At 36.2% G+C, this 64678-nt stretch overlaps 4 protein-coding genes across 5 annotated transcripts; 2 read left to right on the top strand and 2 right to left on the bottom strand.

Annotated features, from left to right (window-relative positions):
- Positions 1–19206: 19206 nt before the first annotated feature.
- On the top strand, positions 19207–20079 carry LOC141406132 (uncharacterized). The gene is made up of 2 exons (XM_073991242.1): positions 19207–19365; positions 19433–20079. The coding sequence occupies exons 1-2, from the start codon at positions 19261–19263 to the stop codon at positions 20003–20005; spliced, it is 678 nt and encodes a 225-aa protein (XP_073847343.1). The 5' UTR covers positions 19207–19260; the 3' UTR covers positions 20006–20079.
- A 6664-nt stretch (positions 20080–26743) lies between these two features.
- On the bottom strand, positions 26744–33030 carry LOC141406052 (uncharacterized). The gene is made up of 5 exons (XM_073991065.1): positions 32913–33030; positions 32542–32835; positions 32347–32470; positions 27229–28922; positions 26744–27171 (listed from the first exon to the last, which is right to left on the bottom strand). Exons 1-5 carry the CDS (start codon positions 32981–32983, stop codon positions 26862–26864), a joined length of 2493 nt encoding a protein of 830 aa, XP_073847166.1. The 5' UTR covers positions 32984–33030; the 3' UTR covers positions 26744–26861.
- Positions 33031–38934: 5904 nt separating this feature from the next.
- LOC141406131 (uncharacterized) lies at positions 38935–53473 on the top strand. Of its 2 annotated transcripts, none has more exons than XM_073991240.1 (4): positions 38935–39069; positions 39192–39395; positions 39449–44665; positions 52956–53473. In XM_073991240.1, exons 2-4 carry the CDS (start codon positions 39313–39315, stop codon positions 53377–53379), a joined length of 5724 nt encoding a protein of 1907 aa, XP_073847341.1. In that variant the 5' UTR covers positions 38935–39069; positions 39192–39312; the 3' UTR covers positions 53380–53473. The 2 variants fall into 2 exon arrangements, with proteins under 2 accessions (XP_073847341.1, XP_073847342.1); XM_073991241.1 differs by having other exon boundaries at positions 39063–39073.
- Positions 53474–53643: 170 nt separating this feature from the next.
- On the bottom strand, positions 53644–64207 carry LOC141406266 (uncharacterized). Its single transcript, XM_073991504.1, has 5 exons — positions 64119–64207; positions 63892–64053; positions 54238–55760; positions 53907–54102; positions 53644–53841 (listed from the first exon to the last, which is right to left on the bottom strand). Exons 1-5 carry the CDS (start codon positions 64205–64207, stop codon positions 53682–53684), a joined length of 2130 nt encoding a protein of 709 aa, XP_073847605.1. The 3' UTR covers positions 53644–53681.
- Positions 64208–64678: the final 471 nt, after the last annotated feature.

Raw genomic sequence — 64678 nt, 5'->3', positions numbered from 1 at the left:
CATGGGTACAAGAAATATCAGACTGAATCCTTGTTTGTAGCCAAAAAAGTAGTTGAATAACGAGTGCAAGTGGCTATGTCCTTTTACGTGAAAGAAGTCATGATTTTTACAAGGACATGGTGCAGCTAGAATGCAATCAATTTTAGATGACTCTATGCAAGTAGGATTTTAAGATGTTTTTGAGTATTTTTGAGTAATAAAAGCTAACTTTCTAGAATAAAAGTATTTGATTTATTTGAGATATTCCATTGTTTTATATTCATTATATTATATTTCGGTCGAACTATTATCAAACTACTGTTTATACCCTCAGCATTTATGCTAACGAGGGTATATACACTTTCATATGGACAAAATGTGCCTCATGGAAGTAATGGTTTTAGACCCCAAGTATGTTTGGACGAAATGTGTTTCATACAATTTGGAGTCGATTGAGCAATGTCCGTCCGTCTGTCTGTCTGGCTGGAGCGCACGATAACTCTCGAACGGATCAACCGATTCGGTCCAAAATTTGGCTTTCGTAATATTTTGTCCAAACTTAGTTAAAGTTCGAAGATGGGTTATATCGGGCCACTCCTTCCGGTACGTCCCCCACAAAAGTTCGAAAATATTCGGAAAATTTGTACGTACGATAACTCTTGAAGGAAGCAACCGATTTGGTCCATAATTTGCAACTCGTGAAACGTCTGCCAGACTTAGATGAGGTTCCAATATGGACTCAATCGGTCCACTCCTTCGGGTACCTCCCACATAAAATTTCGGATAAGTTCAGTTTAGGACCTGCTCTCGAATCGCTTTGATTTTTATTTTAGCAACTTGTATTTACTGCCCCCCATTCGACGTACAAGTTTCATCAGGGGCAAGTCCATACTTCCTGAGAAAAAAAACTTGAAAGTTGTACAAAACCCCTATTACACCGTGTGAGTTGGTTGGAGCGCAAGATAAGTCTCGAACGGATCTGCCGATTGGATCTTAGTAATATTTTGTCCAAACATAGTTTAAGTTCGAAGATAAGCCATATTGGTCCACTCCTTCAGATACCTCCCCCACAAAATTTCAAAAATGTTCGGAAAAATTTTTCGTACGGTAACTTTTGAAGGGAGTGGCCGAATTGGTCCATACTTTACACATCCTAATATATCTACCAGATATAGATCAGGTTCAAATATGGACTATATTTGTCCACTTCATCCAGTACCTCCCAAACTAAATTTCGGATTAGTTCACTTTAAGACTTGCTATCGAATCGATTTGATTTTTGGCTGGAGATCCACTTCCATAATGGTCAATGTCGATCCATTCCTTTAAGTATTTCCTCTGCAAAACGTTTGCTCTTTAATCCTAATCAACATTTTTGTCGTTTCATACGCCCAAAATGTTTAAAACCCTCTAAATATATACGTTTTTTGGAAAAAAAATGTTTCAATATACACCGGCTGAGGGTATATCTCTGTCGGCCAAGCCGACTGATACTTTTTTACTTGTTTGTCAAACAAATATGTTTTACAAAAACATGAGTTTGGTAGTAATTTGAACAAATTTTAATTCGAAACGTTCTAGAGAAACAGATCATAAATATTAATTAAAAGTTACCAAAACTCATTTAAATAATTTTTCAAATGGCCCTGAGGTCTCAAATCAGTGAAAAATCCTCGCTTAATAGATGTTAACTTCTCCCATATCCTCGCTTGCGAATTGTTTGAATCGAAAAATCAATTCAAAATACTTTCCATGGAATGTATATTCACTACAAAGAACTAATGCAAAATATGTGCTTAAGAAGCAAATTAGACAGTACCCTCACTGCACCAGGCCCTTGTAAAAATCATGACTTCTTTCACGTAAAAAGATGTAGTCCGAAATCACTTGCACTCATGATTCAACTACTTCTTTGGCTACAAACATTTTGCTGGGACTGTCTTTGAAAATCAGTTGTTTATCATGCTAAATTTGATATTGAAGACAAGTTCGGTAATTCTGTATCTGTAACCGACAATGGCTCCAACGTTGTTTCGGATTTTAAACAATTTAAACGTATACCTTGAGCTTGCCACAATTTGAACTTAGTTATGGATGATGTTGTTAAAAAATATCCTCTTCCCGAATTGGGAAAACTGATTGACGGCTCCAAAAAGCGTGTAAGATATTTTAAACACTCGTAGCTAAACAACAAATTGTCGAAAACGTTAAAACAGGATATAAGAACACAATGGAATTCATATATATTATACTTGAGAGCATATACCAAGTCCAGAATGAGACTAAGAGTATTTTGCTAGAAAAGAATGAGTTGGATCGTATATCTGACTTAAAGAGTTTTCCGAAAAATTAAGCTCGGAAAAATACCCTACTATGCATATTTTTACCCTTTGGTCTGAAAAGCTATTCATGAAAGATTTGAAAGCTAAAACTAAACAATCATTGCTTAAACGCTTTGTGCCAACAATGGCACATCTTATAGGGACGTTTTTATTTCCGCCGTTTAAGGAGATGAATTTCTTATTACAAGATAAAAGAAATGACGTAATAGCTAATGCAAAAGCAATGTTACTTGATATACAAGGTGAGAACATAGAGTGTTCTAATGATGAGGAGGAAATAACAATGCCACATTTACACGAATTTTCAGAGTTTTTGGACCAAAACTTGGCAAAAAGACGAAAAGTAGATACTGAAATTGATACATATTTAGCGAGTGCCGTATCTAGCCAGACTGATATTTTAAACTTTTGGAAACAGTCGAACCTAAAATATTTAAAACAATTAGCCAGGAAAATTTTGGCTATACCCGTCAGTTCAGAAACGAGCGAGAGATTTTTTCCACATCTGGAAATATTCTCAACGAAAGACGAACTAGACTTTCGAGCTCTAACTTAGACAAAATAATGTTTTTAAATAAGAATATGTAAATGTTTGTTTATAAGTAATTTTGCAATATGTATATTTTAGAACATATGCATTTTTTGAACAAATAAATGTACAGCTATATCGATATACATATCTTTTCTTTAATTTCGTGCGTGAGTGTGCGTGTTCGTGCCTTCTCGAAAAACACCGTGTTTGTGCGTGAAAGTGCATAAAAATTTTGGTCCGTGTTCGTGCATGTTCGTGTCAATTTTTTAGGCACGCGCCCATCTCTAGTCCATTGTTTCAAAATTTGGTAAAAGGCGGGCGGTGGAAATGGTCGAACTCTGAATGAATTGTTTCTTGTGATTGGTACAAATTGTTTTCTTTTATGCGATGACAGCATTTAGGAGAAAAGTACGCGATAAAAGTCTTCATTATAATATATTAGCAGACATGTGCTAAAATATGTTTGTGCGAATTCCGCGGGATTATTCATTCGTGTGTACAGATCAAACGATTTTTTTTTTTTTGTGAATTGGATGTCATAAATTATTCGAAAATTGATGAGAAAAGAAAATGGAGCGCACGCAAATAAACAAAAAATATAAATTTACTCAATTTTTGGAGAAAATAATATCTCACACAGGAATTAAATTGACTGCGCTTTTATCGGCTACTAATGTAGATTTTTTAAATATTATTTTAAAGACTATTAAATATGGATTTTTTTACAGAATATTTGATAGAAGGCGATTAAGCATGCATTTTTAAATATTTTTTAATAAATATATTTTTTACAGTATTTCTACAAATTATCTTTCAAAACAATTATTTATTTTTTGTATAATACATTTTCAAAATTATATATAGAATTTAAAAAAGGGAACTGATGAAGTTGTTTGGTGACAACTGAAACTATCCCAGCAAAATTTGAAGGAAGTTGTTCTATGCGATGACGTGATTTCATGGCATATTTTGCATTGTTTCAAAGCAAGTCGTGAAAGATCCGATCTTTTCATCAGCATTTGAATCATTTGTACAGATCACTAGAAACAAACAAGTCGATTTGTACACCCCTACATGTAGCGACATCAAAACAAAGGAGTATACATTTCCAAAATTTTTGTTATTAAATTACAAATTAAATGTAGGTTCACGAACTAGAAATTCTTAAAGGAGTGCTGTTGGAGTGGTGATGAGAAGATAATAGAAAAGTTTTTGTAAGATGAAACAAAATCAGTGGCTGAGAGTGGACGAAGTAAACTCTGTTGCGGTGCAGCGGCGGTGATAAAATCGGTGATAGTTATTTCATAAATTAGTTTGAATTAATAAAGAATTTGGTTTGTCATGAAAATCATACTTCAATACAGAATTTTCCATTTTCCAAACAAGACATGAAAATGTCATGCCAAAGGGTAGGTGAAAAAATGACATGTCAAAGCATTGGTCAAAATTACATGCTTAGGATCCGACAATCAATGTCATCTTATGGTGGTCACGCTCATATAAAGTTCATGAGTGAAAATGCTAAAAAGATGACATGCCATATCACTTGCACCCATGATTCAATAGCATCCTTGGCATCGAAGATTTTGCTGGGTATAGTATGCCCTACCCTTCGCCCCCAACTAATCAATTTCATATTCACTTTAAAATATTTTGTTTTTATTCAAACAAATGAATTACAACAAAATATGGACTCAAGCTGAAATAAACACAAAGATGTAGAATTTAAAAAAATATATTTTTTATGGTAATTATTAATAATATTTTCTAAGATTATTAAAAGTTGCTTTTAAATGCTTTTAAATGATATGTACATTAATATTAATATTTAATTTCTTAATCTAATCACCAATTTAAAATAAAAATTAATTTTTTTTTAATTTTAAATAAACTAATAAATCTATTTTTAAGATAATTGAGTATGGGGTTTTTAAGAACAATTTTTAATGAACATGATTTTTGGATTTTTAAATATTAATTTTGGATGCTTAAACCATATTTTTAAGACGATTAAGCATGCTTTTTTAAATATTTTTTATTTAATATATTATTTACAAATTAATTTTCAAAATAATTGTTTATTTTTTATATAAAACATTTTTAAAATAATATATAGAATTTATAAAATATTTTTTTAATAATAATTATTTGTAATATTTTATAAGATTATTAAACGTTGCTATTTTAATTATTTAAATGATATATACATAATATTTAATTTCTTAATTTAATTATAATTTTTAACAACAATTTTTAAAAAAAATTTCATTTTTTAATTTTAATTTTAAATAAACTAATAAATCTATTTTTAAGACTATTGAACATGGATTTTTTAAATAATATTTTTAATGAATATACATTTTGGATTTTTAAATATTTGTATCAAATTTATTTTGTTTTTTAATTATTAATTTTTTATTTTTAATATAATACTTTTTCTGAATAATATTCCTTAAATTACATTTTTAGCACTTTGCCCACTTAAAAGTAATTTCCATACAAAATAATAATTTTTAATAATATTTTCTAAAACATTTTATTTTAGCTTAAAATAATATTTTTTTAATATTATTTAAAGTTGTTTTTTTAGTTTTTGACAAATAAATTTGTAGTAATAATTTAAAAAAAATAAATTTTAATAATTCATCTCTTAATTTTATTATAATTTTAATAACCATTTTTAAATGATAATTTTAACTATTTTTTTAATAAATTTGTTTAATGTTCTTGAATACAAATTTTTTTAATACAAGTTTTAACATCTGAATTTTTAAGACGTTATTTTATTAAGGATTTTTAAATATTTTTACAAATAATATATATTGTTTAAAATATGTTTTTAAAACAATTTTATATTTGTTTATTTTTTATATAATTTTTCAAAATATTATTTTTAATTAAATTTTTGACAATATTAAATATCCATTTAAAAATATATATTTTTTTAAATAATAATTTTTAATAATATTTTCTAACACTGAATAATACATTAACATAACTTTTTATAATTAATTTCTTAACCCTTCTTTGCATGATTTTGTCCTAGTTTGACGGATTTAATGGAGGTGAGAGATTTTGAGCTCCTAATTACTGAATAAAGAGTTAAACATTTTTTATACCCTCAGCATTTATGCTAACGAGGGTATATACACTTTCATACGGGCAAAATTAGCCGCATCGAAATAATGGTTTTAGACCCCAAGTTTTTCGTAATATTTTGCCCAAACTTAGTTTAAGTTGGAAGATGGGCTATATCGGTCCACTCCTTCTGGTACCTCCCCCACAAAAGTTCGAAAATGTTCGGAAAATTTGTGCGCATGGTAACTCTTGAAGGGAGCAACCGATTTGGTCCATATTTTGCCCACCGTGAAATGTGTACCAGACTTAGATAAGGTTTTAATATCTCGGAAAAGTTTAGTTTACGGCCCTCTCTCGAATCGCTTTGATTTTTAATGCAGCAACTTTTATTCACCGCTCCCATACGACTGAATACGTTTCATTAGGGGCAAGTCCATACTTCCTGAGAAAATGGCCTATGACACCTTGTGTAGTGGTTGGAGCGCAAGATAACTCTCGAACGGATCTGTCGATTCGGTCCAAAATTAGGCCTTCGTATTATTTGATCAAAACATAGTTAAAATTCGAAGATGGGCTATATCGGTCCACTCCTTCAGGTACCTCCCCCACAAAAGTTCAAAAATGTTCGGAAAAATTGTGCGCACGATTACTCTTGATGAGAGTGACCGATTTGATCCATACATTACACATCTTAATATATTTACCAGATATAGATCAGGTTCGAATATGGACTATATTTGTCCACTTCTTCGGGTACCTCCTACACTAAATTCTGGATAAAATCACTTTAAGACCTGCTCTCGAATCACTTTGATTTTTATTGAAGCAAATTTCATTCGCTGCCTGAATTACGACAGTAAAAGTTTTTTCATGGACAAGTCCATACTTCTTGAGAAAACAGCCCGAAAGTTGTAAAAAACCCTTATGGCATCATATGTACTGGCTGGAGAGCTTGAACCGAATACTGCGTTCATCCACACTTTGGATATTGTATTATTTCTTCGAATATTAAATGAAATTCGAAGATTGTGCTTATAGGTCCACTCCTTCCGGTGCCTCCCCCACAAAAGTTCGAAAATATTCGCTAAAATGCTACGCGCGATATCACATAGACGTAGCAACCGATTTGGAACAAACTTTGGATTGCTAAATAATGTCGAAACTGAGTTTATGTTCAAATTTGGGCCCTATCTGTCCAATCTTTATGGTACAACCCATTTGTGTGGGTTAAAAATTTTTTTGCGGTTAAGGGTCTGTTCGAGGATCTTATGGATATTTTTACCAAAGGTTTTCCTAGTGGCCCTGTGATAAAAATGCCCTCTCTACCGATATTCCCGCAATTTTTTGAGCTTTAATCCTAACCATACTTTTGTCGGTTCCTACGCCCAAAATTTTGAAAAGCCCCTAAATACGTAAGTTTTTTTTTTTTTTGGGAAAAAAGTATTTCAATCCACACAGGGTATATCTCTGTCGACAAAGCCGACTGATACTTTTTTACTTGTTAAATAATATACTTAATAAATAAAAATAAAAAATATGTAAATTTTTTAAATATTTGCTCCGAAACATTTTCTTATAGAAAGTATTTACTCCTTTTTCTTATAGAAAATGTTCATCCCGAAATATTTTCTAAAAGAAAATTATTTATTTTTTCTATATAGAAATGATTTATTTTTGCAATGGAAAAAATTAACTCTGAAACATTTTCTTATGGGAAAATTTACTTTCGAAATATTTACTTATAGAAAATGTATACACCGAAACATATCTTTATAGAAAATGATTACTCCGGATTATTTTCCAATTAAAAATGTTTACTTTTAATTAATTTCTCTTTGGAGTCGAGCTTAATGACCGATGAGTTTTTTGCAAGTGAAAAAGGAATGCTGACGATTCGAACCCACACCCCACTTTGTCACATGTTTCGCCTTTGATAGAGGCTCATCAGACATATCGGCTGTGGAGCGGTTTCGCTATCATCTACTTTTTATTCCGAAACATTTTCTTATAGAAAATATTTTTTCCAAAACATTTTCTTATAGAAAATTTTTATTTCGAAACATATCCTTAAAGAAAACATTTACTCCGAAAAAATTTCTAAAAGAAATTTATATATATTCCGAAACATTTTCTTATAGAAAAATCTATCAATTTTTTTAACCTTCAAGAACTACCAGACTTCTTTAGTTTGTTTTTTACTCAAACTTCCGTTGATTCAGTACTGTTTTTTTATTTGTTATGCATTTTTTGCCAAGAATTAAATTTATCTTTTGCTGAGTGGTCACAACAACAATGGGCATTGTTTTTTTCGCCATCGTCTCTCCACCAATTGATTTTGTCTTTCATTTTCGAATTCACTTAACGTATTTTTCAATTCTGTTTTACCGTACACAAATTTGAATTCCTTGTTAGTGTTGGCGGCAGCGGTTGCTGGGGGTGATAGTTTGTGTGCCATCGTTGGGCCAAATGACGTTTTCCGCTTTTTCTAGCTGTTGTTCATCGCATTTGTAGTCATTTGCTGAAAAATTTGCAATTTATTTTTAAGTTAAAATTTTCTATTTCTGTACGCCACGATGTGCGCTGGTGTGTGTCTTGAGTATAGTAGTTTAAAGGTGTACATGTGCTAGAGGATGTATGGAAGTGTGTGTGTGTGTTTTCACAATCGTTGCCCTTTTTATTTCGCCAATTGAAATGAATTTTCCTGAGACTTTTCATTTCGTTTATCTGTCGTTGTGTGTGTGTTTTTTGGCAGCCAACACAAGAGGCATTCAATGCACCCTCAAAGTGCAGCAGCAAAATGATCAACAAGTGGATTTTTCGTTGTTTATTTTAATTTATTATTTGTTTTGTTATTTTTGTTGTTGTTTTTTTTCGTTGATACAAACAAAAAAAAACAACTATATGTGTGTTTATCTCAAAGATCAAAGTTTATGTTATTAAAAATAGGATAAGGGAAATGTTTACTGCGAAACATTTTCCTATTGAAAATGTTTACTCTTAAACATTTCTTTTAGAAAATATTTACTCCGAAATATTTTTTATAAAAAATGTTTACTCCGAATCATTTTCTCATATAAAATGTTTACTTCGAAACAGTTGCTTATAAAAAATGTTTACTCCGAAACGTTTTCTTACAGAAAATGTTTATTCCGAAACTTTTTCTTATAAAAAATGTTTATTCCGAAACATTTTCTTATAGAAAATCTTTATTCCAAACATTATCTTGTAAACAATGTTCACTCCAAAACATTTTCTTAAAGAAAACGTTTACTCCGAAACATTTTCTTATAAGAATGTCTACTCCGAAATATTTTCTTATAGAAAGAAAAGAAAGAAAACGTTTACTCCGAAACATTTTCTCATAGAAAACGTTTACTCCGAAACATTATATCATAAAAAATGTTTACTCCGAAACACTTTCTGATAGAAAATGTTTATTCCGAAACATTTTTTAGAAAATGTTTTCTCCGAAACATTCCTTATAAAAAATCTTTTTTCCGAAACATTTTCATATAGAAAAATGGCGTTTTCCGCTTCCGCTTTTCTCATAGCAAATGTCTATTCCGAAATATTTTTTTATAGAAAATGTTTACTCCGCAACATTTTCTTATAGAAAATGTTTACTCCGTAACATTTTCTTATCGAAAATGTTTACTCCGAAACATTTTTTATAGAAAATGTTTACTCCGAAACTTTTTCTTATAGAAAATCTCCACTCCGAAATATTTTCTTATAGAAAATGTTTACTCCGCAACATTTTCTTATAGAAAATGTTTACTCCGAAACATTTTCTTATAGAAAATGTTTACTCCGAAACATTTTCCTATAGAAAATGTTTACTCCGAAACATTTTCCTATAGAAAATGTTTACTCCGAAACATTTTCTTATAGAAAATGTTAACCCCAAAAATTTTCTTGTAGAAAATGTTTACTCCGAAACATTTTCTTTTAGGAAATGTTTACTCCGAAATATTTTCCTATAGAAAATGTTTACTCCGAAACATTTTCGTAAAGAAAATGTTTACTCCGGAACATTTTCGTGTAGGAAATGTTTACTCCGAAACATTTTCGTATAGAAAATGTTTACTCCGAAACATTTTCCTATAGGAAATGTTAACTCCGAAACTTTTTCTTTTAGAAAATGTTAACTCCGAAACTTTTTCTTTTAGAAAATGTTTACTCCGAAAAATTTTCGTATAGAAAATGTTAACTCCGAAAAATTTTCCTATAGGAAAAGTTAACTCCGAAACATTTTCTTTTAGAAAATGTTTACTCCGAAATATTTTCCTATAGAAAATGTTTACTACGAAACATTTTCGTATAGAAAATGTTTACTCCGAAAAATTTTCGTATAGAAAATGTTAACTCCGAAACATTTTCCTATAGGAAATGTTAACTCCGAAACTTTTTCTTTTAGAAAATGTTAACTCCGAAACTTTTTCTTTTAGAAAATATTTACTCCGAAATATTTTCGTATAGAAAATGTTTACTCCGAAAAATTTTCGTATAGAAAATGTTTACTCCGAAACATTTTCCTATAGGAAATGTTAACTCCGAAACTTTTTCTTTTAGAAAATGTTAACACCGAAACTTTTTCTTTTAGAAAATGTTTACTCCGAAAAATTTTCGTATAGAAAATGTTAACTCCGAAAAATTTTCCTATAGGAAAAGTTAACTCCGAAACATTTTCTTTTAGAAGATGTTTACTCCGAAATATTTTCCTATAGAAAATGTTTACTCCGAAACATTTTCGTATAGAAAATGTTTACTCCGAAAAATTTTCGTATAGAAAATGTTAACTCCGAAACATTTTCCTATAGAAAACGTTTACTCCGAAACATTTTCTTATAGAAAACGTTTACTCCGAAACATTTTCTTATAGAAAACGTTTACTCCGAAACATTTTCTTATAGAAAATGTTTACTCCGATACATTTTCCTATAGAAAATGATTACTCCGAAACATTTTCTATAGAAAATGATTACTCCGAAACATTTTCTATAGAAAATGATTACTCCGAAACAGTTTCTTATAGAAAATGTTTACTCCGAAACATTTTCTTATAGAAAATGTTTACTCCGAAACAGTTTCTTATAGAAAATGTTTACTCCGAAACATTTTCTTATAGAAAATGTTTACTCCGAAACATTTTCTTATAGAAAATGTTTACTCCGAAACATTTTCTTATAGAAAATGTTTACTCCGAAACATTTTCTTATAGAAAATGTTTACTCCTAAACATTTTCTTATAGAAAACGATTACTCGGAAACATTTTCTTATAGAAAATGTTTACTCCGAAACATTTTCTTATAGAAAATGTTAACTCCGAAACATTTTCTTATAGAAAATGTTTACTCCGAAACATTTTTTTATAGAAAATGTTTACTCCGAAACATTTTCGTATAGAAAATGTTTACTCCGTAAAGAAAATGTTTACTCCGTATAGAAAATGTTTACTCCGAAATATTCTCTTATAGAAAATGTTTACTCCGAAACATTTTCGTATAGAAAATGTTTACTCCGAAACATTTTCCTATAGGAAATGTTAACTCCGAAACTTTTTCTTTTAGAAAATGTTAACTCCGAAACATTTTCTTTTAGAAAATGTTTACTCCGAAACGTTTTCGTATTGAAAATGATTACTCCGAAACGTTTTCGTATTGAAAATGATTACTCCAAAACATTTTCTTATGGAAAATTTTCATTGCTCCAAAAATTTTTTTATGGAAAATTTTCATTGCTCCGAAAATTTTTTTTATGGAAAAGGTTTACTCCGAAATATTTTCTTATATAAAATGCTTACTCCGAAACATTTTCGTATAGAAAATGTTTACTCCGAAAAATGTTCTCATAGAAAATGTTTACTCCGAAACATTTTCGTATATAAAATGTAAACATTTTCGTATAGAAAATGTTTACTCCGAAACATTTTCTTATAGAAAATATTTACTCCGAAACATTTTCTTATAGAAAAGGTCTACTCCTAAACATTTTCCTAAAGAAAAGGTTTACTCCGAAACATTTCTTATAGAAAATGTTTACTCCGAAGCATTTTTCAAAAGAAAATGTTTACTCCGAAACATTTTCCTATAGAAAATCTTTACTTCGAAACATTTTCCTATAGAAAATGTTTACTCCAAAACATCTCCGTATAGAAAATTTTTACCCCGAAACATTTTCCTATAGAAAATGTTTACTCCGAAACATTTTCCTATAGAAAATGATTACTCCGAAACATTTTCTTATAGAAAACGTTTACTCCGAAACATTTTCTTATAGAAAATGTTTACTCCGAAACAATTTCCTATAGAAAATGATTACTCCGAAACATTTTCTAATAGAAAACGTTTACTCCGAAACATTTTCTTATAGAAAACGTTTACTCCGAAACATTTTCTTATAGAAAACGTTTACTCCGAAACATTTTCTTATAGAAAACGTTTACTCCGAAACATTTTCTTATAGAAAATGTTTACTCCGAAACATTTTCCTATAGAAAATGATTACTCCGAAACATTTTCTATAGAAAATGATTACTCCGAAACATTTTCTATAGAAAATGATTACTCCGAAACAGTTTCTTATAGAAAATGTTTACTCCGAAACATTTTCTTATAGAAAATGTTTACTCCGAAACAGTTTCTTATAGAAAATGTTTACTCCGAAACATTTTCTTATAGAAAATGTTTACTCCGAAACATTTTCTTATAGAAAATGTTTACTCCGAAACATTTTCTTATAGAAAATGTTTACTCCGAAACATTTTCTTATAGAAAATGTTTACTCCGAAACATTTTCTTATAGAAAATGTTTACTCCTAAACATTTTCTTATAGAAAACGATTACTCGGAAACATTTTCTTATAGAAAATGTTTACTCCGAAACATTTTCTTATGAAAAATGTTCATTGCTCCGAAACATTTTTATGGAAAACGATTACTCCGAAATATTTTCTTAAAGAAAATGTTTACTTCGAAACATTTTTTATAGGAAATGTTTATTCCGAAACATTTTCTTACAGAAAATGTTTACTCCAAAACATTTTCTTATAGAAATGTTTACTCCGAAACATTTTCTTATAAGAATGTCTCCTCCGAAATATTATCTTATAGAAAATGTTTACTCCAAAAAATATTCTTAAAAAAAATGTTTACTCCGAAACATTTTCTTATAAAAATGTCTACTCCGAAAAACTTTCTTATAGAAAATGTTTACTCCGAAGCATTTTCGTATAGAAAATGTTTACACCGAAACATTTTCATATAGAAGATGTTTACTCCGAAAAATTTTCTCATAGAAAATGTTTACTCCGAAACATTTTCGTATAGAAAAGGTTTACCCCGAAACATTTTCTCATAGAATATGTTTACTCCGAAACATTTTCGCATAGAAAATGTTTACTCCGTAAAGAAAATGTTTACTCCGTATAGAAAATGTTTACTCCGAAACATTCTCTTATAGGAAATATTTACTCCGAAACATTTTCTTATAGAACATTTTTACTCCGAAACATTTAATTATAGAAAATGTTTACTCCGAAACATTTTATTATAGATAATGGTTACTCCGAAACATTTTCTTACAGAAAATATTTACTCCGAAACATTTTCTTATAGAAAATGTTTACTCCGAAACATTTTCTTATAGAAAATATTTACTCCGAAACATTTTCTTATAGATTTTTTTACTCCAAAACATTTTCTTATAGAAAATGTTTAATCCGAAATATTTTCTTATAGAAAATGTTAACTCCGAAACATTTTCTTATAGAAAATGTTTACTCCGAAACATTTTCTTATAGAAAACGTTTACTCCGAAACATTTTCTTATAGAAAATGTTTACTCCGAAACATTATAGAAAATGTTTACTCCGGAACACTTTCTTATAGGAAATGTTTACTCCGAAACATTTTCTTAAAGAAAATGTTTACTCTGGAACAATTTAATTTAGATAATGGTTACTCCGAAACATTTTCTTATAGAAAATGTTTACTCCGGAACACTTTCTTTTAGAAAATGTTTACTCCAAAACATTTTCATATTTTTTTTATTTTCACGGAAATTGTGTTTTCCTTAGCTATGTTGACACATATTTGTATTTGTAAATACCCCCTTTAATCTTTTTAATCCTCATAGACAGCGAAGAGGATTAAGAGATTAAATAAAGAAATCTGAAAAAATTATGTTTCCAATTTAGCATTTTTCTTTTCTATTCTCGTGTATGGGAACATGCCAAGTACATTGTATTTACTCATACGTCCGATCATACATACATAAGTACATACATACATCTCGATACTTGTCAAGTACCTCTATACGCATTTATATATTTTTAGATGTACGAGTATATCCCATCCCCGAGACCACCACCAAACACAAACATTCTAACGATACGAAAACGACTACATTATTGCGATGGTGAATGAGTTGCTCGTTTCCCACTATTTGTTGTTGGTGTTGCTGTTGTTCGTTTTATTTCATTTACTTTTCTGTCGCGTGAATGACATCGCGTGTCTTTGGCACTCGGCGACAAATAAATATTCGACGTGTAACAGGTGATTCAAGGGTTTCTTCGTTTTTGCTTCTTTTTTAATTATGCTTCGCCTCTTTGTGTATGTGCTTCTTTGCAGTTTCATATTATGTGTGTTGCCATGTTTTGTCTATTTTCGAACACAATTACAACTGAAAGTGGTAACTAAGTTAAACATTGGTCGAAAGAATGGGATATAAACTTAGATCTAGTTCGAAGAGGGGCCGGGCCACTTCTTCGGTTATTTTTGCAGCATCAAAAACCCGCCTCCACCAACTAAAATGACTGATGAGCACAATAACTTACGAATTGAGTATCTGATTTGGCAGAAACTTTGATTTTTTTAATTGTGGCAACACTAGACAACTTTGAGTGAGATTGGGCTGGTTCTCCTTATTCATGTTGTTGCAAGAATGTTGCATGTGATTTATTTGTTGGAACTAGTAGAATGTGCGGCTGTCACAGGGCAAGTTTGATGAAGAACACATGTTTTGACTCTTTCATGGAGCCGTTTTTATTTACCGCCACTTGTAAAGGAAACGGTGTGTTCAGAGCAGAGAAAACGAATTGAAAATGTCAATCAAAAGCAATTAGATGAAATTATAAGATGAAAAATTAGTTAAAGGGGGTCACTAGGTAATGTTTTGTAGTTCGAGAGTGCCGTACTCTGACCATGTAGTAACATTTTACATGAAGAGAAAAAAATCTGTGGCAGTATTGATGAAATTTTTTATATATAAAAACCGTCCTAGGGTTCCTGAGGAAATTCTTTCTATAAAAAAAGTATCCTCAACGACTAGAGGCAATTTTTTCTATAGAAAAAACCATCCTCAGGGACCTGAGGAAATTTTTTCTGTAGAAAAAAACACCCTCAGGGACCTAAGGAAATTTTTTCTGTAGAAAAAAAACACCCTCAGGGACCTGAGGAAATTTTTTCTATAGAAAAAACCATCCTCAGGGACCTGAGGAAATTTTTTCTATAGAAAAAACCATCCTCAGGGACCTGAGGAAATTTTTTCTATAGAAAAAACCATCCTCAGGGACCTGAGGAAATTTTTTCTATAGAAAAAACCATCCTCAGGGACCTGAGGAAATTTTGTCTATAGAAAAAACCATCCTCAGGGACCTGAGGAAATTTTGTCTATAGAAAAAACCATCCTCAGGGACCTGAGGAAATTTTGTCTATAGAAAAAACCATCCTCAGGGACCTGAGGAAATTTTTTCTATAGAAAAAATTATTCTCAGGGAACTGAGGAAATTTTTTCTATAGAAAAAACCATCCTCAGTGACCTGAGGAAATTTTTTCTACAGAAAAAAAACCGTCCTCAGGGACCTGAGGAAATTTTTTCTATAGAAAAAACCATCCTCAGGGGCCTGAGGAAATTTTTTCTATAGAAAAAACCATCCTCAGGGACCTGAGGAATTTTTTTTAGAAAAAAAAACCATCCTCTGGGACCTGAGGAAATTTTTTCTATAGAAAAAACCATCCTCGGGGTTTGAGGAAATTTTTTCTATAGAAAAAACCATCCTCAGGGACCTGAGGAAATTTTTTCTATAGAAAAAAACCATCCTCAGGGACCTGAGGAAATTTTTTCTATAGAAACAAGTAAAAAAGTATCAGTCGTCTTTGCCGACAGAGATATACCCTCAGCCTGTGCAAATTGAAACACTTTTTTTACATAAAAACTTATGTATTTAGGGGGTTTCAAAATGTTGGTCCTATGAACCGACAAAAATGTTGATTAGGAATAAAGTTCAAAAATTTTGCGGAAAAGGTACTTAAAGTAATGGAACGACATAGACCATGGGGGTGCCATAGGGGGTTTTTACATCCTTCGGGCTGTTTTCTCAAGAAGTATGGGATTGCCCTTGACTTGACAACTTTTACCATCGTAATTGAGGCAGCGAATGTAAGTTACTTCAACAAAAATCAAAGTGATTCAATAGCAGGTCTTAAAGTGAACTTATCCAAAATTTTGTGTGGGATGTACGGGATGGAGTGGACAAATATAGTCCATATTCGAACCTGATCTTTATCTGGTAGATATTATGAGAATATGTAAAGTATGGACAAAATCGGTCACTCCCATCAAGAGTTATCGTGCGCACAATTTTTTCGAATATTTTTGAACTTTTGTGGGGTAGGTACCGGAAGGAGTGGGCCGATATAATCAATCTTTGAACTTGAACAAAGTTTGGACAAAATATTACAAAGGCCAAATTTTGGCCGGAATCGGCATTTCCGTTCGAGAATTATCTTGCGCTTCCACCCATAAACATGGTGTCATAGGGTTTGTTTTTCAACTTTCAGGCTATTTTTCAGGAAGTACGGACGTGCCCCTGAGGAAACTTGTACCTTCGTGTAGGGGACAGTGAATACAAGATGTTACAACAAAAACCAAGGCGATTCGAGAGCAGGTCCTAAACTGAACTTTTCCGAAATTTTGTGTGGGAGGTACTGGAAGGAGTTTACCGATTGAGTCCATATTGGAACCTCATCTTAGTCTGGTAGAAATTTCATAATGTGCAAAGTATGGACCAAATCGGTTACTTCCTTCAAGAGTTATCGTTCGCACAAATTTTCGGAACATTTTCGTACTTTTGTGGGGGAGGTACCGGAAGGAGTGGACCGATATAATCCATCTTTAACCTTGAACTAAGTTTGGACAAAATATTACGAACGCCAAATTTTGGACCGAATCGGCAGATCCGTTCGAGAGTTATCTTGCGCTCCAACCACTACACACGGTGTCATAGGGTTTATTGTAACTTTCAGGCTATTTTCTCAGGAAGTATGGACTTGCCCCTAATGAAACTAACAGCGTCGTATAGAGGACAGCGAAAACAACTTGCGTAAGCAAAAATCAAAGCGATTCGAGACCAGGTCCTAAACTGAACTTTTCCGAAATTTTATGTGGGAGGTACCCGAAGGAGTGGACCAATTGAGTCCATATTGGAATCTCATCCAAGTTTGGTAGGAATTACACGATGTGCAATGTATGGACCAAATCGGTTATTCCCTACAAGAGTTATCGGGCGCACAAGTTTTGCGACAATTTTTGAATATTTGGGGGGGGGGGGGCGGTACCTGAAGGAGTGGACCTATATGGGCCATCTTCGAACTTAAATCGAATCTGGACAAAATATTTCGATACCCAAAATTTGAACCGAATTGATTGATCCGTTAGAGAGTTATCGTGCGCACCAGCCAGCCAGACAGACAGACGGACAGACAGACAGACGGACGGACATTGCTAGATCTACTCAAAATTGTCTGAAACGGATATCGTACAAACATACTTGGGGTCTAAAACCATTATTTCGATGAGGCACATTTTTGGTCGTATCAAAAAGTAAATACCCTCTTTAGCCTAAAGGCTGAGGGTATAAAAACCGTCCTCAGGGGCCTGGGGAAATTTTTTCTATAGAAAAAACCGTCCTCAGGGGCCTGAGGAAATTTTTTCTATAGAAAAAACCGTCCTCAGGGGCCTGAGGAAATTTTTTCTATAGAAAAAACCGTCCTCAAGGGCCTGAGGAAATTTTTTCTATAGAAAAACCCTTCTTTGGGACCTGAGGATTTTTTTCTATAGAAAAACCCTCCTCAGGGACATGAGGAATTTTTTTCTATAGAAACAACCGTCCTCAGGGACATGAGGACATTTTTTCTATAGAAAAAACCGTCCTCTGGGACATGAGGACATTTTTTCTATAGAAAAAACCGTCATCAGGGATATGGGGAAATTTTTTCTATAGAAAAAAACATTCTCATGGACCTGAGGGATTTTTTTTCTATAGAAACAACCACCTGAGAAAATTTTTTCTATAGAAAAAAACATCCTCAGGGACCTAAGGAAATTTTTCTATAGAAAAAACCATTCTCAGGGACCTGAGTAAATTGTTTCTATAGAAAAAGCCGTCCTCAGGGACATTAGGATATTTTTTCTATAGCAAAAACCATCCTCAGGTGCCTGAGGAAATTTTTTCTATAGAAAAAAACCATCCTCAGGGAACTGAGGAAATTTTTTCTATAGAAAAAACCGTCCTCAAGGACCTGAGGAAATTTTTTCTATAGAAAAAACCGTCCTCAGGGAGCTGAGGAAATTTTTTCTATAGAAAAAACCGTCCTCAGGGAGCTGAGGAAATTTTTTCTATAGAAAAAACCGTCCTCAGGGAGCTGAGGAAATTTTTTCTATAGAAAAAACCGTCCTCAGGGAGCTGAGGAAATTTTTTCTATAGAAAAAACCGTCCTCAGGGAGCTGAGGAAATTTTTTCTATAGAAAAAACCGTCCTCAGGGAGCTGAGGAAATTTTTTCTATAGAAAAAACCGTCCTCCGGGAGCTGAGGAAATTTTTTCTATAGAAAAAAACCGTCCTCAGGGAGCTGAGGAAATTTTTTCTATAGAAAAAACCGTCCTCAGGGAGCTGAGGAAATTTTTTCTATAGAAAAAACCGTCCTCAGGGAGCTGAGGAAATTTTTTCTATAGAAAAAACCGTCCTCAGGGAGCTGAGGAAATTTTTTCTATAGAAAAAACCGTCCTCAGGGAGCTGAGGAAATTTTTTCTATAGAAAAAAGTGTCCTTGGGGACCTGAGGAAATTTTTTCTATAGTAAAAAAACATCCTCAGGGACCTGAGGATTTGCTTTTAGAAAAAAGTGTCCTCAGGGACCTTGGGATTTTTTTAGAAAAAACGTTCCATGTCAAAGCAGTGGTCCTGCTAACTTAAATCTACTGTACAATGTAAACGTACTATTAGTAGCAAAAAAAGGCACTGTACAATACAGAAGAGGCTTTTGGATTTTATGTTAAATTTTTACACAACTCAAATAAATATTTCCCAAATCGAAACAACATCAATACTTCTTTCTACATATTTTGAGACTTTTACTTCAGAAGATATAATAATGGTAAGTTCCTTTAACGCAGAACCACCACTAAAGATACATAATCATACATTATTGTCTCTCTTCTAAGGATCCTATCAATAATACATTGGAAGATGAGCAAAGAGTTCAATCCCCCTTTCTACCCATAACACCAAAAGATTCCCTGTCCGCAATGGATTCCGAACCTCCAATACCGGCTCCCAAAAGAACCATAACCAAAAGCCTAAAATTATTACCCAACAAAAGGACAATACCCACCAAAACAATGGTGAGGGAAGCCCTGAAGACAATTACCAAATCGAAAGAGGATGAACAGCAACATCGTTTATCACGAAAACGTAAAACGCTTAGCCTACGTGGCATACAAAAGTTTATGGCACTCAAATATTTTGTTACAACTCCTGAGATGAAGACCCGCATGCCTTATGTTAGGAAATACATTAGGGAACTGTTGAATCTAGGCCATCTAAAGCCGATGAAAAATGGTGCCTCTTTGACGGGTTCATTTTGGATACCAGCAAAAAGTCAATTGAAAAAGGATTTATCAGAACTTAAAAAGAAGCCACAAGCCAAAGCTTCGGCAAAGTCGAAGACAAAGGGTGCCAAGTCAAAGGCCAAGCGCACAGGTGGAAAAATGACATTGTCGAGACGTACTATGTGAATTTGAGTTAAAAATAATTTTATTTTTTTTGTGGTTTGATTTATTTTTGAAATACATTTCGATCAAAATATTAATATTTTCCCAATGAGCTCAAACTTCTGATGTGGTATAAACTGTGAAGATCTTCCAGGAACAGGAAGATTTTTTTATATTGAAAAAACATCCTCAAGGACCTGAGGATTTTTTTCTATAAAAAAGAGCGTCTTTGGGTACCTGAGGAATTTTTTCTATCGAAAAAGTGTTCTCAGGAACCTGAACAATTTTCTTCTATAGAAAAAAGTTTCCACAGGGGCTTGCGGAAATTGTTTCTATAGAAACAAGTGTCCATAGGGACCGGTGGAAATATTTTCTATAGAAAAAAGCGTGCTCTGGGCCGGGGGGGTGGTGGATATTTTTCGATAGAAAATGGCTATGGAAAAAAATTCCTCAGATCAATGACGACACTTTTTCTATAGACAAAATACTGAGCTCCCTGAGAACACTTTTTTTATAAAAAAAAATTAAAGAAAAAACGTCCCTGAGAACACTTTTCTCTATAGAAAAAAATCCTCAGGTCCTTTTTGTACAAAAAAAATCCTCACGTTCCTGAGAACACTTTTCTGTATAGAAAAAAATCCTCAGGTCCCCGTGAACACCATTTTGTATAGAAAAAATTCCACAGGACCTTTTTATAGAAACAAATTCTTTACGTCCCTGAGAACACTTTTCACTATAGAACAAATTCCGCAGGTCCTTGAGGACACTTTTTTCTATAGAAAAATTTCCGCATGTCCTATGGACACTTGTTTCTATAGAAATATTTCCGGAAGTCCATGTGGACACTTTTTTCTATAGATCCCTGAGAACACTTTTTTCTATAGAAAAAATTCTTCAGGTCACTGAGGAATTTTTATTTTAGAAAAATTTCACCTGACCACGGAGGACACTTTTTTTCTATGGAAGAAAAATCCACTTTTTTCTCTAGAAAAAAATATCTCTTGGTCCCTGAGGACACTTTTTTCTCTGGAAGAAAATTCCTTAGGTTCCTGAGGACACTTTTTTCTCTGGAAACAAAATATCTCAGGTCCCTGAGACACTTTTTTCTATGAAAAAAAAATTCCTTACGCCCTGAGGACACTTTTTTCTCCGGAAAAAAAAATATCTCAGGTCAGTTTTTTCCTTTCGGTCCTCAGGGACCGGAAAATTTTTTTATAGAAAAAATTGTCCACAGTAACCTAAGGAATTTTCTTCCATAGAAAAACAGGGTCCTCCGTGGTCTGGTGAAAATTTTCTAAAGAAAAAAATGTCCTCTGTACAAAAAAGTGTCATCAGGGACCTGAAGATTTTTCTATAGAAAAAAGTGTCCTTAGGGACCTATAAAAAAAGTATCCACAGGGACTTGAGGGAATTTTTTATAGAAACAAGTGTCCATAGAGGCCTGTAGACAATTTTTCTATAGAAAAAAATGTCCTTAAGGACCTGAGGAATTTTTTCTATAGAGAAAAGTGTTTTCAGGGACGTGAGGATATTTTTTCTATAAAAATAGTGTTCTCAGGGAGCCGAGTATTTTGTCTATAGAAAACAACTGTCGTCATGGATATGAGTCATTTTTTCCATAGGCAAAAGTGTCCACAGAGAGCTGAATTTTTTTCTATAGAAAAAAGTGTCTTCGGGGACGTGTGGAGGAATATTTTTATAGGTCCTTGAGGACGGTTTTTCTATAAAAAATCCTCAGGTCCCCAAGGATGGCTCTTTTTATAAGAGAAATTCCCTCAGGTCCCTGATGATGGTTTTTTCTATAGAAAAAATTTCCTCAGGTCCTTGAAGACGGCTTTTTCTATAGAGAAAATGTCCTCAGGACGGTTTTTTCTATAAAAAATCCTCAGGTCCCCGAGGATGGCTCCTTTTTTATAAGAGAAATTCCCTCAGGTCCCTGATGATGGTTTTTTTCTATAGAAAAAATTTCCTCAGGTCCCTGAGGACGGTTTTTTCTATAGAAAAAATTTCCTCAGGTCCCTGAGGACGGTTTTTTCTATAGAAAAAATTTCCTCAGGTCCCTGAGGACGGTTTTTTCTATAGAAAAAATTTCCTCAGGTCCCTGAGGACGGTTTTTTCTATAGAAAAAATTTCCTCAGGTCCCTGAGGACGGTTTTTCTATAGAAAAAATTTCCTCAGGTCCCTGAGGACGGTTTTTTCTATAGAAAAAATTTCCTCAGGTCCCTGAGGACGGTTTTTTCTATAGAAAAAATTTCCTCAGATCCCTGAGGACGGTTTTTTCTATAGAAAAAATTTCCTCAGGTCCCTGAGGACGGTTTTTTCTATAGAAAAAATTTCCTCAGGTCCCTGAGGACGGTTTTTTCTATAGAAAAAATTTCCTCAGGTCCGTGAGGACGGTTTTTTCTATAGAAAAAATTTCCTCAGGTCCGTGAGGACGGTTTTTTCTATAGAAAAAATTTTCTCAGTTCCCTGAGGACGGTTTTTTCTATAGAAAAAATTTCCTCAGGTCCTTGAGGACGGTTTTTTCTATAGAAAAAATTTCCTCAGGTCCCTGAGGACGGTTTTTTCTATAGAAAAAATTTCCTCAGGTCCCTGAGGACGGTTTTTTCTATAGAAAAAATTTCCTCAGGTCCTTGAGGACGGTTTTTTCTATAGAAAAAATTTCCTCAGGTCCCTGAGGACGGTTTTTTCTATAGAAAAAATTTCCTCAGGTCCCTGAGGACGGTTTTTTCTATAGAAAAAATTTCCTCAGGTCCCTGAGGACAGTTTTTTCTATAGAAAAAATTTCCTCAGGTCCCTGAGGACGGTTTTTTCTATAGAAAAAATTTCCTCAGGTCCCTGAGGACGGTTTTTTCTATAGAAAAAATTTCCTCAGGTCCCTGAGGACGGTTTTTTCTATAGAAAAAATTTCCTCAGGTCCCTGAGGACGGTTTTTTCTATAGAAAAAATTTCCTCAGGTCCCTGAGGACGGTTTTTTCTATAGAAAAAATTTCCTCAGGTCCCTGAGGACGGTTTTTTCTATAGAAAAAATTTCCTCAGGTCCCTGAGGACGGTTTTTTCTATAGAAAAAATTTCCTCAGGTCCCTGAGGATGGTTTTTTCTATAGAAAAAATTTCCTCAGGTCCCTGAGGATGGTTTTTTCTATAGAAAAAATTTCCTCAGGTCCCTGAGGATGGTTTTTTCTACAGAAAAAATTTCCTCAGGTCCCTGAGGATGGTTTTTTCTACAGAAAAAATTTCCTCAGGCCCCTGAGGACGGTTTTTTCTATAGAAAAAAATTCGTCAGGTCCCTGAGGACGGTTTTTTCTATAGAAAAAATTTCGTCAGGTCCCTGAGGACAGGTTTTTTCTAAAAAAAAATTTTCTCAGGTCCCCGAGGAAGGGTTTTTCTATAGAAAAAAGTTCCTCAGGTCTGAGGACGGGGTTTTCTATAGCAAAAAGTATCATGATGTCCCTGAGGACAGGTTTTTTCTATAGAAAAATTTTTCTCAGGTCGCTGAGGACGGGTTTTTCTATAGAAAAAACTTCCTCAAGTCGCTGAGGACGGGTTTTTCTATAGAAAAACTTCCTCGGGTCGCTGAGGACGGGTTTTTCTATAGAAAAAACTTCCTCAGGTCGCTGAGGACGGATTTTTCTATAGAAAAAACTTCCTCAGGTCCCCGAGGAAGGGTTTTTCTATAGAAAAAAGTTCCTTAGGTCTGAGGACGGGGTTTTCTATAGAAAAAAGTATCATGATGTCCCTGAGGACAGGTTTTTTCTATAGAAAAAATTTCCTCAGGTCCATGAGGATGGTTTTTTCTATAGAAAAAATTTCCTCAGGTCCCTGAGGATGGTTTTTTTCTATAGAAAAAATTTCCTCAGGTTCCTGAGGATGGTTTTTTCTATAGAAAAAATTTCCTCAATTCCCTAAGGATGCTTTTTTCTATAGAAAAAATTTCCTCAGGTCCCTGAGAGTGGTTTTTTCTATAGAAAAAATTTCCTCAGGTCCCTGAGAGTGGTTTTTTCTATAGAAAAAATTTCCTCAGGTCCCTGAGGATGGTTTTTTCTATAGAAAAAATTTCCTCAGGTCCCTGAGGATGGTTTTTTCTATAGAAAAAATTTCCTCAGGTCCCTGAGGATGGTTTTTTTCTATAGAAAAAATTTCCTCAGGTCCCTGAGGATGGTTTTTTTCTATAGAAAAAATTTCCTCAGGTCCCTGAGGATGGTTTTTTCTATAGAAAAAATGTCCTCAGGTCCCTGAGGATGGTTTTTTCTATAGAAAAAATTTCCTCAGGTCCCTGAGGATGGTTTTTTCTAAAGAAAAAATTTGCTCAGGTCCCTGAGGATGGTTTTTTCTATAGAAAAAATTTGCTCAGGTCCCTGAGTTTGTCTGTGTGTTTTATTCCTATCCGCCGTTCCTGGATTTCTAATAGTTTTTTCTATAGAAAAAATTTCCTCAGGTCCCTGAGGATGGTTTTTTCTATAGAAAAAAATTCCTCAGGTTCCTGAGGATGGTTTTTTCTATAGAAAAAAATTCCTCAGGTTCCTGAGGATGGTTTTTTCTATAGAAAAAAATTCCTCAGGTTCCTGAGGATGGTTTTTTCTATAGAAAAAATTTCCTCAAGTCCCTGAGGATGGTTTTTTCTATAGAAAAAATTTCCTCAGGTCCCTGAGGATGGTTTTTTCTATAGAAAAAATTTCCTCAGGTCCCTGAGGATGGTTTTTTCTATAGAAAAAATTTCCTCAGGTCCCTGAGGATGGTTTTTTCTATAGAAAAAAATTCCTCAGGTCCCTGAGGATGGTTTTTTTCTATAGAAAAAATTTCCTCAGGTCCCTGAGGATGGTTTTTTCTACAGAAAAAATTTCCTCAGGTCCCTGAGGACGGGTTTTTCTATAGAAAAAAATGTTCTCAGGGACGTGACATTGTTTTGCTACAGAACGAAAGTGTTCTCAGAGACATGAGGATTTTTTTCTTCATGGATTTTTTTCTATAGAAAAAAGTGTCTGAGAATTTTTTATAAGGTGTCTCCAGGTACCTGAGAATTTTTTATAGAACAAAGTGTCCTCAGGTTCCTGAGATTTTTTCCTATAGAAAAACTGTCCTCAGGGCCTTAGGATTTTTTTCTATTGAAAAAGTGTCCTCAGGGCCTGAAAAAACTATCATCAGGGGCCAGAAAACACGCTCAGTCGCTGAGGACCAGACTACATTTCTTAGCCAGAGAAAAAGGTGTCCTCAGGGACCAGACGACAGTGTACGCTGTAGAAATTGGTATTTATACCCTCAGCATTTATGCTAACGAGGGTATATACACTTTCATACGGGCAAAATGTGCCTCATCGAAATAATGGTTTTAGATCCCAAGTATGTTTGGACGAAATGTGTTTCAGACAATTTGGAGTCGATTGAGCAATGTCCGTCCGTCTGTCTGGCTGGAGCGCACGATAACTCTCGAACGGATGAACCGATTCGGTTCAAATTTTGGCTTTCGTAATATTTTGCCCAAACTTAGTTTAAGTTCGAAGATGAGCTATATGGGTCCACTCCTTCCGGTACCTCCCCCACAAAAGTTTGAAAATGTTCGGAAAATTTGTACGCACGATAACTCTTGAAGGGAGTAACCGATTTGGTCCATACTTTGCCCATCGTGGAGCGTGTACCAGACTTAGATCAGGTTTTAATATGGACTCAATCGATGCACTCCGTCGTGTACCTCCCACACAAAAATTTGGAAAAGTTCAGTTTAGGACCATCTCTCGAATCGCTTTGATTTTTGTTGCAACAACTTGTATTCACTGCCCTCCATACGACGGTATAAGTTTCATCAGGGGCAAGTCCATACTTCCTGAGAAAATAGCCTGAAAGTTGCAAAAAACCCCTATGACACCGTGTGAGAAGGTTGGAGGGCAAAATAACTCTCGAACAGGTCTGCCGATTCGGTCCAAAGTTTGTCTTTAGTAATATTTTGTCCATACATAGTTTAAGTTTGAAGATAAGCCATATCGGTCCACTCCTTCAGGTACCTCCCCCACAAAAGTTCAAAAATGTTCGGAAGAATTGTGCGTACGATAACTCTTGAAGAGAGTGGCCGAATTGGACCATACATTACACATCCTAATATATCTACCAGATATAGATCAGGTTCAAATATGGACTATATTTGTCCACTCCATCCGGTACCTCCCACACAAAATTTCGGATACATGTTCACTTTAAGACCTGCTTTCGAATCACTTTGATTTTTGTTGAAGCAACTTGCATTCGCTGCCTCAATTGCGATGGTAAAAGTTGTTTCAGGGGCAAGTCCATACTTCTTGAGCAAATATCCCTGAAGTTGTAAAAAAACCCCTATGGTACCATATGTAGTGGCTGGAGATCCATTCTTTTTAGCATCTCCTCCACAAAACTTTTGATCTTTGATCCTAATCAACATTTTTGTCAGTTCAAACGCCCAAAATTTTTAAAACTCCCTAAATACATGCGGTTTTTTGTTAAAAATTGTTTCAATATACACAGGCTGAGGGTATATCTCTGTCGGCAAAGCCGACTGATACTTTTTTACTTGTTTTATACAGAAAAAACTATGACGTGAGGAAATTATTTTTTTTTTTTTTTTTTGTTGGAAAAATGTCCCTATTAAAAAAGTTATCCATGGACCTGAAATTTTTTCTATAGAAAAACGTGTTCTCAGGGAAATGTGTCCTTCTTTCTTATTATAAAGGTTATATTTCTGTCGATAACCCGATTGCATTTGTTACTTGTTTACAAAATGTTTTGTCATCCAGAATTTCTCTTAAAGGTCGGTTTCATTCCGCCATTATTTATTACTTTATATATGTTAGATATGTATGTGTGTATTATATGTATGTATTTTAGTGCAATAGAAGATATTCACTTCTTCCTCATTACATTTCCTTGGAGGAACGTTGCATGACAAGTGTGGAAGTTTCCGATAGATTTGAATTACGCTTTGGCAATGGTGGTGGGGATGCTGGACTCATAGCATAATGATTCGGAGCACAACGTTGTTCCAAAGTGTATTCATTTTCACAAGACCTTGGCGTCTCATAGTTCTCATCACGGCAATGGAAATCTGAAGAAAAAGGATCATCCAAACCAGGGGAGCTGGGTACAAAACTTTGGGGTAAATTTTGTACCGACATTTGAAAGGAGGGTGGTGGAGATTCTGGCTGAGGTATGGCCGGTAGAGGTAATCTGTAAGAATATCAAAATAAATCTTGGTACTTTACGAAGATATCAGCTTTGACTTACTTGATGGACGATTTCTTTCTCAAAACCTCCTTGCTCACCGAATCCTTCTTTTCATTGTTGATGTAGGTTTTGCGTTTTTTCAATGAGTTCTGTTTGAGATATTCGGTTTCGGAAATGGTTGAGACATAACATGACTTGTCGGGTTTTTTGACAATCAAAACATTTTTGGAACCCTCCAGCAAATCGGGATAAGTTTTTATACCAAAATAGGCAACCAATGCCCCCATTATGGTGGACACCAGGAAAATCAGGCAAAGCATGCCGATGGTGAATTGTTTGTTATCCTGAGATATCCAAATGTTCTCTTGTCTCTTGAGGGGCACATGTAGGGGCATACAATTAAATGGTGATATGGCATTCTGGTAGGGTGGTACCAAACAAAACGTGTAGGTGGTATTCTCTACCAAGGGGCCCACCATCAGCTGGGGTTGGGCATAGCGCATACACTCATAGTCCACTGTGCGACCATTGCAGGTTACAAAGTCGGCTTCCTCTTGTTCACTGAACCACATTATGACCAAATCTCCCGGATCCTTGACCAAAACAATTACGGTATTATTTTCCTCTATCAGCTGTAAATCGAATTCATGCGAAGGAGGAGGTAATTGGAAGTAGTCAGAATCTCCGGTTACATCCAAATTACGTTCCACTACCTCGGCAGAATCAACATCAATGGATGAGGATACAACTTCCGAATCTTTAGTCTCTCCTGATTCCGCATTGACACAACGCATTTTAAATACCGTTGATAAATCCGCCGAATCATCCACATCATCATCACTGGAATCGAAGTCCATTTTGGGGGTGTTTTCATACGTCTTGGGTGTGGTCACAGTGATCATGGTTGACGTTTCCATTTCCTCAATAGCTGCCGCTGTTGTGCCCTTTACCTCACAATCCAGATCCTCATAGTTGACCTCATCAATAGGAATGCCATAATAAATGCGGGGTGCCGTACAGTAGACCTCTTCCATAAATTTATTCCGTTGCTCGCCATACAACTTGGCCAAATTTCGCATTTCACAATCGCACAGCCACTCATTGCGACTCAGACTTACCATGGCACCCAAATGATTCTGTAAAATCGGCATAACCACCTCCGCCCCCAGAGTGACCAATCGATTCTTAGACAAGTTCAAAAATATCAACTTTTCTGATAAATTTGCAAAGGCATTCTCATGAATGTGTTCCAATTTACAGTCGACCATTATTAAATATTTCAAATTCGGAGTTGAGTGAAACATATGCCAGCTCAGTGATCCGGTGATATTGTTAAAACTCAAATCCAAATATTCCAATTTGCTCATATAGCCCACATCGAAGAGATTTCGAGAGCCACGCATCTCAAGATGGGCATTCAACTTCAAGTGGGTCAGTGTCGTCTGTACTGGCTGAAAGAAGGCCGGTTCCAATCTTTTTATTTTACTATCGATTGTTAGATACTTCAACTTATACAGTCCCAACAAAGCTCCACTCTCAACCGTATCAATCTGCAATCCGAGCCATGACATTAAAAAAGTACTCACAAACATTGGGGTATTGAAGGCGTTGCCCTTGATCCTTGTCAAGTTACTTGAACGAATAATTATCTCATAGATGGAGAGATTTGAAGGTAACCAGGAATTAGTGAGGGTGTTATCGGGGAAATCTTGGGATTCCAAAAGCAAGACATCTATGGAAGGGCAAGAGGTGGTCTAAAAGGAAGTAGAACATCATTAATATTGGATAATCTTTCTATAAAAACACTCCTCAGAGAGGAGTTTTTTATATGCCACTGAGGATGGTTTTTCTATAAAAAACAAAATCCTCAAGTCCATTAGACCACTTTTTGTCTATAGAAAAAACCCACCTCAGGGACCTGAGAAATTTTTGTCTATAGAAAAAACCCACCTCAGGGACCTGAGGAATTGTTTTCTATAGAAAAAACTCACCTCAGGGACCTGAGTGAATTTTTTCTATAGAAAATACCCACCTCAGGAACCTGAGTAAATTTTTTCGATAGAAAAACCCACCTTAGGAACCTGAGGAAATTTTTTCTATAGAAAACCCCCACCTCAGGGATCTGAGGAATTTTTTTCCATAGAAAAAACCCACCTCAGGGACCTGAGGAATTTTTTTCTATAGAAAAAACCCACCTCAGGGACCTGAGGAATTTTTTTCTATAGAAAAAACCCACCTCAGGGACCTGAGGAATTTTTTTCTATAGAAAAAACCCACCTCAGGGACCTGAGGAATTTTTTTCTATAGAAAAAACCCACCTCAGGAACCTGAGGAATTTTTTTCTATAGAAAAACCCCACCTCAGTGACCTGAGGAAATTTTTTCCATAGAGAAAACCATCCTCAGGGACCTGAGGAATTTTTTTCTATAGAAAAAAAACCCGCCTCAGGGACCTTAGGATTTTTTTCTATAGAAAAAACCCACCCCAGGGACCTGAGGAATTTTTTTCTATAGAAAAAACCCACCTCAGGGACCTGAGGAATTTTTTTCTATAGAAAAAACCCACCTCAGGGACCTGAGGAATTGTTTTCTATAGAAAAAAAACCCACCTCAGGGAACTGAGAAATTGTTTTATATAGAAAAAACCCACCTCAGTGATCTGAGTAAATTTTTTCTATAGAAAAAACCCACCTCAGGGACCTGAGGAATTTTTTTCTATAGAAAAAACTCACCTCAGGGTCCTGAGGAATTTTTTTCTATAGAAAAAACCCACCTCAGGGAACTGAGGAATTTTTTTCTATAGAAAAAACCCACCTCAGGGACCTGAGGAATTTTTTTATATAGAAAAAACCCACCTCAGGGACCTGAGGAATTTTTTTCTATAGAAAAAAAACCCACCTCAGGGACCTGAGGAATTTTTTTCTATAGAAAAAAAACCCACCTCAGGGACCTGAGGAATTTTTTTCTATAGAAAAAACCCACCTTTGGGACCTGAGGAAATTTTGTCCATAAAAAAACCCACCTCAGGGGCCTGAGGAAATTTTGTCTATAGAAAAAGCCCACCTCAGGGAACTGAGGAAATTTTTTCTATAAGAAAAAACACACCTCAGGGACCTGAGGAATTTTTTTTTTCTATAGAAAAAACCCACCTCAGGGACCTGAGGAAAATTTTTCTATAGAAAAAACCCACCTCAGGGACCTGAGGAAAATTTTTCTATAGAAAAAACCATCCTCAGGGACCTGAGGAAATTTTTTCTATAGAAAAAACCATCCTCAGGGACCTGAGGTAATTTTTCTATAGAAAAAACCATCCTCAGGGACCTGAGGAAATATTTTCTATAGAAAAAACCATCCTCAGGGACCTGAGGAAATATTTTCTATAGAAAAAACCATCCTCAGGGACCTGAGGAAATATTTTCTATAGAAAAAACCATCCTCAGGGACCTGAGGAAATATTTTCTATAGAAAAAACCATCCTCAGGGACCTGAGGAAATATTTTCTATAGAAAAAACCATCCTCAGGGACCTGAGGAAATTTTTTCTATAGAAAAAACCATCCTCAGGGACCTGAGGAAATTTTTTCTATAGAAAAAACCATCCTCAGGGACCTGAGGAAATTTTTTCTATAGAAAAAACCATCCTCAGGGACCTGAGGAAATTTTTTCTATAGAAAAAACCCACCTCAGGGACCTGATGAATTTTTTCTATAGAAAAACACAACTTAGGATATTGAGGAATTTGTTTCTATAGAAAAAACCCACCTCAGGGACCTGACGATTTTTTTTCTATAGAAAAACCCACCTCAGGGACCTGAGGAATTTTTTTCTATTGAAAAAACCCACCTCCGGGACCTGAGGAATTTTTTCTATAGAAAAAACTCACCTCAGGGACCTGAGGAATTTTTTTCTATAGAAAAAAAACAACCTCAGGGACCTGAGGAATTTTTTTCTATAGAAAAAAAACAACCTCAGGGACCTGAAGAAATTTTTCATTAGAAAAAATCCAGCTTCAGGGACCTGAGGAAATTTTTTCTATAGAAAAAACCCACCTCCTAAGGAAATTTTTTCTAAAGAAAAAACCCACCTCAGGGACCTGAGGAAATTTTTTCTATAGAAAAAAACCTAACTCAGGGACCAAAGGAATTTTTTGCTATAGAAAAAACCGTCCTCAGGGACCTGAGGAAATTTTTTCTATAGAAAAAACGCACCTCAGGGACCTGAGGAAATTTTTTCTATAGGAAAAACGCACCTCAGGGACCTCAGGATATTTTTTCTATAGAAAAAAACGCACCTCAGGGACCTGAGGAAATTTTTTCTATAGAAAAAACCTACCTCAGGGACCTGAGGAATTTTTTTCTATAGAAAAAAAACCCACCTCGGTGCCTAAAATTTTTGTCCTCAGGGAACAGAGGAATTTTTTTTTTTCAAGAGAAAAAAACTGTTCTCAGGAAACTGAGGAATTTTTTCCTAGAACCTGAGGAAATTTTTCTATAGAACACGTTTTTCTATACTAAAATATTCCTCAAGTCTATAGAAAAATATCCCTTAGGTGCCTGAGAACCTTTAGTTTTCCACTTCTTTCTGTAGAAATATATTCCTCAGGTCCCTAAGGACACTCTTTTCTCTAGAAAAATATTCCTCAGATTCCTGAGAAAGTTCCTTAGTACCCTGAAGATACTTATTCCTATAGGAAAAAAATGCCTGAGGTCTCTAAGGACGCTTTTTTCTAGAGAAAAATTCCTTAAAAAGTGTCTTCATGGACGTGAGGAAAAACTGCCTCAGATTTCTGAGCACACTTTTTCTATGGGAGAAAATCCTCAAAAATATTTCTTTGGTCCCTGAGGTGAATGGGAAAAATCCTCAGTTGTGCACTATTTTCTATGGAAAACATCTTCAGGATGTTTCTTTTCTATAGAAAAAATCCTCATGTCAATGAGTACACTTTTTTCTATAGAAAAAATTCCTCAGGTCACTAAGGACACTTTTTTCTATAGAAAAAAAATCCTCAAGTCGCTGGGGATAGTTTTTTTTATAGAAAAAATTCTCAAGGCCCTGTAGATGGTTTCTTCTATAGAAAAAACCTCAAGGCACCGAGGACAATTTTTTCTATAGAAAAATGCTTAAGCTCCTGAGGAAACAATTCCTCAGGTCCCTGAGGACACTACAGACTTTGATCTTACCTTGGTAGCCATAAACAATGACATAAAAACATTGCCATCATTTGAACAGGCAATCTTGCAAAGTTTCTCCTGGCAACCAACCAAATTCACCGATATTGAACCGAACACATTTTCAATAATCCTCCTAAGAAACAACAAACCGAATAATAAATTATCGATGATAATAATAAAAAAATAAACGATTTTATAACATACCGGCTGTTGCGCGGTGAATCCATCCAATCATTATCGTGACTAACACGCAATAAATTCTCTTCCGAATTGAAATCAAATTCCGGCACGCCAAAATTGCTATTATTCATATCATTGTAATCAATAACATCGTTTTTTGTTTGGCCTTCGGAAGCCATATCAAAATTACGAGCATTATCATTATTCTTGCGGTTTATGGCCAAATAGAAAGTGATAACAACAATGCAAAGTCCAATTGTCAGGAGAACCCAGGCGCAGGCTTGAATACAAGTTTCACTCATGCCACAGATACTATCTCTGCTGAAACAAAGAGAGCGAGAGAAAACGAGAGAATTAGTTACTTATCTTGCCATCTCTAATTTATCAAAACTTACCTTTTGCACTCCGCTGCATTGCCTTTCGCCTTTTTCTTGTCCTCCTTATTATCCGTTGCCAGAAATGTCATGATTCTATGGCCGATTTGCAACTACTGACTACCCAACGTTGCAGCACCTGTAATTTTAAGGACATATCATGGGATTTGTTATCAGATTTATTGATTCTTATCTATCCAACGCCAACAGGTTGCCTTATCTCTAGGTTCCCGAGTTGTCTGCCTGTTCTTCTGGGTCTCATATTTGATTGACTATTATCGGTGTTTATCTAATCATTTAATTTCGATTTGTTGTTTACTTTAGTGTGTGTCCAGTGAGTGGTGGCTGCTGCTCAATGATAAACTAAAAATAAATTTGCAGAACTTTCATTTCTCCTGGGAAACGGCAATGCAAATTATTTGCCCAATTGTATAATTGAATAATATTTATTTAGTCAGATTTGTTTATATCAGTCTTATTGATGATAACTGAGGATTTAACTACAAATCGGATTTTGTGGGACCATTTGCGATTTATTATTTCGACGTGTCAATTTAAAGACAATGCCAACTTATAATACATTATACTATAATACATACATTATGGAATTGTAGGGCTGCATGAACTTTTATAAAACAGAATATATGCGAACTTTTCAGGTCCACCCTGGACACTTTTTTCTATAGAAAAAAAATTAGGTTCCTGAGGACACATTTTTCTATAGAAAAAAATTCCTCAGGTCACTGAGGACACTTTTTCCATAGAAAAAAATCCTAAAGTCCCTGAGAAAATTTTTTTCTATAAAAAAATACCTAAGTCCTTTGAGAACACTTTTTTCTACAGAAAAAAATTTCTCAGGTCCCTGAGGACACTTTTTTTCTATAGAAAAAAACTTCTCAGGTCCTTGAGGACACTTTTTTCTATAGAAAAAATCCTCAGGTCTCTGAGGACACTTTTTTCTATAGAAAAAAAATCCTCAATTCACTGAGGACACTTTTTTCTATAGAAAAAGATTCCTCAGGACACTCTCAGGTCCCTGAGGACACTTTTTTCTATAGAAAAAAAATAACTAAATTCCCTGAGGACACTCTTTTCTATAGCAAAAAATCCTCACATCCTTGAGGTCCTTTCTTCTATAGAAAAAATTCCTCAGGTCACTTAGGACACTTTTTTTCCTGAGGACACTTTTTTCTAAAAAATCCTCAGATGCTTGAGGACACTTTTTTCTATAGAAAAAAATAATTAAATTCAGAACCCTGAGGTCCTTTCTTCTATAGAAAAAAAATCCTCAGGACACTTTTTTCTACAGAAAAAAATTCCTCAGGTCCCAGAGGATACTTTTTTTCTATAGAAAAAAAAATTCCTCAGGTCCCTGAGGACACTTTTTTTCTATAGAAAAAAATCCTCTTGTCCCTGAGGACACTTTTTTATACAAAAAAAATTCGTCAGGTCCCTGAGGACACTTTTTTTATACATAAAAATTCGTCAAGTCCCTGAGGACACTGTTTTTCTATATAAGAAAATTCCTCAGGTCGCTGGGGATGGTTTTTTCTATAGAAAAAATGCCCTCAGGTCGCTGGGGATGGTTTTTTCTATAGAAAAAATTTCCACAGGTTACTGAGGACCCTTTTTAATAAAAAAAAAACCCTCAAATCCTTTAGGAAATGTTTTTCTATAGAAAAAATCCTCAGTTCCCTGAGGACACTTTTTTCTATAGGAAAATATTTCTCAGGACAAATATTGCCTGAGGAACAAAATTCCTCAGGTCCCTGAGGACAATTTTTTCTATAGAAAAAATGCCTCATTTCCCTGAGGAAACTTTTTTCTATAGAAAAAAATTCCTCAGGTCGCTAAGGATGGTTTTTTCTATAGAAAACAATTCCTCAGGTCGCTGAGGATGGTTTTTTCTATAGAAAACAATTCCTCAGGTCGTTGAGGATGGTTTTTTCTATAGAAAACAATTCTTCAGGTCGCTGAGGATGGCTTTTTCTATAGAAAAAATTTCCTCAGGTCGCTGAGGATGGCTTTTTCTATAGAAAAAAATTCCTCAGGTCGCTGAGGATGGTTTTTTTCTATAAAAAAAATTTCCTCAGGTCGCTGGGGATGGTTTTTTCTGAGTATGGTTTTTTCTACAGAAAAAATTTCGTCAGGTCGCTGAGGATGGCTTTTTCTATAGAAAAAATTTCCTCAGGTCGCTGAGGATGGTTTTTTTCTATAAAAAAAATTTCCTTAGGTCGCTGGGGATGGTTTTTTCTGAGGATGGTTTTTTCTACAGAAAAAATTTCGTCAGGTCGCTGAGGATGGCTTTTTCTATAGAAAAAATTTCCTCAGGTCGCTGAGGATGGCTTTTTCTATAGAAAAAATTCCTCAGGTCGCTGAGGATGGTTTTTTTCTATAAAAAAAAAATTTCCTCAGGTCGCTGGGGATGGTTTTTTCTGAGGATGGTTTTTTCTACAGAAAAAATTTCCTCAGGTCGCTGAGGTTGGATTTTTCTATAGAAAAAATTTCGTCAGGTCGTTGAGGATGGCTTTTTCTATAGAAAAAATTTCCTCAGGTCGCTGAGGATGGTTTTTTCTATAGAAAAATTTTCCTCAGGTCGCTGGGGATGGTTTTTTCTGAGGATGGTTTTTTCCTATAGAAAAAATTCCTTAGGTCCCTGAGGACATTTTTTTCTATAGAAAAAATTCCTTAGGTCCCTGAGGACACTTTTTTCTATAAAAAAAATTCCTTAGGTCCCTGAGGACACTTTTTTCTATAGAACAAAATTTCTCAGGTCCCTAAGGACATTTTTTCCTATAGAAAAAATTCCTCAGGTCCAGAGGACACTTTTTTCTATAGAACAAAATTCCTCAGGTCCCTAAGGACACTTTTTCCTATAGAAAAAATTCCTCAGGTCCCTGAGGACACTTCATTCTATAGAAAAAAATTCCTCAGGTCCCTGAGGACACTTTTTTCTATAGAAAAAATTCCTCAGATCCCTGAGGAAACTTTTTTCCATAGAAAAAAATTCCTCAAGTTCCTCAGGACAATTTTTTCTATAGAAAGAAATTCCTCAGGTCCCTGAGGACACGTTTTCCTATAGAACAAAATTCCTCAGGCCCCTGAGGAAACTTTTTCCACAGAAAAAAATTCCTCAGGCTCCTGAGGACACTTTCTCCTATAGAAAAAACTCCTCAGGTCACTGAGGACACTTTTTTCTATAGAAAAAAAACTTCTCAGGTCACTGAGGACACTTTTTTCTATAGAAAAAAACACTTTCTTCTATAGAAAAAATTCCTCATGTCCGTGAGGACACTTTTTCCTACAGAAAAAAATTCCTCAGGTCCCTAAGGACACGTTTTTCTATAGAAAAAAATCCTCAGGTTACTGAGGACACTTTTTTCCATAGAAAAAAATCCTCAAGTCCCTGAGGACACTTTTTTCCATAGAAAAAAAATTCCTCAGGTCACTGAGGACACTTTTTTCTATAGAAAAAAATTTCTCAGGTCCATGAGGACATTTTACTATAGAAAAAATCCATCGAGTCTCTGAGGACAATTTTTGCTACAGACAAACAGAAACATATGATATAATAGTATGTTCGTTTTCATGATTAATACGGCTGTGGCTCTATCTCCAGCTCTGGGAATGTGGCTACATCGATGGGTTTTAACCACAAAGCTACTCCAACTAATTTAGTAGGTTTGGCAAGGCAGTTGAAAGAGTGCAGTGTGTCGTGCGGGCAGATGCTTTGCACGGTATCATCAATCCTTTCCCTAATGGAATTTAGGCGACTGCAACATCCCAAGCGTAGTTGGCCTAAAACAACTCCTGGTAGCCTACTTCAGTTGCGATAGATGGGGGATGTTTGTCCGAGTACCACATTCACACGATATTTGTTAATTACATCTATGGCAACTGCATCTGTTTTAACCTCTCTCCCATTAGAAGATAAAGATCCCTCCTGATTTGCCTCGGTGGGGGAGTCCAAGTAGTGCAACGAAAGCATGCCATTGTGTTGCCGTACTGGAAGAACCTTCGACTCCTCATGTCATGTTTTCTCTAGAAAAAACCATCCTCAGCGACATGAGGAAAATTTTTTTTATAGAAAAAACCTGAGGAAACTTTTTCTATAGAAAAAACCATCCTCAGCGACCTGAGGAAATTTTTTCTATAGAAAAAACCATCCTCAGCGACCTGCGGAAATTTTTTCTATAGAAAAAACCATTCTCAGCGACCTGAGGAATTTTTTTCAATAAAAAAACCATCCTCAGCGACCTGAGGAAATTTTTTCTATAGAAAAAACCATCCTCAGCGACCTGAGGAAATTTTTTCTATAGAAAAAACCATCCTCAGCGACCTGAGGAAATTTTTTCTATAGAAAAAACCATCCTCAGCGACCTGAGGAAATTTTTTCTATAGAAAAAACCATCCTCAGCGACCTGAGGAAATTTTTCTATAGAAAAAAGTGTCCAAAAGGACCTGAGGAATTTTTTTCTATAGAAAAAAGTGTCCAAAGGGACCTGATGAAATTTTTTCTATAGAAAAAATTGTCCAAAGATGCCTGATGAAATTTTTCTATAGAAAATAATGTCCAAAGAGACCTGATGAAATTTGTTCTATAGAAAATAATGTCCAAAGGGACCTAATGAAATTTTTTCTATAGAAAGTAATGTCCAAAGGGACCTAATGAAATATTTTCTATAGAAAAAAGTGAAATTTTTTCTATAGAAAAAAGTGTCCTCAGGGACCTAATGAAGTTTTTTCTATAGAAAAAAGTGTCTTCAGGGACCTGAGGAAATTTTTTCTATAGAAAAAAGTGTCCTCAGGGACCTGAGGAAATTTTTTCTATAGAAAAAAGTGTCCTCAGGGACCTGAGGAAATTTTTTCTATAGAAAAAAGTGTCCTCAGGGACCTGAGGAAATTTTTTCTATAGACCTGAGGAAATTTTTTCTATAGAAAAAACCATCCTCAGCGATCTGAGGAAATTTTTTCTATAGAAAAAACCATCCTCAGCGACCTGAGGAAATTTTTTCTATAGAAAAAACCATCCTCAGCGAGCGGAGGAAATTTTTTCTATAGAAAAAACCATCCTCAGCGAGCGGAGGAAATTTTTTCTATAGAAAAAACCATCCTCAGCGAGCTGAGGAAATTTTTTCTATAGAGCTGAGGAAATTTTTTCTATAGAAAAAACCATCCTCAGCGAGCTGAGGACATTTTTTCTATAGAAAAAAGTGTCCAAAAGGACCTGAGGAATTTTTTTCTATAGAAAAAAGTGTCCAAATGGACCTGATGAAATTTTTTCTATAGAAAAAAGTGTCCAAAGAGACCTGATGAAATTTTTTCTATAGAAAATAATGTCCAAAGGACCTAATGAAATATTTTCTATAGAAAAAAGTGTCCTCAGGGACCTGATGAAATTTTTTCTATAGAAAAAAGTGTCCTCAGGGACCTGATGAAATTTTTTCTATAGAAAAAAGTGTCCTCAGGGACCTGATGAAATTTTTTCTATAGAAAAAACCATCCTCAGCGACCTGAGGAAATTTTTTCTATAGAAAAAACCATCCTCGGGGACCTGAGGAAATTTTTTTCTATAGAAAAAACCATCCTCAGAGACCTGAGGAAATTTTTTTCTATAGAAATAACCATCCTCAGCGACCTGAGGAAATTTTTTCTATAGAAAAAATTGTCCTCAGGGACCTGAGGATTTTTTTTCCTATAGAAAAAGTGTCCTCAGTGACATGAGGAAATTTTTTCTATAGAAAAACCCTTCATCGGCGACCTGAGGAAATTTTTTCTATAGAAAAAACCATCCTCTGCGACCTGAGGAAATTTTTTCTATAGAAAAAAACCATCCTCAGCGACCTGAGGAAATTTTTTCTATAGAAAAAAACCATCCTCAGCGACCTGAGGAAATTTTTTCTATAGAAAAAACCATCCTCAGCGACCTGAGGAAATTTTTTCTATAGAAAAAACCATCCTCAGGGACCTGAGAAATTTTTATCGGTTTTGTTTCTATAGAAAAAAAAACATGATAAAGGTTTCTATTTTCTAGTGTGGCGCCCAACGTAAAACTGTTTTGAAATGCACTAAATAACCATTTGTTCTGGAAAACATTGGCATTTTGAGATTGTTTCCAAACAAAAAATTAAAATCAAGTGATTGCCTGTAACCTTTTCTTCCGCCGAGGAAGGAAGAGGTAGGTACTACGATATCAATTAATTTCGCCAAATATCAATTGAAATAAAATACAATGACACAATTATGATAAGATAGAGAGATTATATATTTGTTTTATTATTTATTTAACTCTTTAATAAGCATATCAAAGAGTTGTGTCAATGATTTTCGATACTGATTGATTTTGATACGCTTGTTAAGTCATCAGTCACCAAATATCTTTGAAAACGAACAGGAGTTGTTCATATTCGTATCCAAAAAAATGTTAATAAAACATGAATCCTTTGATGTGTCGCAGCGAAGGAAATCTCAAAGGGGTCTCTATGAACCATCAAACAAATATCCGTAAGTGGAAGTTTTCCTTTTTTTATTTGATGATGAATCGAATTGTTTTGCAGATATTTAAAATTCTTATTGATACCAGCTGTTATTGGATTTATGCTGCTGTGCATCCTGATGAATGTAGATTTTAGTGAGAAGCCCTTGGATATGCAAGGAACCAACAATCATATTACAATTGGTATGGAAATGAAAAATCGAAATTTAGAGGCAAAAATAAATAAATTTGGAAATTCTCGACCAAATACAAGGCGCATGGCATCAGAACTATTGGCTGGGAAATTTCAAAAATTTCAGATTGATAGCATTGCAATTAAAAACAATATTCACAAAGATAATGACATGAAACGCTCTCCAAAGATAGTTCAACATAAAGCCGGCGAAAGTCAAATTTCTGAAAATATTAAGGACATTACGAGTAGTGAATTGGTAACTCTAAATTATGAACTAAATTTTACGCGAAAAAAAGATGAATATAATGATGTCCAAGATCATGTTACCGAAAAGACTTCCACAGATAACAGAATGGACCAAATTGGCAACTATGAGTTGGCAACTCGAAACGAAAATATGGACCCCAAACTACATAGAGAAGTAAATGTAACAAAACTAAATTTATTCTCTGGCAAAAATGTATCTTCTGATGATTTGGAGTCACATCTCAGTGCTGAGTTGGCAACTCGAGAAAATAATATTGATTCCAATTTTAGTATAATCAGCAATAAGAACGACAAAGATGAAATTTCTGAAAATCTTGTGAGACATAGTGATTTGCAGGCCATTACCAGTGATGAGTTGGCAACTCTAAATGATGAACTGCATTTTACATTAAACAAGGAAGAAAATAATGATGTCAAAGGTCAATATTCCGAAAAGGCTATCACCAACAACGATTTGCAGTCAATTGATAATAATGAATTGGCAATTCGAAATGAATATATTGTCCATAAGCTATATAAAGGAGTAGATGAAATCAAAATAAGTCACGATTCCGAAAAGATTGCAGCTGAAGATGTTGTAAAAACCGCTATCAGTGGTGAGTTGGCAACGCTAAACGATAAACTGCACTTAATGCTAAATAAAGAACCAACTAATGATGGCGAAGTCCAAAGTTCTGAAAAGGCTTCCACCAATAACGATTTGGAGATACTTGATAAAAATGAATTGGCAATGCGAAATGAAAATATATTCCATAAGCTATATAAAAGAGTAGATAAAATCAAAATTAGTCAGGATCCGGAAAAGATTTCAGCAGAAGATGATGTAAAAACCTTCAACTTACTTTTAAGTGATAAGTTGGCAACTCTAGAAAAGAGAAATCCAGCTTTACATAAGAAAAATGTAAATCTTCATGGTTATGAGAGAATTTCAAAAGATACAAAATTAAAAACTGTAAACAAAAGTGCAATATTGCCATTTCCATATGAAGAAATTGCCAAGTTGGCAACTCTAAACAAAAGAAAACAAGTTTTATATGATAAAAACAATGTCAGCAATGGATTAATGGTATTCCTGGGTTCCCAAAATCCTTCCACCGATAACGATAACGATTTGGAGCCAATTGGTAATATTGAATTGGCAACTCGAAATGAAAATATTTTCCATAAGCTACATAAAGGAGTCGATAAAATAAAAATAAGTCACGATTCGAAAAAGGTTTTAGCTGAAGATGAAATAAGAACCTTCAATGCACTGTTTAATGATATGTTGGCAACTCCAGAAAAGAGAAATCCAGATTTCCATAAGAAAAATTTTACTGTCCATGGTTATGAGAGTATTTCAAAAGAAATTAATCTAAAACCTGTAGACAAAAGTTCAATATTGCCTTATACTGATGTAAAAAACGCTAAGTTGGCAACACTAAACAAGACGAAACTAGTTTTATATGATAACAGTGTCAGCAATGGATTAATGGTTTTCATTGGTTCCAAAAAGGCTTCTACAGATAATGGAAACGATTTGAAGCTTATTGACAACAGTGATTTGGCAACTCGAAACGAAAATATTGATTCTAAGTTACATAAAAGAGAAAATGAAGTAAAACTAAGTCTTAATCCTAAAAAAATTGGCCCTGAAAACGACTGGAAAAGTGCCAAATCATTATTGTTTTATAAGTTGGCAACTCCACCTAAAAGAAATCCATCGTTCAATAAGGCAAATTTAACTCTCCAAGGTTATGAAAGAATTTCAAAAGATACTAATTTAAAAATCGTAAACAAAAGTTCAATATTGCCAACTTTTTATCCAGAAATTACTGGTTTGGCAACACTTAACAAAACAAAAGAAGGTTTATGTGACAAAAACAATGTCAGCAATGGATATGTGGTTTCCAAAAAGCCTTCTACCGATAATGCTAACGATTTGATGTCTATTGTTAATAAAGAGTTGGCAACTCGAAACGAAAATATTGATTCTAACTTACAGAAAGGAGAAACTGAAGTGAAGATCAGTCTTAATCCTGAAAGGATTTGCTCTCAAGATGTCGGGAAGAGTGCCAAATCAATATTGTTTGATAAGTTGGCAACTCTAAATAACAGTAATTCAGCTTTTAATAAGGAAAATTTAACTCTCCAAGGTTACAAAAGAATATCAAAAGATACTGATTTAAAAACTGTTAACAAAAGTTCAATATTGCCAACTGCTTATAAAGAAATTACTGAATTGGCAACACCAAACAAAACAAAACGAGGTTTATATGTTAACAACAATGTCAGCAATGGATATGTGGTTTCCAAAAAGCCTTCTACCGATAATGATAACGATTTGATGCATTTTGTAAATAAAGGGTTGGCAACTCAGAGCAAAAATATTGATTCTAACTTACAGAAAGGAGAAAATAAAGTGCAAATCAGTCTTAATCCTGAAAGGATTGGCTCTCAAGATGTCGGGAAAAGTGTCAAATCAATATTGTTTGATAAGTTGGCAACTCTAGATAACAGTAATTCAGCTTTCAATAAGGAACATTTAACTCTCCAGGGTTATGAAAGAATTTCAAAAGATACTGATTTAAAAACTGTAGACAACAGTTCAATATTGCCAACTTTTTATCCAGAAATTTCTGGTTTGGCAACACTAAACCAAACAAAACGAGGTTTATGTGACAAAAACAATGTCAGCAATGGATTTATGGGTTTCCTTGGTTCTAAAAAGCCTTCTACCTATAATGATAACGATTTGAAGTCATTTGTTAATAAAGAGTTGGCAACACGAAACGAAAATATTGATTCAAAGTTCCATGAAAAAGAAAATGAAGTGAAAATAAGCCTTAATCCTGAAAAGACTGGCTCTGGAGACGACAAGAAAAGTGCCAAATTATTATTAAGCGATAAGTTGGCAACTCCAACTGTAAGAAATCAAGCTCTCAATAAGGGAAATGTAACTCTCAAAGATTATGAACGAATTCCAATTGATGTAAAAACAGTAAGCAAAAGCTCAATATTGCCAACTCCGCATAAAGAAATTCTTGGATTGGCAACACTAAATAAAACAAACCATAATTCATATAATCGCAATAGCTATGGCAATGGTTTCATGGCTTTCCTTGCAAGAAATTCTACCACGAATTATAATTTAATGACAGGAAAAAATCAAAGAATGTTGGCAACTCGAGACTTGCAGCATAACTTGCGCAAAAAACGCTCCATAGACCCTATTTCCGCTCAAGCCATTAAAACACTTACTCGAGCAAATGCCATGCAGTGCACAGAAGATGTGCCAAACTGTAAACTTTCCTGCTTCGACGGCAGTGTCAATTATGTGGACGAGGATTTGGAATATCTACAAACGGCCTGTATCAAAAAACAACTGACACTGATATTGGAGAATTGTTCCTTCGACAATGGTATCTTAAAGACAAGCTTCTTTACGGGTTACTTTAACTTAAAGGCATTAGAAATTCGTAATTGTAATCTTCAAACCATACAAGCGGGAGCTTTTAAAAAGACCACTGTGCAGAATTTATTGACTCTAAAACTAATCAATAACAACATTACCACACTGACGGGACAAACTTTTGAAGGTGTAAATACCTTGACCGAATTTGAATTTTCCCAAGAATTATTAAAATTCCAGGGAAACGAATTTCTTCATCCCTTTGCCAAGACCCTACAAAGTGCCATCGTACAACAAATAACTCTAGCTGGTACTGTACTCAATCCCAAAGATTTGTGGACGGGTGTGGATTATCCCAGCCTAATCTTATTGTATTTAAGTAACAATAACTTAAATGGCATTCTTAGTGTAGAGACTTTTCGCAATTTGATTTCCCTAGAGGAGCTGCATTTGGAAAATTGTTCTTTGGAATTTGTGGATTTGGCACCATTTGGAGTTATTAGTCAATTAAAGACCTTGAATTTGAATTTCAATCATTTGAAAACTTTGGATTTACCTCTCTTAGAAGATTTTCACAAGCGGAATATTGAAGTGTGGCTGCAGGGTAATCACTGGAATTGTGATTGTACAAATCAAGATATGATTGAATTTTTACAAAATGTGGAGACCGCAACGAGTATTTTTGTGGATGATTTGTTGTGTTTAACTCCGCCGGAATTGCATGAAATTCCAATGATGGATGTGGAGTTGTATTGTGAGGATGAATTGGATCCGAACACACCCACATTAGCAACAGAAACAACAGCATCAACTACTAAGGGAACTACAGTGCAAATAACCACCCCGACAACTTTAAGCACCACATCTCTAATAACCACCCCCTCCACAATAAGTACCACCACCATCCCCTCCACCGACGATAACGAAACCCTTGTGGATTGTTCGGATCACTATGATTCATATACATTTTGTTTTTCATTTTATCTCACAACAAAACTTTTGGAATTTAACGCTTCCATAGCGTCCCCTAACAGCGTTATCATAACATCAACAACATCCCTCAACTATCCCATACAATTTATCTGCTTCAGAAATTCATCTGGACCACATAGCAATGCCATACAAATAGCCCAAACTCAATGGAAATTCCATAATTTAGAAAGTGGTGCCTCATATCTGTTTTGTGTCCTGAACAATACCAGTACCATTGGAACACCCTATGATTGTCAAGCTTTAAAATTAGTAATTCCTGCAGAGGGATGGCTGCACATTACCGATATGACATGGATAGCCATGGTCATGGCAATTGCCTGCCTTACTTGTTATCTATTAGGAATGTTTTTGGGATATTTGTTGCTGCGCAAAAAGCCAAAATTTCAATTGGACCAAATCGATTATGCGGAATGGGAAAAAAAGAGGTCACCACTGCTGCTAAGGATGTCAAGGTACATAATAATAATTTGATATGTATATTTTTCCCCTTGAAGAGTAGGTATTATATTTTAATTTTTATACCCTCCACCATAATATGGAGGGTATAATTAAAGTTGTCATTTCGTTTGTAACTCTTCGAAATATTCATCGGAGACCCTATAAAGAAGATATATTCTTGATCAGGGTGAAATTCTAAGTCGATATTACCATGTCCGTCCGTCTATTGAAATCAAGATACAGGTCGCAATTTTTAAGATAGAGTTTTGTAATTTGGTATAGAAGTTTCTATTATCCCTAGGATGTTTGGTATTGCAAATGGGCTATATCGGTCCACGTTTTGATATAGCCCCCATATAGCGGTACCGCCCGATTTTCGGTAGTTTGAAGGTTTTATCATCATTACCACACCGAAATAGCTGGAATTTGGTAGTTAGTCTTCGTTGGGGTATACAACTTTCCGCCATATATTTGTCGGTACAGGTCCACGCCTTAATATAGACCCCATAGAACGGTACCGCCCGATTTTCGGTATTTTTAAGGTTGTGCCCTCAATATTCCTCCGAAATGGCTTAAATCTGGTATTGCGCCTTCATTGTGGGTACTCAACTTTCCCCTCTAGATTTGTCGGTATATGTCCACGCCTTCATATAGCCTCCATAGAACGGTACTTCCCGATTTTCGGTATTTTGATGGTTTTGGCCACAATAACCCACCAAAATGGCTTAAATTTGGTATGTCCTCTTCGTTGGTGGTATTCAAATGTCCCCCCTAAATTTGTCGGTAAAGCCACAAGTTGTTGTTCAACGGCTCGGAAATGCATCTTTCCTGCAAATCAATTGCAACGGTCTCCGCAATAAGGTCAGCGAAATTGTAGATTTTATTAGTCGGAAAATCATCATGATCGCCACGATCCAAGAAACAAAGCTCACCGCCACCTGTAGCTTGCATTGTGATGGTTACAACGTTTTGCGGAAGGATCGCACAAGAAGCGGAGGAGGAGGACTTGCCTTCCTAATACACCAGTCTCTACAGACCTATATTGAGCTTGACTCTAGTAATCCGTAACTGGAATGTATGGGGGTTGCAGTAAAGTGTGGTACTGCCGAGGTAGTTCGCTTTTAGAGGGCAATAACCGTCTGGTGCTAGGGGACTTCAATGCTCATCACGAGCTTGGCATTCCGTCCTAGGTAGTGACCAGAGGGGTACAACGCTGGCTGAGCAAATTGATAGCTCCACCTTTTTCACGGTGAATGAAGACGCTCCTACGAGGATTAGAGGAGACTGCCACAGCTCGCCAAATATCAGCATTGTGTAACCAGGTCTGATAAATGACGTATCCTGGCAATCCGTCATTTCCCTTAGCTCAGACCACCCCCTATCATCTTCTCCGTAAACAGACCACCCGATTTCATAACCTTTGAATGCCGTACTTTCCTGAACCATGGGAAAGCTAATTGGCAAGGGTTCAGAGAATTTACCAATCACCGCTTCAGAGAATTTCCCACTCCATCAGATCCTCGGGTAGCTGAGAAAACTTTCCGGGACATCACCACTGCAACAGCCGCTCGATACAAACCTTCTGGACGAATACCCGAAATAAGAGCAAATTTCCCAGCAGAGGCGACGGGACTAGCAACTGAGCGTGATAAGCTTCGTCGTACGAACCCTGAAGACCCAAGAGTTAGAGAGCTTACTGTTGAAGTCAACAGGTTAGTAGGCGAACATAAGCGGAAAAAGTGGCTAGACCAGCTGAAGCAATGCAACATTGGTGCAGGATTAGGTAAATTGTGGGCAACGGTTAAATCGCTCTCGTATTCGGAAAAGAAGGATGACAGAACAGCTGTTACTTTCAAAAAAATTTACTGACCCAAAGAGGTGCGCGTGTTATTTCACCGGCAGTTCATAGAGCACCCCGAGAGTGATAGGGCGAAGAGAAGTGTGCTACGCCGTATAAGAAGAGCCCTTCCAGCCGAGGAGATACCACCACAATTTACGATGAGCGATGTTTCAGATGCCATCCGAAACTCGAAATCATCCAAAGCGTTGGGCCCACACCGTATATCGATGGTAATGCTTAAGCAACTGGATGAACCTGGAGTTGAGTATTTAACAAGTGTCCTCAACCTATCGTTAGCAACCCATATCATACCAGAAGCCTGGAAAGTTGGTAGGGTGGTCCCGTTACTGGTGCCTGGCAAGAATGCCAGCAGAGGTGAATCGCACTGGCCGATTTCGCTCCTGTCGCCAGTAGCAAAGATCCTAGAGGCACTACTCCTCCCCACGATGAGAAGGTGTTTTCCAGTTACCCAACATCAACATGGATTTCGGAAAATGCATAGTACTACAACAGCAGTAGATGCCATATCCACACATATCAGTAGAGGACAGAACCAGAAATGGCCGTGCGACCGAACAGTCATGGTGGCTCTTGACCTATCGAAGGCTTTCGATACCGCCAACCATGCCAAGCTGTTCGAGAATATAGAGAAGACTAATCTCCAGCCATGTTTGAAACGTTGGGTAATCAACTATATGTGCGGAGTCCGCACTGCGGACGCCAGTCGTTTGTTGAATTCAGAAACAAGAAGTCCAAACCCCGTAGAGTGAAACAGGGAGTTCCCTAAGGAGGGGTGATATCTCCAGAACTGTTTAACCACTACCTTTCTGAAATTTCACACCCTCCAGACGGTATAGTGATCGTGATGTATGCGGATGATTGTACGATCTTGACGTCGGGACCTATCATCGATGACATATGTGATAGGTTAAATGTCTACATAGCTGACCTAGTGCAGTTCTTCCATCTGAGGAATATGAAAATATCCACCGCTAAATCCACTGCCACACTGTTCACCACATGGACGGCTGAAATGAGGCTCCCACTGAACATATTGGTCGATGGTGCACTGATTCCGACCACTAACTACCCCAAAATACTGGGTGTAACGTTCGATAGCATGTTTAAGTCATCCGCGCATGCCTCAGCTATTTTCGATAAGATCAGAAGTAGGAACAAGGTGCTCAAGTCGTTCAAGTCGTTGGCCGGCAGCACTTGGGGAGCTGACAAAGAAACCTTGTTGACCACCTACAATGCAATAGGCCGGTCTGTGGTAAGCTTTGCGGCGCCAGTGTGGTCTGCAAAGGTTAGCACTACGCAGTGGAAGAAGATTCAAACCTGCCAGAATGCTGCCCTGAGGACTGCAACAGGGTACCTTCTCATGACACCAGTGGACCATTTTCATGAGGAGACGAAGATTTTACCGGTGTGTCAACACAATAAGATGTTGTCGATGCAGTACCTGTTTGGGTGTTATCGCAGTGACCATCCCTGTCACGATTTAATGGACAGGCTTCCTCCACCCAGGCACGTCAGGAGAGATCTTCCTGATCTAGAGAGAGAGAGGTCCAAAGGTATACAAGAGAACCTCTAGACCAAAGAGCTTATCAGGCAGGCTTGGATAGCATTCACACTGACATGGTTGCGCAGGCAGTACAGAGATACAGTATGAATGCCGTATTTGGAGACCACCCCCATCCATCGCAGCAGAAGAACGCCAGCTGCCAAGGCAAACACTAGTGGTTTTAGCCCAGTTAAGATCCGGACGATGCAGCCGCCTCAATTCGTATTGGGCCCGAATTGACGCCACGATACCCAACACATGCCCAGCATGTGGATTGGGACCACACGATACACTGCATTTGTTTAGCTGCTCAGCTAACCCCTTTCACCTGTCTCCTGATTCCTTATGGACGCAACCAGTCCAGGTTGCAGAATTCTTGAATCTGGATACAGAGGAACCTGATAACTGAAATAATATATGTATATAATCTGAACCGATTTGAATATAATTTGGTAAATTTATTTGTATATCAAATTCCGTCACACATATCAAATACTCTTACACATAATCTTACAGATAATATCTGTAACAGTTCTGAAGATATTTGCATACAAAATCTAAAATTTTTGGAGGTACCTCCGGTTTTGATGATATATCTCCAGATAAACGCGAAATTTCAAAAAATGATATAGCCTATTTTCATTTCAGGAGATGTAGCAATGTACACTAAACATTTCAGCAAGATCGGTTCAGCGGTTTTTGAGTCTATAAGGCACAAACAAACAATTTTCAATTTTATATATGGCAAAAACCATAATTCCTTTGCAATTCCATTTGAAAAAATTTTAAAAATTTATTTGCGAACACATCTACAATTTTTGGTATAGGGAAAAAATTTTGGTTTCAAATCTGTTCGCGTTCACAAAATTGGCCGATGCGCGCAAAAATTATAGCGGTTTTTATTCTCATATAAAGAAAAATATGTCACCATATGTGGCTCTCGAACTGTTCTACCGATTTGGTGCAACATTTGGTCTTCGTCATATTTTATCCAAACTTAGTTTCATGGGGCAATACCGGTCCCCAACTTCCGATACTTCTCCCCAATATTTAAAAAATGTCACTAAAATGTTAGGACGATATCACTTGAATGGTGCAACCAATTTGGTCCAAACTTTGGATCTCTTAATACAATTGAACCTCGATTATCCATGAATAGATTATCCGGGAACCTCCATTATTCGTGATAGAAAAGAAATGTTGGACTTTTTCTATTTCTTCTATTTTTCGTTATAAACTTCATTAAGGGCCACAAAATTCTGAAGAGACGCTAAATAGATTCGATCTGTCCGTAGATGAAAGTTTCAATTCACATTGACTGAGGGTATATGTATCTCTGTCGGCAAAGCCGACTGACACTTTTTTACTTGTTTACATTTTATATTTAATATTTTATATATTATATTTCTTCTTATACTTATAAAAGAGTTCAGTAATGATGACTCACTGACTGACTGACTGATTCATAATCAACGCCCAGGCTAAACGGCTGGAGCTAGAATCTTGAAATTTTGAGGCAGTGTCACTCTTGGTCCCAAGGTGTCAGATAAGCCTGGATTTTTGGAAATTCGAACTAGAACGGTACGAAAAGTACTAAAATGTACTAAATATGGTACCCTTAGTATTAAGCAAACGCAAAGAGCTAGAATTCTGAAATTTGGAATGAGGTTCACTGATGGAGAGTTAGAAAGGTGTACCAAAGGGTTTTTGGAAATTCGAACTTTAAGTGTACGAAAAGTACTAAAAGTTACTAAATTTAGTACCATTTGGTATTACGCGAACGGATAGAGCTAAAATCTTGAAATTTGGAATGAAAATCAAGGTTTAGAAGATGAGTTGATATAAGGAGGTGGTTTTGAAAATGTGTACTGATGTGTACGAATAGTACTAAATGGTACTAAATTTGGTGCAATTTGAATTTGGGCGAAACGATAAAGTTGGAATTCTGAAATTTGGAATGACTATTACTGTTGGAGTGTAGGTTTGAGATATGGAGGTAGTTTTCGAAATTCGTACATATGGGTACGAAAGGTACTAAATAGTACCAAATAAGGTACAATTTGGATTTGGGGGAACGGATGGTGCTGGAATCCTGAAATTTAGAATTAGGATTACAGTCGGAGTGTAGGATAGAGGTATTTTGCAAATTCGTACTTTTGGGTACGAAAAGTATTAAATGGTACCAAATTTGGTACAATATGACTTTAAGTGATCGGATAGAGCTGGAATAGTGAAATTTTGGAATTAAGATTCTATTGCAGTGTGGGATACTTTTGGAAATTCGTACTTAAGGCAGCGAAAAGTACTAAATTCGTACTTGTGGGTACAAAAAGTACTGAGGGGTACTAATTTTTCTACAATTTGGATTTGGGTGAACGGATATGGCACTAATTCTGAAATTTGGAATTAAGATTACTGTTGGAGTGTAGGATTGAGGTATCTTTGGAAATTTTTGGTTATGGGTACGAAAAGTACTAAATGGTACCAAATTTGGTAAAATTTGGATTTGTGTGAACGGATACATTTGGAATCCTGAAATTCGAAATTAAGATTACTGTTGGAGTGTTGGATAGAGGTAGGTTTGGAAATTCGGACCTATAGGAACAAACAGTACTAAATGGTACTAAATTTGGTACAATTTGGATTTGGGTGAACGGATATAGCTGGAATCCCGAGATTCGGAATAAGGATTACTGTTGGTGTGTAGGATTGATGAAGTTTTTGAAATTTTTGTTATGGGTAGGAAAAGTACTAAATGGTACCAAAGTTGGTACAATTTTAATTTGTGTGATTGGATACATTTGGAATCCTGAAATTCGGAATTACGACTACTATTGGAGTGTTGATAGAGGTAGGTTTGGAAATTCGTACTTTGGATACGAAAAGTACTAAATGGTACCAAATTTGGTACAATTTGGATTACGGTGATCGGATGCAGGTGTAATCCTGAAATTTGGAATTAGGGTTACTGTTGGCGTGTAGGATTGAGGTAGTTGTGGAAATTCGTACCCATGGGTACGAATAGTACTAAATGGTACCAAATTTGGTACAATTTGGATTTGGGTGAACGTATATAGCTGGAATCCCGAGATTTGGAATAAGGAGTACTATTAGAGTGTATGATTGATAAAGTTTTGGAAATTTTTAGCTATGGGTAGGAAAAGTACTAAATTTGGTACAATTTAAATTTTAGTGATAGGATACATTTGGAATCGTGAAATTCGGAATTAAAATTGATGTTGGAGTGTTGATAGAGGTAGGTTTAGAAATTCGTACTTTGGACACGAATGGTACTAAATGGTACCAAATTTGGATTTGAGTGATCGAATATATCTGGAATTCTGAAATTAGGAATTAAACTTATTGTTTGAACATAGCACTGAGGTAGTTTTGAAAATTTGTACTTATGGGTACTAAATTTGGTACAATTTGGATTTGTATGAACGGATAGAGCTGGAATCCTGAAATGTGGAATTAAGATTACTGTTAAAGTGAAGGATTGAGGTAGTTTTCGAAAACCTTACTTATGAGTACGAAATGGTACAGTTTGGAATTGGATGAACGGATACACCTGGAATCATGAGATTTGGAATTAAGATTACTGTTTTTATTTTGTATTCAAGTCGGTGTAGGATTGAGATATGTCGTCGAAAAACGTGCCATAAGTATACCAAAAGTACTTAATGGTACTCAAGTTTTTGGGTGTAGGGACTGTGCTGGAATCTGTATGTTTTGGAGTTAGGGTGAGTATTGCTATGCAACGTTTGTCTCGCTGTTAATGTGTAAGGGTGAGATACGGCTGATCCTTTTGAAAATCGAACTAAAATGGGACGAGCAGTACTAAAATAAACATTGATTTAAATTCGCCATTTTCATATCATATATTGTTTATTTGTTTTTATATCCTTTCCGCATACGAAGTAGCGGGCACTTTGCTAGTACCTTATATTACGTTTTATATTTTTTTTATACCCTACACCACACAGTGGTAAGGGGTATTATGTCTTTGTGCATTTGTTTGTAACATACAAAAGGAAACGAAATAGACCCATAGTTACTTTTGGGGATATACATATAATCACTTTCTGAGTCGACTTATGCATGTCTGTCCGTCTGTCCATGTATTTTTGTTCGCAACGTACAGGTCGCATTTTTTGTCCGATTCAGCTGAAAATTGGGGACTACAACTTTTTTGGCCATAGGAAGAACGCTATTGCTTTCGGTGAAAATCGGTTCAGATTTGGATATAGCTCCCATATATATTTTCGCCCGATTTCACGTATTTGCTGCACCAAACACGCTATATACGTCCAATTTTGATGAAATTTGGAATGTGTGACATAATTTGGTCTAAAAATAAATGTGTTAAATTATATCGAAATCGGTTTAGATTTGGATATAGCTCCCATATATATTTTCGGCCGATTTCACGTATTTTCTGTACCAAACACGCTATATATTTCCGATTTCGATGAAATTTGGAATGTGTGACTGAATTCAGTCTTGAAATAAATGTGCCAAATTATATCAAAATTGGTTTAGATCTGGATATAGCTCCGATTTATATTTTACATATTCACAGTGGTGTAGGGTATCATATAGTCGGCCCCGCCCGACTTTGATCCTTTCCATAGTCCCAATTTACATTAGGCGAGTTTACTTGCGGCAATTGTCAGTTTGTAGGTGAGAGAGGGTGCTGAGAGGCAAAGGGTTACCATATGCCTCACCTCTCTCTCCTACAAAATGACAATTGCCGCAAGTAAACTCGCCCAATGTGAATTGGGACTTACTGGTTGTATTTTATATTTTGTATTTAATATTTTATGTTTTCTATTTTATATTTCTTTCCTAACCTCACATACATACATTTTATTTTCTTTTAATTCTTATTTGTTTCCAGCCTCTCCAACAATAATGGAACAACCTATTTGAAACCCACCACACTAGCTGCTGATGCATCTTACGATAATCCAACAATTTTGTATAATTCATTTCATAAGCCACCAATGGAAACAGCTCCAACACCACCTCCTGCAATTAAAAATAATTGCCCACTTTCATCTCCTGGCTATTCCAAAAAGATTCCGAATCAAAATATTAATTCAGAATACAATCAACCATGTAAAGTTCCAAATAATCCAAATTGTAATGGTGTAGATGGATTGAATATTTATGAAGTCGTTAATGAGCCAATGCGAAGTGTTGGGCGCCATCAGCAACTTTTTACCATTAGAGAAACTGAAGCGACAATTAATTGTCATAACGCAGAGCAAGATGAAGAGGTATATCACGAAATTGATCATTATGAAGTTGTAAATCATTGATAACAAGTTTATAAATTATGTATGTATGTGTATGCTTAGAAAAGTTCAATAAATTATATAAATAAAAACGAAGTTAAATTCGCCAGCAATAAAATATTAGAATTTTATAGTGTTTGAAGAAGGTGAGTGTCCTCTTTTAAGCAATAAATTGAGAATTAAGGTTTAGCCTATGTCATCCATGTAAATCAAAACGACTTGTGTAAGTGTGACGTATTACGTCATTATTCAGTTGGAAACTTAAGTGAAGTCCTTTGTCATTGAAATTTATTAATTCTTTTTTCATATATTATTACTCTCTTTCGTTACATTTGTAACTCTTCATAGTAATCCATGTGTAGATTTATATATTGTTCTTTATAGAACTTGGAGGATCTTGAAGCTGGATCATGGCACACACTCAAATATGATTGGACCTCAGCTAGTGAAACACCCGATGAAGGCTGGTTAACCTGGTTAGTATGTCTGAAATGAAAAAAATACATCAACAATTGAATTTTTAAAACAAAATCTCATGTGATTAAACTTACTCCCTTCCCTCCCGCGATTGGCATTGTTCCTGGGCCTGTTGATGCTGCTTCTTGGTCTCGTGGCGTTTCTTCATGCGTATCACAGTAACGCTTACCAGTAAACCGAAAAATATAAAAAGGCAAATGCCCAGGCCGACAAGAGCCAAAATCCATCCTTTATCGTCTTCCCAGACCCAAGCTTCGGCATCTTCATCATCTGGCGTGGAAACATAATAACTTTTACAATCAAATGGTGACACTTTGTTGGTGAACTTCGAAATCAAACAAAAAACATAAACCGAACCCGGTTTCAAATCGTTAACCAACAAAGTGTAGGACAAAAGATGCGAACCCAGTGAAAGTCGTTGGCTTAGTAGCCAGTGCAGATCTTGAGAATATTTCGTAAAGTGTATGATATCGAAAATTAGGGACTGTTGTGGAACATGTATGCGAACACTTGTTGACGAATGTGGACTTATGGTAAATTGACTTTGGGATGGAAATAAGGCCAAATAGATATTGTCGCTGGTGTAGAAATTGTGGCAACAAATCTGTACAATCGGGGGTGGTAGTGTTGGTGGTGGTGTTGGTGGTGGTGTTGGTGTTGTTGTTGATGGTACTATTGCGGCTGAAGTGGTTGTGGTTTCAAAGGATGGTGATGTTGTTGTTTCAATAGATGTTGTAGTTGTTTCCACAGTTATGGGTTTGTCCTCCGTTGAAGTCGATGTTGTTTCCGTGGATGTTGATGTTGTTGGAGATGTTGTTTCCCCAGTTATTGGACTATCCTCGGTTGAAGTTGTTGTATCATAAATTGATTCGGTTGTCGGCTCCGAAGAATCATTTTCAGTTGTATTGTCAAATATTGTGCTTGTCACATCTGTGTTTTGATCCTCTGTTACATGGGCTGTGGTAGAAGTCATATTGATCACATTCTCTGTTGTCAATTCTTCCTTACATATCAATTCCAATGAGAAGAGTAACTTATTTTCCAATTCTGGAGGCAAGAGACATTTCGTATTATCTTTATCCACCACTTTGGCGGAGAAATTTTGTTGCAACACTCTTAAAAATTCATAATTGTCACATCCACAATCCCACTGATTAGCAGCTAAGGATAAACCACTCACCCCACTGAGTTTGGACAATAAATTAACATCCAATTTAGTCAATTGATTCTGACTTAAATTCAAAAATTTTAAACTTTCAAGCATGCCATCAAATATATTCTCCGGCAATTCCAAGAGACTGCAATTGGCTAAGTTGAAAGACTCTACGGGACCCAAATTCGCAAAACTCGTTCCCCTTAATATGTTGCGAAAATAATTATCACTAAAATCCACTTCCTTTAAGCGACTCATTACTCCATTCCACGACCAATCGCGAGGATCAAAAGTTTGCGTACTTCTCGGTTTATGCAAAATTCTCAAAGTTTGCAATGTTTCATTTAAGGGTTTTAGACAATTATTTCCATACAATGCCGTAGAATAATCATTCCTATTGATTATCTCCAGTATCTCGAGGCTCTGCAAACCCTCAAAGGTAACTTCATTGAATTTCACAAATTTACTATTGTGAAGATATAAACTTTTTAGATTTTTAACCGATATCTGTTGAAATGCTCCATTCTCTATGTAGTATAGACCACAATTGTCTATGACCAGCTTGCTTAAACGAAAATTCCCTTCCAAGAATGATGACCTCATTGTATTTGCCGGAAAACTGCAATCGTAGAGAAATAATTCCAAATCTGAACCACACAAAACGTACAGAGGTTCCAATTCTTTGTATAAATTATTAATATTGCCGCCCGAACATGTTAATCGACAATTGGAATTGCTGGTAATGCACGTTAGGCCACGTGTTGTTTGTTGTTGTCTGGAAATGAAATTACAAAAAAAATAATCATAAATTTATAATGCACGCAAACAAGGATGTTAAATCAGTTAGTAAATTGCAGGGGTGACGTAGGGGATGGTAGATACCAAGGAACGGTCCTGACCGGCCTTAACATGGCAAAGCCCAGGATTTATCTTGGTCCCTCTTTCATCTCAAGTGGACACTGACCTCCCCGTGGTGTCACCTGGGGAACTGTCTTTAACACCCGTTAAAGGTAGTGAGCTAACATATGCCGCGCGTTCACCAATAAGAGCGTTAAAAACTTGGGTGTCGGGTTAGTAACCCTCCCCTAGAAAAAACAGCCTAATATGAAAAAGAAAGAAAAGAAAAACAAATCCCTCAAAAATTTACGACCCCCGCAAAGGCCCATGATCTGCGAATCTGCACCTGGAATGCTCGCAGAGAGAGAGAGAGAAGGTGCAGTACTTGAAAAGTACAAGACCGGTATTACTGCCATACAGGAAATACGATGGAACGGGAAAGGCGTCACAACAACACCTAAAGGTGACGCACTGTATTATAGCTGCCTTGACGTAAAGCATGAGTTTGGTTGCGGATTTGTAGTTGGTCGGAGGTTAAAACCATCTGGTCTCCAGCTTCACCCCAGTGAATGAAAGTCTCGCTGCAATTCGATTAAAAGCAAAATTCTTCAACATCAGCTTTATTTGCGCTCATGCTCCCACTGAAGACAAGGACGAACAGAGCAAAGATATATTTTACGAGCGCTTAGAAGAAACTTATGACCGTTGCCCTGCCCATGACATTAAAATAATACTAGGCGATTTTAATGTCAAAATTGGAAAGGAGAATATCTTTGGCCCAATAGTCGGGAAATTCAGTCTCCACAGTGAAACATCTGACAATGGTTTGAGGCAGCAAGAACATGGTAGTTAGCAGTACCAGATTTAATCATCTCGATATTCATAAGGGCACCTGGCTGTCTCCAGATCAAAGAACAAGTAATCAAATTGATCATGTTGTAATAGATGGAAGACATTCATCCAGCGTGTTGGATGTACGATCGTTCCGAGGCGCAAACATTGATTCGGACCACTACCTTGTTGCAGCAAAGGTACGTACCCGTCTAAACGTTGCAAATAAAGCACGAACAGACACAACGCGGAAGTTGGACATCGATAGGCTGCAAACACAACAGATAGCCACAGCATATTCCACTCAACTAGCCCAATTGCTTAATGAGAACACTCCTTGTCCCGATAACAAAAAAACACAATGGCAAAATACTGCCCACTCCATGCAAACAGCCGCAAAATCCATACTTGGATACCAGAGACCTCCACAAAGGAATTCATGGTATGACCAGGAGTGTCGTGCTGCTACCGAAGAGAAAAATGCGGCGTATAGAGCTACTTTACAATCAGTAGCAACGCGTAGCTCACGAGAGATATCGGGAGAAAAGGAGAGAAGAGAAACGTCTTTTCCGCAAGAAAAAGAGAGAACTGGAAAAGCAAGAGTGTGAAAAAATCCAGATGTATAGGAGCCAGAATGAAGTCCGAAAATTCTACCAAAGAGTGAAACATGAAACAGATGGCTTTGGTACAGGCACATTCTCCTGTAGAGACCAGCAAGGTAATCTGGGAACAGATACAAATAGCGTGCTCAGGGTATGGAAGGAACATTTCTCCAATCTGCTGGTATCCAATACTAGCGAAGACCATGATACCACAGATCCAATCCCAGAAGATGGTATAGAATGTATACCGCCCGGCCAAGATGAGGTAAAAACAGCAATCAACCGGCTGAAGAATAATAAAGCAGCAGGAGCTGATGGCTTACCAGCCGAGCTGTTTATAACCGGGGGCGACGCGCTGATAAGTTGTATGCATCAGCTAGTTAGCACCATTTGACAGAAAGAACGCGTACCAGACGATTGGAACCTGAGCATCCTGTGTCCCGTCCACAAGAAAGGAGATAAGACCGTTTGCTCCAACTATAGGGGCATAAGTCTTCTCCCTTTTGCCTATAAGATAGTGTCAGGGATATTGTGCGAACGACTAAAGCCAATGGTCAACGAAATAATTGGACAATACTAATGTGGCTTTAGACCTGGCGAGTCCACCATTGACCAGATATTTACCCTGCGGCAAATCCTGGAGAAGACCCAAGAGATGCAGATCGACACATATCACCTTTTTGTCGATTATAAAGCAGCATTCGGCAGCCCGCTACGTTCAAAGGTATTCCAAGCAATGTCTGAATTTGGTATCCCCGCAAAGCTCATCAGGCTTTGTAAAATGACTCTAACTGACACAAGATCTTCAGTTAAATTTGGAAAGAACCTCTCCGAAGAATTTTGTACCAAAAGAGGTTTCAGACAAGGAGACAGCCTTTCGTGTGACCTATTTAACATTTAGCTGGAAAAGGTAATACGAGATGCAAATGTCAAAAGAAATGACACAATTTACACCAATAGCCACATGTTACTTGCTTATGCTGATGACATAGACATCATGGGACGATCAGTAAAGGAAGTAACTGATACCTTTAGGAAGGTCGAAGCAGAATCTGCGAAAGTGGGTCTGGCGGTAAACGGCGAAAAGACCAAATTGATGGTGTCGACGCGCAGAGCGTACATAGAGCTCGGACCAACTGTGGAAGTTGTTACCTATAATTTTGAGGTAGTAAAAGACTTCGTATACCTCGGCACCGCCGTAAACACAACAAACGACATGAGTTGTGAAATAAGAAGAAGAATTTAATTGGCCAACAGATGCTACTATGGTTTGAGGAAGCAATTTAAAAACAAAGCCACATCTCGTCAAACAAAAATAACCCTATACAAAACGCTGATACTACCCGTGCTAATGTATGACTCCGAAGCATGGGTACTTGCGCAAGCAGATAAGGCAGTGCTTGGTGTGTTTGAGAGAAAAATTCTTCGAAAGATCTACGGACCAATCTGCGTTGACATTGAATATCGACGTCGTATGAACCTCGAGCTGTATCAGCTACACAACGACATCAATATAGTTAAACGTATCGAGATGCAACGATTGCGTTGGCTAGGTCATATCATAAGAATGAGCGATGATGAACCCGCTAAAAAGGCGTATGAATAGATGCCACATGTCGGTGCATGCAGAATTGGCAGGCCAAAGAATAGATGGCGCAAACAAGTTGATGAAGAGATGGTAAGGCTCGGTATTCCAGAAAGCGAAGCGAAAAACAGGGAGAATCGGAGATCTTTTCTTAGTTCGGTCTATGGAACAAATGTTCCGTAATGGGCCAGCTAAGTAAGTAAGTAATATAAAAATATCAAATATTAAATATAAAATATAAATATGTATATGAAAATATATAATATAAAATATAACAAGTAAAAAAGTGTCAGTCGGCTTTGCCGACAGAGGTATACCCTCAGCCAATGTGAATTGAAACTTTCATCTACTGGCAGATAGAATGTATTTAGCGTCTCTTCAGAATTTTGTGGCCCTTTTTTAACATTTGAACTTGCCGACAAAAATGTGGATTAGGAATTAACACAAATGTTGAACTTTTGTGGGGGAGGTACCCTTAGGGAGGACCGATATGGGCCATTTTAGAAGTTAAACTAAACTTTGACAAAATATTAGGAGATCCAAAGTTTGGACCAAATTGGTTGCACCATTCAAGTGATATCGTCCTAACATTTTAGTGACATTTTTTAAATATTGGGGAGAAGTACCGGAAGTTGGGGACCGGTATTGCCCCATGAAACTAAGTTTGGATAAAATATGACGAAGACCAAATGTTGCACCAAATCGGTAGAACAGTTCGAGAGCCACATATGGTGACATAGGGCTTTTTACACCTTTCGGGATATTTTCCCAAGAAGTATGGACTTGCCCCTGAAAAAACTTTTACCATCGTAGTGGAGGTAGCGAATGCAAATCGCTTCAACAAAAATCAAAGTGATTAGAGAGCAGGTCTTAAAGTGAACTTAACCGAATTTTTGTGTGGGAGGTACCCGAAGGAGTGGACAAATATAGTCTATATTCGAACCTGATCTATATCTGGTAGATATATTAGGATGTGCAAAGTATGGATTACATCGGTCACTCCCTTCAAGATTTATCGTGCGCAAAATTTTTCCGAATATTTTTGAACTTTTGTGGGGGAGGTACCCGAAGGAGTGGACCGATATGGCTTATCTTCGAACTTAAACCATGTTTGGACAAAATATTACTAAGGCCAAATTTTGGACCCAATCGGCAGATCCGTTCGAGAGTTATCTTGCGCTCTAACCACCTCACACGGTGTCATAGAGATTTTTTTGCAACTTTCAGGGTATTTTCTCAGGAAGTATGGACTTGACCCTGATGAAAGTTATACCGTTATATGAGGGGCGGTGAATACAGGTTGCTACAACAAAAATCAAATCGATTCGAGAGAAGGTCCTAAACTGAACTTTTCCGAAATTTTGTGTGGGAGGTACCCGAATGAGTGGACCGATTGAGTCCATATTGGAACCTCATCTAAGAAATTTCACGTATGCATAGTATGGACCAAATGGGTTACTTCCTTCAAGAGTTACCGTGCGCACAAACTTTCCGAACATTTTCGAATTTTTGTGGGGGAGGTACCGGAAGGAGTTGAGCGATGTAGCTCATCTTCGAACGTAAACTAAGTTTGGGCAAAATATTACGAAAGCCAAAATTTGAACCGAATCGGTTCATCCGTTCGAGAGTTATCGTGCGCTCCAGCCAGCAGGGCAGACAGACAGACGGACGGACATGGCTACATCGACTCCAAATTGTCTGAAACACATTTCGTCCAAACATACTTGGGGTCTAAAACCATTATTTCGATGAGGCACATTTTCATCGTATCAAAGTGTATATCACCAATATTTTTGAAAATTTAACATAGCTGAAGCCAAGGTTTACCCTTTTAGAATACGCGACTTGTGGTTCTATATTATACAAATTAAATATTTTTGGATAAAATGAAATGTTGTTGGACGTGGCAAAAAATATTGGCCTTAAAAGATAATTTGTGTGGAAGCTGTGGCTATATTTATGTTAAAAAATGGGTAAAAATGGGTCGAAGCCACCATGTCTTTTTTATACCCTCAGCCTTTAGGCTAAAGAGGGTATTTACACTTTGATACAGCCAAAAATGTGCCTCATCGAAATAATGGTTTTAGACCCCAAGTATGTTTGTACGATATCCGTTTCAGACAATTTTGAGTCGATCTAGCAATGTCCGTCCGTCTGTCCGTCTGTCTGGCTGGTGCGCACGATAACTCTCGAACGGATCAATCGATTCGCTTCAAATTTTGGGTATCGAAATATTTTGCCCAGATTTGATTTAAGTTCGAAGATGGGCCATATCGGTCCACTCCTTCAGTTACCTCCCCCACAAAAGTGGACCCTATTGGTTCACTCTTTCGGGTACCTTCCACACAAAATTTTGCTTAAGTGCAGTTTAAGGCCTGCTCTCGAATCTCTTTGATTTTTGTTGCAGCCACTTGTATTCACTACCCCCATTACGACGATATAATTGTTTTCAGGAGCAAGTCCATACATCCTCAGTAATCAGCACGAAAACTGCAAACAACCCATATAATACCATGTGTCGTAGTTGGAGTGCACGATAACTCTCGAACGGATCAACATATTTGTTTAAAATTTTGGGTCTTGCAATATTTTGTCCAAACTTAGTTTAAATTCGAAGATAGACCATATCGGTCCACTCCTTCCGGTACCTCCCCCACAAAGGTTCAACATTTTTCGCCAAGATTGTGGGCATGATAACTCTAGGAGAGAATAACCGAATGGAGCCAAACTTTGCTATTGGTAATATTACTTTCAGGCATAGATCGAGTTCTAATATGGACTATATCGGTCCACTCATTTGAGTACCTCCCACACAAAATTTGGAAGAAGAAAAGTATAGTTTAGGTCCGAATATGTACTACATCGGAACACTCCTATGGGTACACCCTACCCAAAGTTTGGAAAAAATGCACTCGTCTTGGATCATTCTGAATTTTGTTGCAACATGTAGTTTTTGCGGCCCTTTCCATCCTGGAAAATTTTGCCAACAGCTAAAAAACCTACAGAAGTATTGTGTTAACTTTTTTTCTTCGGGTAAGTGGCTGAGGGTATATCTCGGTCGGCTCAGCTGACTGATACTTTCTTACTTGTTTTGTTATACCCTCAGCCTTTAGGCTAAAGAGGGTATTTACACTTTGATACGACCAAAAATGTGCCTCATCGAAATAATGGTTTTAGACCCCAAGTATGTTTGTACGATATCAGTTTCAGACAATTTTGAGTAGATATAGCAATGTCCGTCCGTCTGTCTGTCTGTCTGTCCGTCTGTCTGGCTGGCTGGCTGGTGCGCACGATAACTCTCGAACGGATCAATCGATTCGGTTCAAATTTTGGGTATCGAATTATTTTGTCTAGATTCGATTTAAGTTCGAAGATGGGCCATATAGGTCCACTCCTTCAGGTACCTCCCCCACAAATGTTCAAAAATTGTCGCAAAACTTGTGCGCACGATAACTCTTGTAGGGAACAACCGATTTGGTCCATACTTTGCACATCGTGTAATTTCTACCAAACTTAGATGCGGTTCCAATATGGACTCAATCGGTCCACTCCTTCGGGTACCTCCCACACAAAATTTCGGAAAAGTTCAGTTTAGGACCTGGTCTCGAATCGCTTTGATTTTTATTGCAACAACTTATATTCACTGCCCCCCATACGAAGGTACAAGTATCATCAGGGGCAAGTCCATACTTCCTGAGAAAATAGGCTGAAAGATGCAAAAGGCCCCTATGACACCGAGTGTAGTGGTTGGCGCGCAAGATAACTCTCGAACGGATCTGCCGATTCTGTCCAAAATTTGACCTTCATAATATTTTGTCCAAACATATTTTAAATTCGAAAATAAGCCATATCGGTCCCTCCTTCAGATACCTTCCCCACAAAAGTTCAAAAAAGTTCGGAAAAATTGTGCGCACAATAACTCTTTGAGAGAGTGACCGATTTGGTCCATACTTTACACATCCTAATATATCTACCAGATATAGATCAGGTTCGAATATGGACTATATTGGTCTACTCCTTCTGGTACCTCTCACACAAAATTTCGGATAAGTTCACTTTAAGACCTGCTCTCGAATCACTTTGATTTTTGTTGAAGCTATTTGCATTCGCTGCCTCTATTACGACGGTAAAAGTTTTTCAGGGGTAAGTCCATATTTCTTGGGAAAACAGCGCGAAAGGTGTAAAAAAAACCCCTATGTCACCATATGTGGCGGTCGGAGAGCACGATAACTCTCAATCTGTTCAACCGATTTGGTCCAACATTTGGTCTTCGTCATATTATATCCAAACTTAGTTTCATGGGGCAATACCGGTCCACAACTTCCGGTACTTCTCCCCAATATTTAAAAAATATCACTAATATGCTAGGACGATATCACTTGAATGGGGGCAACCAAATTGGTCCAAACTTTGGATCTCCTAATATTTTGTCAAAATTAAGTTTAACTTGTAAAATGGCCCATATCGGTCCTCCCTAAGGGTACCTGCTCTACAAAAGTTCAACATTTGTGTCTTAGTGCAGTTAATTCCTAATCCACATTTTTTTGGCAAGTTCAAATTCTAAAAAGGGCCACAAAATTCTGAAGAGACCTGAAATACATTCAATCTGTCCGTAGGTGAAAGTTTCACTTCACATTGGCTGAGGGTATATATCTGTCGGCAAAGCCGACTGACACTTTCTTATTTATTTTATTTATAGTCACTTACAGATCCCGACTACTTAGCGATGCAAGAAAAATAAAATTGATGACTTAAGAAAAGGTAACATAAGACTGTTTCAAGGGCTAATAACGCGGACCGGGCCGGCTAGTTTAAAATATAAAATATATAAGTGGAAATACACACTCTGAGCTACCGTTTTTTATTGTCATTATTTTTTAACCATGCTGCTAATTCTAAAGGTAGCTTCTTTACACTACTCAGTAATGGGCTGCTGTGGTTCCCAACTTTTTGCTGGGATAAGAAGTCTTTACGATCTGTTTATTTAATTTCTTACTTCTTTCACATCCTAGTTTTTCTACACATATCTCTTCGCAAATTATCACACTTACCTCATTTTGTCGGCATTCTGCGATGTGTCATCAATGATGATTATATTATCCTTCACCAATAACCATGTCTTATCGTAGGCATTGCCAGTAAAATCAACATTCGATAAAACCAGTAATAAAATAAAACCAATTAGAAGGGGTATAACCACAAATTTACACCATCTAAAAAGCAAAAGTAGATCACATCACTTGAAAATTGAACCAAGAAAGAATATACTGAATTTTACCGAAATTTCTTTGGTTGATAAAATCTTTCCGAGGGCGGTTTAGTTGTGCTCTCATCAGGACTTAAAATGAAAGTTTTCTTCTTGACCATATTATTTTTAATCGGCACGAAATGCCCACAGTTCAAGTTGATATTCTCTCGCTCTTCAAGTTATTTGGGAGTGGAAATTGTACTGATCTTTATGCCACTAAATTTTCCACTGAATATCCAAGAAGTGAACGCACTCCAAGTTGCTATTCTTTCCCTTACTTCAAGTTATGTTGGTGTGGTGTAGAAATTGACACTGATCCTTATGCTACCGAATTTCACGCGGAACTAAAATGCCATGCCATGAACAACAAGATTGAATTCCATCATCATCCCCATTTGGTGGTTTGATGCGATTAGCTTATCTTTATTAGTTGTGGCCAATATGATTTATAACTGATTTTAATTGATAAATTAGATTTACGCTTATCAATTGTTACAATATATCGCTTGGCGTGTGATGGTTAAAGGATGTTGAGGGGAGTGGTGGCAGGCACTTGGGTTAAGTGTAAAGATGTGTTTCACTTTACTGCG

The sequence above is a fragment of the Musca autumnalis genome, unplaced genomic scaffold (genome assembly GCF_047663935.1).
Source record: "Musca autumnalis isolate F117 unplaced genomic scaffold, ASM4766393v1 scaffold_5, whole genome shotgun sequence".
Taxonomy (NCBI): Eukaryota; Metazoa; Arthropoda; class Insecta; order Diptera; family Muscidae; genus Musca; species Musca autumnalis.
The sequence above is the reverse complement of the archived record's forward strand: the minus strand, read 5'-3'. Positions and strand labels throughout refer to the sequence as shown.

Excerpts from the sequence above, each read along its gene's own strand:
- LOC141406266 (XM_073991504.1), bottom strand. The coding sequence starts at position 64,207 with ATGGTCAAGAAGAAAACTTTCATTTTAAGTCCTGATGAGAGCACAACT. Across the intron at positions 64,054-64,118 it reads TATCAACCAAAGAAATTTCG|ATGGTGTAAATTTGTGGTTA; the intron begins GTAAAATTCAGT and ends TTTGCTTTTTAG. Across the intron at positions 54,103-54,237 it reads AAGCCAACGACTTTCACTGG|ATGATGAAGATGCCGAAGCT; the intron begins GTTCGCATCTTT and ends TTTCCACGCCAG.
- LOC141406131 (XM_073991240.1), top strand. The coding sequence starts at position 39,313 with ATGTTAATAAAACATGAATCCTTTGATGTGTCGCAGCGAAGGAAATCT. Across the intron at positions 39,396-39,448 it reads GAACCATCAAACAAATATCC|ATATTTAAAATTCTTATTGA; the intron begins GTAAGTGGAAGT and ends ATTGTTTTGCAG. Across the intron at positions 44,666-52,955 it reads CTGCTGCTAAGGATGTCAAG|CCTCTCCAACAATAATGGAA; the intron begins GTACATAATAAT and ends ATTTGTTTCCAG.
- LOC141406052 (XM_073991065.1), bottom strand. The coding sequence starts at position 32,983 with ATGACATTTCTGGCAACGGATAATAAGGAGGACAAGAAAAAGGCGAAA. Across the intron at positions 32,471-32,541 it reads GATTCACCGCGCAACAGCCG|GAGGATTATTGAAAATGTGT; the intron begins GTATGTTATAAA and ends GTTGTTTCTTAG. Across the intron at positions 27,172-27,228 it reads AGAAAGAAATCGTCCATCAA|ATTACCTCTACCGGCCATAC; the intron begins GTAAGTCAAAGC and ends ATATTCTTACAG.
- LOC141406132 (XM_073991242.1), top strand. The coding sequence starts at position 19,261 with ATGTTAAATTTTTACACAACTCAAATAAATATTTCCCAAATCGAAACA. Across the intron at positions 19,366-19,432 it reads CTTCAGAAGATATAATAATG|GATCCTATCAATAATACATT; the intron begins GTAAGTTCCTTT and ends CTCTCTTCTAAG.